Raw genomic sequence first — 71,405 nt, 5'->3', positions numbered from 1 at the left:
TAGATTATTCTTTTTCATATACAACACACACACAGCTGTGTGTGCACCATTTCATATGACCAGTTAGGATTTGTTTAGATTCACATAGATGAAACAGTGACAAGACCTATAAATAAAAAGTGTGTTTGTTCATAAAACAAGGAAAACAGGATAGAATTGGTGTTGAAGAATATGAAGTGAGGTTTTGTTAAAATTTCTCTGTCCACCTGCATAATCCTCTCAGAAACCTTGCTAGAACTGCAGGTAATATATGAAGAGAATCAGCTCTAATCCTAGTAATAAGGACTGGTTCCTTTATAGGCAAGTTAACATGACAGGGTTTTCCTGATGCAGGTGACCTAGTCAGCACTTGCTCAGTAATCCGGCTTCCCTGGTGGCTCACTTGGTCAAGCTTTGACGACTGGCTTCTTTGTTGCAGATATGTTCGCTGTTTCTCCACTGGGAAGTCCAATGTCTCCCCACTCCCTGTCCTCGGACCCTTCTTCCTCAAGGGATTCCTCTCCCAGCCGAGATTCTTCAGGAGCTTCTGCCAGTCCACACCAGCCCATTGTGATCCACAGTTTAGGGAAGAACTATGGTTTCACCATTCGAGCCATCCGGGTGTACGTGGGAGACAGCGACATTTACACAGTGCATCATATCGTTTGGGTGAGACTCTCTTTCTGGCCAGTTTTCATTCCCAGCAAACTAGAGAATGAATACGTTAGCTGAGGCATGGTTAACAGCAAATGAGCTTCCTGTTAAGCTGGCATTTGGGGCCTACTTCATACTCTTGCTCTTTCTCTGTGTGGTAGGACTGAATTTAGCAAAAGTTAATTCTTTTTAATAATTGTGTTAGTCTTCAAATCTGATTATCCACTCTATATACCAAGCTTGTGGAAATAGTACAAAATAATCTTATTTTTATCCTTCTTTTCTTAGTTTTTTCCACCTGGCCTTTTTTTCTAAAATTCTTTCTCAGGTCACCTGAAATATTGCTTAAGGAACCGTAGGAATTACCCTATTTTAGGAAGATGGCAGAACAAAAATAGTGAGCCGTATTTTACTGGTTTCCTCTTAGACTCACAGGATCATTTGTTGATGAACTCAGAATATTGTGCTGCAAGAGAACAGTAGGTGTCAGGGTTGTCATTTGTTTGCTTACTAATGTATCTTCTCCTCTTGAACTTTAGAATGTCGAAGAAGGAAGTCCCGCTTGCCAGGCAGGACTGAAGGCTGGGGATCTGATCACGCACATCAATGGAGAACCGGTGCATGGACTTGTCCACACGGAAGTTATAGAGCTCCTGCTAAAGGTACTGTCTTTTTTGAAGTTAGGGCCATCTAGATGAAGCAGGAAGCCAGAAAGAACTGGCACCAGAAGTTCTTTACTCAAGTTCTAGTGTTCTTCTACGTGGGCTATCCATATACACTCAGTCTCTTTGCTGAGAAAGCGTTCAGTGGTCTGTTTAAGGTAAAGGCAAGAACAACATGAATCTTTTGGTTTTATATCATGAAATCCACTTTCATGTATCTGCACAGTCACTTCCTGATTTAATTTTGCTTCTCATCCTAAATTACAGAGTTCTCTTTGTTTTATGTATCACACGTAGTAAAATCTGGTTGGAAATCATCCATCCTCGGTGCAATTTTCTTTAGCAACTTTCAGTACACTTTATTCTATGATGGCAGAAGACAGTGGTATTAAACTGTGAGGTCAGGTCTGAAGCTTGATTTGAGAGTTGAGTTTCTTTGGAAGCTAGAGCTGTGAATATATAATAGGTGGTAATGGACGAAGGGATGCTAGCAATCATTAGACCTTTCCCTCCTGTACAAATAAATTTGAATGTAGATCAGTCTCTACTTGGAATTAAGCTGATTCAAGCCAGTGGAGTAGGAGGATCATAAAGAGCATGAGTGTGATGAAGAGAGATGGTCTTCACTCATTCTCTCATTGCTGTTGGGCTCTTTGCTTTGCCACTGCTAACGAAAGAATATAAAGGTATAGCCCCAAATATGAATCTGGTTAAAACAAAGATGAATCTGAGTCACAATTTTACGTTTTTTCAAGGAAAAAATCCTATCTGTGATTTAAAAAAAAATGCAATCATTAACTGTAGGATTATTTTATAGGTCAGCAGATTTATAGATGACTTCTCCATGTGTGAACACAGGGAGGCATTACTAGGGCCTATCAGAGAGGTGTGAGCCATCACCTCAGGTAGCCTGCAGCCTGTTGAGAAATAAAACATAAACGCATATGTGTCATTTAAACAACATCCATTCAGACAGTTTCTAGAGCACTTGCTAGGCAGGTACCATGGGAGACACTGGTGACATGTCTAGACACGGTAGACATTGGAAATTATGTACAGTTCTTACCTTGAGGACTGTGAGAGACACAGGAGATGCATGCAGGCAGATGAAGTTCAGCCTGATTAGCCAGAGCCACAGCAAGAGGAGGAATACCAAGCTTCTGCAGAGAATATTCTGTGAATAGGGAGAGTCATCCCCGAGCAGTGACACTGAACTGAAACCTGAAAGAAACTTGGGAATTTGGAATTAGTGCAGGTGGGTGGATGTACAAAGCCTTTGATAAGTAAGTAAGCCTTTGATGAATGACTTTTATCCTTCTTTTTGTCATCCCCCAGCCAACACAAGTATATTCTTCAAAAGATTCAGGGTCTGGCCCACATTCCGAGAGGAGTAATAGTATGTACGTTCAAAGGTCCGTCGTGAAGTAGCAGATTGTAGGCAAGTTATTGCCATTGATCAGTCCACAGCATTCATGAAATTTTGGTCTTGACTTCAGGCCCCATGGGAGTAAGTGACTGTCTTTGCTATCCTCCATACCTACGGGTGGTTCCCTTAACTCTAGTCAGCTTTCTCACAAAGGCATAGTATTGCTCATTGGAGGAGGAGGATGAATCTTGAGAGGACATTGCAGGGCCGTAGGCAGTATGGGAAGCCAGCTGGGGCCGTGCTGAAAACGTGGCAGGCCTGACGGCAGCCCTGCAGGAGAGACATGGAGCTACTAGTGAAGCTCCGCACGTCATCCCCGCATTTGCACAGTGCCGGGTTTGCAGCTGGGTACTCAGAAAATGTTTGTGGAATTGAGGTGACTAGTAGGGTTCTCCCTCGCGTGCTGTCCAAAAGTCACCGTGGGAGGAGCCGAGCACCATACAGCTACTTGTGTTAATGTCTTCATGTACATGCTGCTCAGTTTGGGAGGAAAACCCTGAGATGGCTGGAGCCTCTACACTTTGCAGTATGCCTACTGAGCAGTGCACACATGCTTAGTCGCTCATCATGTCCAACTCTGCAACCCCTTTGGACTGTAGCCCGCCAGGTTCCTCCATCCATGAGGCTTTTCAGGCAAGAATTCTGGAGCAGGTTGTCATTTCAAAACAGGTAGCATTTCTGGCACCTACATGGGTAAGACTTGAGTTTTTTTTCTTTTCATTCACCATCAGTTTCTGATAATATTACTTGTCTAACTGCCATGAAATAACTGTCTCCTAGTAAGTGCCCCCCAAATGGGAGGCAGAGCAGGATTGTGGACTTTCAGAGTCCTTGGCTGTGAGAGTCCTCTGAAATGACATCAGACTTCCCAAGACAAAATTCAAGAAGTCTGACCAGCCTGTTCTCTCGTAGTGCCTGACCCAGTGGTCCAGGGATACGCCATTGCTGGCTCGCATCGACCCTTTGTGAGTGAGGGCCCAGGCTCTATCTGCTACAGCCTGTTTGTCTTTCCAGTGGTGTAGGGACTACAAAGGTAGGCAGAGAGGTACTTCTCTCTCCCAAGTACTCCTTGAGCTTTTCTAGGACCTCCCTTTCGTTTAGATAATAAAGCTATGTTTTATATGTGAGTTTCTTTTCATTGTCAACTCACAGGACTAGAAGTTTTGGCATCAGCAGTTCCAAGATGGTCAGATGGATTTTAAATGGTAATAGGTTTGACCTCTTCCGTTCTTTGTAGCAGTATTACGCTACATGCATCTTGGGTCCTGGCACAGTATATCTTTATATTATTTCTTGCATTTGCTCATAAAATCAGAAGAAGAAATAACAAGCTGAAATATACATATCTTTAGGAAATATGCCTTCTGTTTATTTTGCTGAGACATATTTGCTGTTTCATGATTTATTTTATAAAACATTTTCGTGTGATTCTGGATTTTAAAACATCTCTTCCTACTTCTGTGAAATTTGAACGTATGTTTCTCCTGAACGCCTCTGGCAAGGTCTCTGAAAAGGGTCAGTCAGTTCCATTTATAACATTTTGTCCTCATCTGGTTACGGAGTGCCTGCATTCCTGGATCTGGATGACCTATGTCCCTGAAATGCCACGAACATGCTGTAACGGAGAGCGTTGGCATCCTCCTGGGCCATGGCGTGCTGTCTCACATCTAAGCAGAGGATCCTGCTTCTGGCTCATAAAGGAAGCTCTCAAAAGAGCAACCCCTGTAAGGAAACAGAGTGGATACAGGGGATTTAATTACCTTCCCAAGGAACTGTGTTATCATGCATCTTTCTCCTAAATGTGAATAGTGATTCTTGGACAAAGGATCGAGTGACCAGTGCCAGTCCTGGACTCCCATGTGCCATCAGCGGCAGACCACCAGGGCAGTAGCTATGTTTTCGTTTTCTCACATGCTGTTTACCCGATGCTTTAGACTTGCAAACTACTTCACAAAAGCTCATGGCGTCCTCAGAAAAAGGTAGAAGAGCCATCACATAGGGCTAGATATATTTTTAGAAATCCATGTGCGATACTGGGCTTCCCTGATGCCTCAGATGATAAAGAATCCAGCCTACAGTGCTGGAGACCCGAAGTTTGATCCCTGGGTGGCAAAGATCCCCTGGAGAAGGGAAGGGCATCCCACCCCAGTATTCTTGCCTGGAGAATTCCATGGACAGAGGAGCCTGGCGGGCTACAGTCCGTGGGATCACAGAGAGACGCAACTAAGCGACTAACACTGTGTACCATACTTATTTACCTTTTGGATTGTGAACATATTTAGCATATCATCTGTGTCATGGCTTCACTTTTGGCCTCACCCACCCTCACAGCTTCAAAGTGAGCCTGCTGTGAAAGCACTCACTCACATGCACGAGAAGCAAAGTCATAGTTATTCGGTTTAGTTCCCCATCGGCTCTGCGCTTTCTCAGTGTTGCCTCAAACCTCTCTAGCCACAGGGAGTTAATCACCTCCATCCAGATTACAAGTAGCTTGCTAAAAGAACTTTCCCACAGCACCGAAATCGCTCTCTCCCCACTATGGTGGAATGTGGAGGCCACGTGGACCCAGTCATACCCCCTGTTCACATGGTTACCTGCCTAGTGTAGCCTCTCAAATGCAGGAAACCCCCTATTTAGCCAGGTTGCTTTCTTAGGACAGCATTAGTTTAAATGCCCAGTCATAAGAGAACCTAAAATAATGCCAGCCACTGTCTCAGTATTTCCTTTCCCTAAACTCTGGGAACCTCTGGATACTAAAATGGGGGCTAAAAGAGCACCAGTATTACCAATTTTACGTATTAACTGGGTCCCCAGAGTGTGCATAGTTGTGTGAGGTACCGAAGGGTCACACAGCACATGGCGGATATGAATAGTAGGTAGTCAAGAGCACTTTACATGAATAAATTCAGGTCATCCTCATAGCCTGTGCACAGGTGCTATACATAGAAATGTCCCATTTTACAGATGAAGAAATTAAAGCAAGGAGAAGCTAGCGAAGCAGCCAAGGTTCTGTGCTCGGAAAGAGCAGAAGAGGATTTGCATACCAGCAGGGCAGCCCCAGAGCCTGAGCTTTCAGCTAGCGTACCGCCGCACTCCGGACGTGAGGTCTGATTGCCAGAAGCTTAGAGCCCAGTGTTCGCAGGAGAAACAGTGGCAGCGCTAGGCTACAGTCAGGCTGCCAAGCCAAGGAACAGTCTGTAAATAGGGCCCAAGTGCGGAAGGAGAGAGAGCTTTCCACCACAGTGGGCAGGCGGAGAGTTGGGGGTTTTCTGTGCAGGGCTGTGAAGGGTGGGTGGATGTTAGTGTAAGGGAAGGAGTGCGGGACGGTCTAGGCACAATAAAATGACTCTTTAAACCACAAAAACAGGAAACTCAAAATACTTGAGGTGCATGAGTAAACCAGTGTGGCTGGAGCCTGAGTTCATGGCGTCTGGGATGCAGTGTGCAAGGTGACCAGGGCTGGATGGTGGAGAGTATGAATGGGGCTAGGACACCGGCATGGGAAGAATGCATTCCCCATGGGTATTTTGCAGAGGAAGAACTGTGAAAGCAGTGTAGCTCAGGGAGATACCCAAGGCCAAATGATGAACTAATGTGGAGTCAGACTGAGAGAAGAGGCTGGGCAGCCTGACTTCTGCTTTTGTATTCAGTTCAGCCAGCTTAAAATAACTTCCTCCCCACCATGCACTAATCACACAAGCAGTTTAAAGTAATGCGTAACTTAATAGAACATTTGACAGTCTTCTGGCCCCATTTTATTGTTGTTATTTTTTGAAATAGTGCCACAGAATCTCTCTAATAAGAGATTGTTCCTTCAAAAGAATTTGTTGAGGTCAAAGGACCCAGTAAAACAAATTGCCAGTTCTGGCAGCACTTGCTATAGCTGATGGGTCCACCAGGTGGCAGGCTTCACAATTCTCACCTATTCCCCATAAAATTATTTTTCAGTCATTTGCTTACCATTTTTGTCATCATTAACTTTCTCAACCAAATGTTTGCACTCTGCATTTTTTTCTGTCTGTATTCCCTCTTAGGAAAGTTATCCCCTTGTGTATTTCCATAAGTCAAGTGAACTGTCCTCTGAAACAGCCCTATCTAGAAACAAACTAAAAACTAAGTTTGTTTGTCTTTTTCGAGTTTTTTCTTTAAATTTTTAAAAATTTTAATTATATTTTAATTGGTGGAAAATTGCTTTACAATTTTGTATTGGTTTCTGCCGTACAACAAAGTGAATAATTATATATGTATTCTTTCCCTCCTGAGCCTCCCTCCCCTCCTCCCCACCCCATCCCTTTAGGTCATCACAGAATGCCAGGCTGGGCTTCCTATGTTCTTTAGCAACTTCCCCCGAAGTGTTTTACACATGATAGTCTATATGTGTCAATACTGCTTGTGGAAAGGGACATTTGTAGAAAGCTTAATGATACGCTCTGATTCAACAAACTCCAGCCGTAACTTTTCTAATGAAAAATGTTAAGCATTTTATTATATTTATCTCATACAATGTATATGATATTTTTCTATTTTTAAAATTGGACTGTAAGAAGAGGGATAGCAGTGGTTCAGGCTTAGACTGCTCGTGGGCTCCAGCAGCCCCAGTGATCACTGTGGCGCCGTGTCCTCTCTGATATGATATAGTAAAGGATGGGAAGAATCCCGATGACGGACAAACTCCCATCACGTTTGTTGCCTCTTTCCTTCCCCTAAGCCATTTAGGAAAAACCAAAACTTGAGTCTGGCCTCAGTCAAATTGTAAAGAACAAACCCCATTCCAAACAAATTTTGGTAGCCCTTTCATACTTAAAAGTGGAGTTTTCAGTTTAAAGAATAAATTGAATGACAGTCTCTACTACCAGATAAAGGTTTGCTTTGAAAGTTTTGGCATCTGCTTATAAATATAAGACAAGTAATTAATTTTTTCAGAATGAAAAATGTTTTTTTCCCTTGTTCAGATTCAAATCCCATTTCCCTAAAATATTTTTTTTTTATGGTTATGGCACTAAGTACGGGATTATATGTTCTTAAATATATAAAGAACTCAAAAATCATTAATTTTCAGTTGATTATTGATTTTTAGATACAAAATTGGATGTAAGACATGAATAAATCATGATCTAAAGAAATAAAAACAATGAAAAATAAATGAGACGAAATCCAGCTTTGTTAATATACCCAAAGAACAAAGATTAAAACTTGATGTAACTTTTTCCTATAAAATTGGTAATTTATTTAATATTAGTATTCAGTTCTGACAGGCGTGTGCTAAGATTGGTACTCATGTGCTGCTGTTAAGAGTTTAAACTGACATGAACTTTCTGGAAATTAGTGCATCAATGTGGAGAAGGAAATGGCAACCCACTCCAGTGTTCTTGCCTGGAGAATCCCAGGGACGGGGTAGCCTGGTGGGCTACCGTCTATGGGGTCGCACAGAGTCAGACACAACTGAAGTGACTTAGCAGCAGCAGCAGTGCATCAGTGTGTACCAACAGTCTTTAAAAAGTTCAACTAGACCCTCCAATTCAGTTTATTGAGTCTAGATAGATAATCTAAGGAAAATGTCAGAGGTTAGGACACTATAGATAAAGATACTTATTTCAACTTTTACAAGAATTGGAAAATAGAAAACAAGAGCTATAAGGAAATAGTTAAATTGTGATTTACGTATCTCATGGAACATTTTTAAACAGCCAGTAAAAATTATGTGGAGGAATATTCAGTGATAAAAGTGCAAGTTTTTCAAAGTTATGAAATGTGAAGTGAAAAAAATACTATTAGATTAAGATTAAAATTACTTATAAAGTATGTCTACATATATATATATATGCATAATTCTCACATGCTTAATAGACGACCAGCAGGAAATATACAGAAATATTCCCAGCATTAGCTGAGTGGTAGGCTTCTCAATGATTTTTTAAAATATATATACACTATTGTTTTCTTCTAATAATGGCATGTATTACTTTCCAAGTTGGGTGGAGAAGTGGATGTTGGTATTTAAACAATCTGTTTTTTCAGTCCCCTGCCCGACCATACTCAACTCCCCATCTCTTAACATCACTTAGATCTGAGTTGCTAGGCATCTTCCAGGCATAGGCCTTTTAAAAGGCCCTTCTATGTATACTTCTTGTCTTTTTAAGGTAATCAGGACCATCTGTGACTTTGAAAGGAGATGATTCTCCCTTGGTTATTAAGAAATTCAAGAAGAGATCATTGAGAGTGAAGTGAAGGGGGAGGGTTCTGCCCACCTGTCCAGGGCACCCCCTCACCCTGGCCCCTGACTCTGCTCTCAAATCCTCCCCTAGGGCCTGTCCGGCAAGTCCTGGTCCCAGGTTCAAGTCAAGGGGCACAAAAACCCCCAGGAATGACCTTACCGCTCCCGACCTGACAAAGCAGAGGCTGCTTTACACCTGCTGGCATACACTTTCCAGCTCTGCTGGGCTGACAGGTTCTGGTGCTAGGAAAAAAAAAAACTAAAAATAATTAAAGATAAAAGTCTCATTCAGTTGTGCTGCTTTATGATTTCTAGGTCAAAGGAAAAGCACAAAAAGGAGAGAGAAGAAAAATAAATCAGCCAAGAGCACAGCATCCCTGGGCATGTTTACACCTAATACATATGCATGAGTGTAACTGTTACTTATAGAGCCTTTTCCATGTGTCACTCTGGGTGCTAACGGCTTTACACACTCTATCCCCTTGATCCTCAGATGAGCCCTGGGAGACAAGTGTGACTCTGCTGCAAGAAGGTCCAGAGGAAAACAAGTGCTCAGGTCACAGGCTCAGATTTAAACTCAGCTCTGCTGGGCTTCCTAGTTGGCTCAGTGGTAAAGAATCCACCTGCCAGTGCAGGAAACACAAGAGATGCAGGTTCAATCCCTGGATCAGGAAGATCCCCTGGAGTAGGACATTGCAACCCAGTCCAGTATTCTTGCCTGGAAAATCCCATGGACAGAGGAACCTGGAGGCAGCAGTTCTTGGGGTCGCGAGGAGTTTGACATAACAGCACAACAGTAGCTGTGGAATCCACATCCCACCACCTCAAGGAAACCTCACATTTTTTTTTCCACCCAGTTTATCAGGACTTCACTATCTGAAGGGTCCTGATAAAGGGACCTGGTCATGTCCGTCCTTTTGGATGTTTATTTGTCTTTGGATCTCCTCTATCTTTTCTGGCCTTGTTTCAACATTTCCCTTTAATACCACCTCATTTTTTATAGAGTGGAAATAAGGTGTCAATCACGACCACCCCATTTGAAAACACATCAATCAAAACGGGACCGGCCAGGAGAAACAGCTATAAGAGCCGGATGGTGAGGCGGAGCAAGAAATCTAAGAAGAAGGAAAGTCTGGAAAGGTAAGTTAGAGCCGTCCTCTTCGTGGGTTTGGTGTGTTCCCACACTGAAGGAAATTACTCCTCACTTAATTGAAATGCTTACATGTGAAGAAGATCTATTTCTCTGTGAGACATGTTGCCCTGTGGTTCACATGTGTTTATACACTAGAGTTTATATTCATTCATGATAGCATTATGTTTCATAATGAAAAGATTTATGTAGTTACACTGTAGAATTTACTTTTTCTCATGTGTGAGAACCATGAAAAGCTCTGCTTTTTCTCAAGTTTCCAGACTTCATTTCAGTTGGATTTGAGGAACTAAAACTTCAGGTAACTTTTAGCATTAAATCTATATTTAATAATGTCCATCTAAAAACACCAGGGAAACCGTGGTAGCTCAGTGGTAAAGAATCCACCTGCAATGCAGGAGATGCGGGTTTGATCCCTGGGTTGGGAAGATCCCCTGGAAGAAGGCATGGCAACCCACTCCAGTTGGATTGCCTAGAGAATCCCATGGACAGAGGAGCCTGCCAGGCTACAGTCCATGGAGTCGGGAAAGAGTAGGACATGACTTAGCAACTAAACAATAGTAATAATAAATAATCCAAAAATATATAGATGCTATTTTTGAATGCCAGATATTCTAAGATAACTAGATCGTCAAAGCATCCAAATAAGCCTAGAAATAAAAAGACTTTGTTTTACTGCCTGAAAGTCTATCACACATTAGCACTATGAAAGGCACCCTGAGTATCATTTAGTGCCCTGTGCAGACACTGGTGAGGGGTGTGTGTGTGTGTGTGTGTGTGTGTGTGTGTGTGTGTGTGTGTGTGTGTCTGGGGGGGGAAGTTTCTTCCAAACAATTGTCTGGATGTGCTTCCTGCATGATGCGACAGCATCTTGACTCTACCCACTTGAATTTGGTGTGTTGGATCACAGTATAAGGATTTTAATGCTAGAAATGAAAAATACGCAAGTGTAAAAAGCAATGATTGTTAACTCCAGGAAAGACAAATTGGTATAAGAAAGGAAAATACAAGTATGCTTTTCGTGGCCAAACTATGAACAGTATTTATTGTGTAAATTAAAGAAAGTATCAACCTTTTGTTCCTAACCAGAAAATTTGGTTTAGCTCAACTGGGAGGAAATGTGCTTGTTTAGAAGGGGGATAAGTTGTTACAAGGGCTAAATTTTTCATCTGCTGTGGTAGGAAATCAACAGAGAATTTCTAGGATTGAAAAACTGAAAAAACAGCATAAGCACATTACGTAGCAATTTGCAGACAGCTAAAAGAGTCGAAAGAGTTTCGCTGGGGATCGGGGAAAAGGCAGAACAGAGCTATTTTTCATTATAAGCTTATAAAGCTATTTGGCTTTTTGACCCAAGTACATTTATTACTGTGATTCAAAGTACACATGTGCGCACACACGCACATACATTGATATCTTTTTTTTTTAATGTGAGCTCTATATTTTGAGTGTGTGTTGGGTCATACAGAGCACACTGCTTCAAGGGACAGTGGAGTGGAAAGCGTGTGACCCAGCCCCTGGAGGTGAAAGAACCCTACACAGCCACCTGCGTTTCAGAGCCACCTGAAGCTATGCTTTTAGCTCTAAGACGTGCTTGTTGGCACTCACTACACATTTGCCCTCTGCTGAAGCATGGTGTCTGCTGCCCTGCTGACACGATAAGCTTCAGTTCACCTCCCTCAGTTTTTCTGTGTAAATGTACAGCCTCCGTTGTCCATAGGAATATTCAGGCGCTCACGATGGAATAAGCACAGCCAACAGCCCCTCAAGGATGAAAGCCTCTACCCAGTAGATCACCGTTAAAGAATCCAATATTCCAAATGACAGTTTTTCTTCCAAGGATTTACTTTGTACTGTCTCTTAATTTAATTTTGTCAGTGTGTTTGGAGCTATGTACTTAGAAGCTTTCAGGCAAAAAACAGTATCCTCAAAAACCTGACATACAAATAAGTGAATGTGTGTTTATTCTTAGTTGCTCAGTCATGTCCAGCTCTTTGTGACCCCATGGACTGTAGCACAGGACTCTGTGCCTGAGATTTCCCAGACAAGAAGACTGGAGTGGGTTGCCCGTTTCTTTTTGGGATCTTCCCGGCCCAGGGATCGAACCTGGGTCTCCTGCATTGCAGGCAGATTCTGAGTCACCAGATATAGTTTCCTATTTTCACAACTTGTCTTAAAGTGCTTGAAATTAAGAGGGTTTCCATTGTGTATTCTCAAAGACTCGTCCTTTCTAAGTCATAGGAAAGTTTTGAATGTAAAAGTGGAATCCTTCTCTTTAAGAGGACCCGCCATCATGTCACCGTCTCTGGGTGTACTGAATCAGTGCCCTGGTGCTTTGGGGAAGCGGGGGTGGTTTTGAACGTAGAATCTGATCCGTTTCCTCCTTTTTTCACTCTAGGAGGAGATCCCTTTTCAAAAAACTAGCCAAGCAGCCTTCTCCTTTACTCCACACCAGCCGAAGTTTCTCCTGCTTGAACCGATCCTTGTCATCAGGGGAGAGCCTCCCAGGGTCCCCCACTCACAGCTTGTCTCCCCGATCCCCTACACCCAGCTACCGTTCCACCCCTGACTTCCCATCCGGTGAGTGAACCTCCTCTCCTAGCAGGAGTTGAGGGGCTTAAATAGAGAAGGTGGGGATGTAATTGACAGAGAACAGGATTGACAGGAAGTTCAGAAGATATAGCTATTCGGTCCCTTAGGAAAGACAGGAAGTACTGGGTTGACCTTTGGGGAGGTTTATCTGAAAAGTATTTATTCACTAGACTGAGATGCTGAGACGGTTCGCTGCCCTTATCTGAAACAGCTCGGGTCGGAAAGCCTGGGAAGAAAAGGGAAGGGGGCTCTTGCTCACAGTCTCCTGTTTCCCACCCACAGGCACTAACTCCTCCCAGAGCAGCTCCCCAAGCTCCAGCGCTCCCAACTCCCCAGCGGGGTCAGGACACATCCGGCCCAGCACACTCCATGGTCTGGCCCCCAAACTCAGTGGGCAGCGCTACCGGTCAGGAAGGCGGAAGTCAGCCGGCAGCATCCCCCTGTCTCCACTGGCCCGGACACCCTCTCCAACCCCACAGCCCACCTCCCCGCAGCGCTCCCCATCCCCTCTGCTGGGGCACTCACTTGGCAATTCCAAGATGGCTCAAGCCTTTCCCAGCAAAATGCACTCCCCACCCACCATCGTCAGGCACGTCGTGAGGCCCAAGAGTGCAGAACCCCCTCGGTCCCCACTGCTCAAGCGCGTGCAGTCGGAGGAGAAGCTCTCTCCCTCCTATGGAGGCGACAAGAAGCACCTGTGCTCCCGCAAGCACAGCCTGGAGGTCACCCAGGAGGAGGTGCCGCGGGAGCAGCAACAGCGGGAAGTGACCTTGCAGAGCCTGGAGGAGAATGTGTGCGACGCGCCTGCCCTCAGCCGGGCCAGGCCCGTGGAGCAGGGCTGCCTGAAACGCCCCGTGTCCCGGAAGCTGGGCCGCCAGGAGTCTGTGGACGAGCTGGACCGAGAGAAGCTAAAGGCCAAGGTGGTGGTGAAGAAACCTGACGGGCTCTCGGAAAAACAGGAATCCCGTCCAAAGCCCCACGGACTCGGCAGTGACTTGGAAAACCTCTGTGCTTTTAGGCTCGAAGAGAGAGACAAGAAAATCTATCCGAAAGCTTCAGAGAGGTCAAATCATTTTGAAAGCAAAGCAGCCGTGCAGGAGGCCCAGCCCCTGTCCAGCCTTTTGAAAGATGCTCTCCACAAGCAGGCCAACGTGCGGGCCAGCGAGGGTGTCACCTCTGAGGGGGCAACGGCAGCTGGGGACCACGGCCAGGGGACCACCTGTGACCTCAAACGAGCCTCGACGCACAGCCCCCTCCAAGACGGCCTCTGTCACACCACCCACAGGTCCACCTCTGGGAAGGGGGACACCGCAGAGAAGGTCCCCCAGGCCAAGGAGGGTCTGCGGTGTGAGAAGTTAGACGGCAAGTTGGCCAACATCGATTACCTCCGAAAGAAGATGTCCCTCGAAGACAAAGACGAGAGCCTCTGCTCTGTGCTCAAGCCCAAGGTGACGGCCAGTGCCCAGGAGTGCCTGCCTGGGAGCCTGGGCCGGCCCGTGGGAGGGCAGCAGGAGGCCCCGCCAGCCTCCGAGGGCCGCACACCGTTCATCAGCAGCGCCCACGCAGCTCAGCTCAGCGCCGTCTCCTTTGTCCCTCTCAAGGCCCTTTCTGGCCGGGTGGACAGTGGAACAGAGAAGCCAGGCTTGGCTGCCCCAGAGTCGCCTGTCCGGAAAAGCCCCTCCGAGTACAAGCTGGAAGGGAGGTCTGTGTCGTGCCTGAAGCCCATTGAAGGCACCTTGGACATCGCTCTCCTGTCGGGACCTCAGGCCTCCAAGACAGAGCTGCCTTCCCCGGAGCCTGCCCAGAGCCCCAGCCCAGGCAGTGATGCGGAGTCCCCCGTGCCCCTGGCTCTCCCCAACAGTGCAGGGAGGAAGGCTGACACTGCGGGTCAGAGAGAGTCCTCCCCTGCCAGCTTCAAGGTGAACAAATCCTATCTGCTTGAGCCCCGGTTCCCACCGTCCAGTCGGGGTCTGCAGAGTTCACCAGTGGCTGCCCCGCCTGACCCAGAGCTGAAGCTGGACAAGAAGGTCTCCCAGGCAGCCCGTGCCCCAGCGACCATCATGGAGAACCATCCTCAGCAGGGAGAGGGCCACCCCAGCCAACACCAAGACCGCAGCCCTGACGTTAAGCTCCTTCCCTTCCCAGGGCAGAACCTCCAAGGCGCCAATGCATCTAGATCCCTCAGCCCACTCTCGCCTGAAAGTGTCCCTTCCAGGGAGAAGCCGAGTGGCAGAGAGTTGTCCGAAAGGGGCCCGTCAGTAGTTAGGAGCGAGTGGTCAGCTGTGAGGTCCGACATCCGCAGAAACCCCTCCAAGGAACTGTGTCCCCCAGAAGCTGCTAAACCCAGCGACAGCTCCCAAACCCTCCCTGTGGTGGGGAGGACCCACCCGGATGTCTCCACCCAGATCCAGGCCTTGGAGAAAGCATGTGGGCCTTGTGGGAGAGCAAAGCCCAGAGATGGCCGAGAGGAGGTGAGGCTGCTGGCCAGAGCGGACTCCTCTTTGCGCTCTGCGGGGGCTCCTTGTGAGAGAGAGCTGGGCGCAGAGAGTGGCCTGGAATCCAAGATGGAACCTGCTTCTACCAGGCGGTCTCTGGAGCCGCCCAGGCCAGAGAGTGAGAAGAGTAGAAGGCTTTCTGGTTTCCAGTCTGTTCAGAAAGACAGTCCCAAGGAACCGGAAAGGAAAGAACAGCCTCTGCAAAAGCACGTCACCAGTAGTTCTCAGCCAGGTCCTAAGGAACTGGAAAGGAAAGAACAGCCTCTGCAAAAGCATGTCACCAGTAGTTCTCAGCCAGGTCCCAAGGACCTGGAAAGGAAAGAACAGCCTCTGCAAAAGCACCTCACCAGTAGTTCTCAACCAGGTCCTAAGGAACTGGAAAGGAAAGAACAGCCTCTGCAAAAGCATGTCACCAGTAGTTCTCAGCCGGGTCCCAAGGAACTGGAAAGGAAAGAACAGCCTCTGCAAAAGCACCTCACCAGTAGTTCTCAACCAGGTCCTAAGGAACTGGAAAGGAAAGAACAGCCTCCACAAAAGCATGTCACCAGTAGCTCTCAGCTGAGTCCCAAGGAACCAGAAATGAAAGAACAGCCCCTGCAAAAGCACCTCTTGAGTAGTTCTCAGCCGGGTCTCAAGGAACTGGAAAGGAAAGAACAGTGTTTGCAAAAGTACCTCACCAGTACCTCTCAGCTGGGTCCCAAGGAACCGGAAAGGAAAGAACAACCTCCACAAAAGCATGTCACCAGTAGTTCTCAGCTGAGTCCCAAGGAACCAGAAATGAAAGAACAGCCCCTGCAAAAGCACCTCACCAGTAGTTCTCAGCTGGTTCCCAAGGAACTAGAAAGGAAAGAACAATGTTTGCAAAAGCACCTCACCAGTAGTTCTCAGGTGGGTCCCAAGGAACTAGAAAGGAAAGAACAGTCCCCACAAAAGCACCTCACCAGTAGTTCTCAGCCAGGTCCCAAGGACCTGGAAAGGAAAGAACAGCCTCTGCAAAAGCATGTCACCAGTAGTTCTCAGCCAGGTCCTAAGGAACTGGAAAGGAAAGAACAGCCTCTGCAAAAGCATGTCACCAGTAGTTCTCAGCCGGGTTCCAAGGAACTGGAAAGGAAAGAACAGCCTCTGCAAAAGCACCTCACCAGTAGTTCTCAACCAGGTCCTAAGGAACTGGAAAGGAAAGAACAGCCTCCACAAAAGCATGTCACCAGTAGCTCTCAGCTGAGTCCCAATGAACCAGAAATGAAAGAACAGCCCCTGCAAAAGCACCTCTCGAGTAGTTCTCAGCCGGGTCTCAAGGAACTGGAAAGGAAAGAACAGTGTTTGCAAAAGCACCTCACCAGTACCTCTCAGCTGGGTCCCAAGGAACCAGAAAGGAAAGAACAATGTTTGCAAAAGCACCTCACCAGTAGTTCTCAGGTGGGTCCCAAGGAACTAGAAAGGAAAGAACAGCCCCCACAAAAGCACCTCACCAGTAACTCTCAGCCAGGTCCCAAGGAACTGGAAGGGAAAGAACAGTGTTTGCAGAAGCACCTCACCAGTAGTTCTCAGCTGGGTCCCAAGGAACTGGAAAGGAAAGAACAGCCTCCACAAAAGCATGTCACCAGTAGTTCTCAGCTGGGTCCCAGAGAACCAGAAAGGAAAGAGCAGCTCCCACAAAAGCACCTCACCAGTAGCTGTCAGCCCTCACCCCCCACCAAAGAGCTCCCTGGCCTGGCTTGTCAGCACCGCATTCTGCCCAGCCACCCTGCTGCCTCTCTGCCAGGGAGCACGCCCTGTGCTACAGACTCCAGCTTCCAGGATGCTCTCAGGCCCACTGCTGTGCCCAGTGACAGCAGTAGCCACAAGCCCAGGTCTGACCCCGACCTGGGCCCTCCAAAGTCTAAGTTCCCAGACCAGCCCCTCTCCTCCCAGAAGCCGAGTGCTGAGGCTGCAGTGAGCAAAGAGCCTGGCGCTCCGACCCTCGGCAGAGCGGGGGTGGGGAGTGGTAAGGGTGTATCAGAGGAGTTCCCTGTCCTCCCAAGTCCCCAGAAAACAGCCCGTGAAGTGATCGGCCAGGGAGCCAGTGGGCGCTCAGTCCCCCTGCCCACAGAAGGGGGTCCTCTAGACACAAAGCTGAGACCCCCCAGCGCTGGGTGTCCCCCAGAGGCACTGGAGATGCTCGGACATCCACCTGGGCGAGGACTCCTCGGGGCCAGTGAGTCAGTGGACCAGAAACTTCCCACCGTCAGGGAAAGGCAAAACCTGTCTCCAAAGGCCCCCACACCATCCACTGTGAAAGATTGTCCCCCTCTGTGCAAACAGACAGACAGGAGCCCGAGTCCGCTGGCCACCAGTGCTGACGCCGGCAAGTCTGAAGGCAAGAAACGCACTGAAGCACTTTACACCCCTGCGGATGGGGAGAAGCCAGGGGCTGGCTTGTCCTCGGTGCACAGCGAGGCTGGGCCCAAGGGTGCGGAGCAGCCGGCAGCAGCCGCTGGGAAGGGCTGGCCAGAGGCCAAGGGGAAAGGGCTCGGTCCCCAGAAGCCACTGACCGAGGCGAGCAAGCCCAGCGGCATGAAGCGGTCACCTTCAGCCACAGTGCAGAGCTCTCTCGGCTGTGCCACCCTCCCAGGGAAGTCTCAGAGCTATTCCTGTGGCTTTCCTGAGGCCAGACCAGCAGTTCCAGAGACTTCTACCACCTCCAGCAACACCTCTGCCAAGGCCAGCGGGCCTGCAGCAGAATGCCCAGCCTCCAGCAGCAGGGACCAGCAGAAACCCCTGCCTAGCGGGAGTGGCAGAACCCAAATGACCAAGAGCGACTCCTTGCCATCCTTCCGTAGCTCAGCCGCCACTCTGGAGTCCCAGCACCCCAGCCCTGGCCTGGTGGTGGGCACCAGCCACCGGGACAGGGCCCTCTCAGTAACCACCGCCGTGGGAGAAACCAAAGGGAAGGAGCCAGCCCCCACCCAGCCAGCTCAGACCAGGAACCAGAATGTGAGCAGAGAGGCGGCCAAGCCATCCCCCGCTCCAAGCACTGAGCGCCCCGTCATTCTTCCTTCTGAGAAGGACACTGGGCTGCGACAGAGGCGGGGGAAAGAGAGTTTGCGCGGCAGCCCCAACAAAAAGGCCTTGTGATGGGGCAGGCCCGGGCGGCACTGGGGAAACCCACCCTGCGTGTGTCACTGCGTCTTGACTACCTTGGAAACCAGCATCGTGGGACACCACCCCCCTGCTATCGGCAGAGCCTGGAGCCTCACTGAAGAAGCGAGGAGACAAGAGACAGAGAAAGAGGGGACCTTCTTCCAAATGCCTTCCCAAATTGGAACCGGCAAACTTACCAGATAGTGTTTGTACAAAATAAAACAAAAAAAAAACAAAAAAATTCTTTCTGGTTGAGGTTGAGGGTTGTTGAGGGAAAAGATTTTCTCTGTAAATATCTAGCAATGTGTTTGGTTTGGGGTGTAGAGTTGATACCTTGCTGCTGATGGCGTCATTTACTACAACTTTTGGGTTTTCTTTAAGTAGGATTTTTGCTCTACCATTGATCATGATGCAGTCATGAAGCGAAATGGCTAAAATGGTGTTTGTTAAAATATAGATGCACCCATATTCATGTATATACACATCCACCCACGTGTTTTGGTCTGTGGTTGAAAAGACTCTTGCAAGGCTACATTTTTTTCCAAGTTAAAACATTCTGAGTAGAGTTGATGGTGGAAGAAAGCCTGAAATACACTAGATGGTGAGTTTGTATGTGTATTTTTAACCAGAAATTTTGATAGCGCTGTATCTGGCTACCTATATTTCCAGATCTAAAGCAAGAATGACTCGAATCACTGCGTCTGGAATGCTGCTCCATCAGGAATGGCCACAACAGATGGAGCTAGCCGTTTTCATTTCACTAATGGCCATTTTGATCCTGGGCCCAACTGTCTCCAAGGCCAGTTGTCCTTGTGTGTGGATGTGGGTGTCGACTCTTCACTATAGGTAGAGCGAGGGCTATAAACACACGTTGACTTTTATTTCTGTTCTGCTTTCCCTCCTTCTCATGCTCTTAAATAAACTCAGGCCTTTATGCTATGAGTCGCTAGTCCAAGAAGCACACATTTTGTAGTAGTTCTGCGCCCGCCCTGCTGTTGAACAAAACAGAAAATAACTGGCCGCACACAAATCTGCTCGTATTTAGGTTGATTAATAAGCACTAGGCATTGGAAGAGGTTTTCACTTTGCTTTTTTGAGGAAAAGTGGAGGGGGTATGGATTTTGGCATCATAGCATATATTTTAAGGAATAATCAGGACATCAGATACATTTTAATACATAGCTGGGGCCTTATGTTGTAGATGAAGCTTGCTGTTTTTAGCAAGTTCCTGGGTTTCACATTCATTTCTGGTGCATCAAGTAGCTCCATACATTTCATAACATGGTCTCTTTATTTGTATGCAAAAAATATATATACTGTATTAATAAAGAGCAGCATTTTTGTAATAAAAAGACTTGGAGCTATTTGGTGCTTGAATGTGACTGTCCTTTTTACTTTTGCTAAGCCTTATTTAAATTTTGTATACCATGGAATATGTAGGATTTGTCCAATGATTTTAGTGCTGAGGGGGTCTTTGTGTTTTTTGTTGCAGTTTTCCTGGTGGCTTGTTTTGTATTGTAAGACAGCACTTGCTGGCGTAAGTACTAAGCACTAAGAGAAAATACACACAGATAAGCATTTATAAGATGCTTGGGATCCATAGCAGGATTTTTGTTCTGTTTTGTAAGAGAAAAAATCACCAGTAAATACTAGTCCAGCACCCAACCCCGCTCCCCGCAGGGATATCTTAGTATCTTCAGGCTATAAAATTGTTCACCTAAGCACAGCATCATCTTACATCCCTGTGGATTGTAAATCATTTAGTGAGGCTATAAACTCCACTCCAAAAACAATTGCTTGGTTGTCCTTCATTGTAAAATGAGTTGACAGTGGTGGAAAAACTCTCTTCCTTGCCCCTAACTTTTTTCCCATAAGGTTCTAGCCATTCCCCATCACTATGTTGTGAATTGTAGAAGAAACAAATATTTTGAAAGAACTTAAATGGGTTTCAAAAATGGTCTCAACATTTATAATTCATACCTGCATTCGGCGGCTGTCATAACCCAACCCTTCTGCGCCCAGACATCTAGACAGGTCTGTCGGGGAGGTAGTGTATGGTTTACAGCCTTTGCTTTTTAACTGTCCAGTTTTCTTTAAAGCACAACTAGCTGCTTGTTTACAAATGATATTTTAAAATGTATATTTTGTATAGTGTATTTTCATTTTTGCCAAATATGTTTTTGCATTTTGGATGGCTACAGAGTCCCTAAGATTGCATTTGTGTAATACCTGTCTGTTGTTGTAAACCTCTCCAGTCAGATGGTAGAAATTCTCCTGTGTTCTGTTTGGTCGGTCTCCTGTGATTGTAAGGTGTGCTCCTCGCTAGTACTCCCAGCTGTAGATTTACCAGCTTAAAGTTTGTTAGGATCTGTGCAATAAAGTGTTTGCAGTCTTATTTTCTCTAAGGAATTCCCTATGGATGTCATAATTGTTGTATATTGAACAAATATTTATACTTATGCAGTTGCATAACATTGAAATAAAAATTTAGCATGAAAACATAATGACTATTAAGTTTTTCCGACCCCCCCCCCCCCCATCTACACACATGCATAGCATCTCCAAAACATGACTGAATTGTGACTCTTGTGGAAAGGGTGGTTTTCTGCAGCTCCCTTTTGGTGAGTGGAAAGCTGAAAGGTTTGCTAATTTTTTAAAAACTGAAACAGTGTTCCTTTCTGCGAGACTGTCTGCCTTTAAGTAGACTCCACTCCTCCTCCAGTTCTCCCAAAACTTTTGCTCCATCCGTTACCATTGTGTTCTCTCATCTTTCTTTTCCTTCCATCCGATCTCCGCCCTTATAATTAAAAACCAAGAAGACATCAGGATGGAACGAAGCAACCTCACGTTTATTGTCTGCCTACTCTGTGTGCACACTTAGTGCTGGGCAACATGGGTTTTATCTGCCATCTTCTCTGAGCCCCAACACCAGCCTGAAACCAGATGGTGATGGCATCCCCATTTTACTGAGGAGCAAACAGGCCCGGACAGGCTGTATGATTTGCTTAACACACACCCTATAAAGACAGCTTACTTTAGGATGTCGATTTTTCTGGTTCTGAAGCTCTTGACCATTCTAAACATTACCAGGTATCATGCACTTGAATTCAGATCCAGGCCCCTCTGAATAAGCTACCTCATTTTCTCTTTTTAAGTTTATATGCAGAAAAACCATATCATGCAAAATTACAAACCTGATGATTAGTGGGAAGCCATGAGCCAAGGAAGCTAATCGTTCTCTGTAATAGGGATCCTTTATTAGTTGTAATTAATCAGTAGGCAATTTCCCTTCTAGATTTTTGGTTCACAACACAAATGTTACATGAAAAAATATAGCTCTATTAACTGGAAATTCGCTTGCTTCAGTATAGGCTGGACATTAAGCAACTCAACGGTAGGGCAGTTCGCTCAATTTAATTTCCTTCCTACCAGTGTGTTCTTAACACTTTCCTCAATGTCATCATTTTGTGTATTCCTCTCTCTTTCTACCTCCTACCTCAGTTAGTATTGGATGCATCTCATGTATCTAGGAAAGCTGGAAATCACCACAGCTTTGTTGAACTTTGGTTTCGTTACTTGTTTTTTCTACTGAAAATCAATCATTTGGCCCAGGTTCAGTTTCTCTGGCAGTTCATACACCTCAGACCCTGGACTGGAGGCTTTAACACCATTCATTAGAAAAAAAACACGCAGCAGCATCTCATGAATTGCTGGGACCATGCATTCCAAAAAACAAGATCGCCCTCTCATAACGTCAGAGGCTGCAATGGGGCTGTCAATCCCAATACTTGGATGCAGGCAAACACATCAATAAGGGACTCTGTTCCCAAGACCGAAGTTCCCTGCATGTTTTGTGACATGCCATTGAGTCTGTTCAGATGTAGGGGAAAAGGAAGAAGATCTGTTGCGTACGGTTTCTAGGAACTGCTCCACAGAGCTTTACAAAAAGGCTCTTAATATTATAAAGCTGAAAGCATCTCCCAAAGTCATTGGCTGTTGCACTGAAGCACTGAAGAGATGGCTGTCAGAACCTGGAGGTGAAGAAAGAAGTTGTTTGCAAGGCCTAAAGCAAGCATGCTGCCACTACCCAGCCGTCATATGTGAGCTGGCATCGCCATTTCCTCCAGCTGTAACCAGTCTAAAGAAATATCCTTTGCCTGCAAGTTCTGTCTCTTTGGAATACGAATACTGTGTGAAACTGTTGTGCTGAAGTGACTTTCCTCAGCTGGAGGCAGATTTTCTCATGCGGGGGACTGAGGGCAGGGATGGCCTCCCATGTCTGTCAGCTCAAGGCCACCCAGTAAGACGACTCTCAGCCCCTTGGCCTGCTGTCCCTTTCCAGGGGGATCCTTAGAACACCCATGGCTCCTGTTCTCAAGGGAAAGGAAAGAGCAATCCAAGAAGCTTGGGCTTAAGCTTTTGCCTTTGAAATCGCAAAGCTTTAGAAAAAGCCCACCTCCTTTTTCAGTACTGAAAATCCTCACCATCTCTTTATTCTTGCACTGTTGTGAAAACCAAAAAAGTCTTTAAAAATTCTTATTTTTCTTTATTGTGCAATACATGGTCAAGTGAAGGCAAATTACAAATATAGAAAAGCAAAAAAAAAAATAAAAATAAAAATTTAAGTCACTGCCCTTCCCCAGACACTTTTATTCTTCAATTTATATGGAATTTTATTTTAACAAAAAAAAAAAATAATAGTCGGCATGATGTTGGGTAACTTCTGCTTAGTATTAAATCAAATATAGATTTCAGTGTGTCTGAGTATCCTGCAATACTATGTAACGACCACATGGTATTTCATATTAAAGATGTGACAGTATTTTCTCTCATGTACACGTGCACAAGTAGAGAACCTCAGACTCGCATGTTTGAGGTCATCCTGCTCTAAAGTCTTGGCTCATCGACCTTGGAGCCAGGATTCATTTAACTTACCCCTACACTCCCATCCAGCCTCCTCCTGCCCCATAGGCAACTATGTTAATTGTTTGTGTTCTTAAAAAATGTAAGTATCATTTTTCTGTTTACATGTATTTTTAATTTATGAAAATCATGTTAATAAGTCGTTTGGGTGTTTGTTTGCTTGTTTTTTCCATTAAGGTCTATATGTTGGTTCACAAGCTAGCTCTCCTACATGGAGGACAAGGAGAGACCTAAGAGACAGCAGCCTGAGTGGTAGGTGGCAGGTTTATAAGCAGGGAAGCTCACCGACAAGGCTTCTCCTCTGTGGCCACGGGACAAGGGGATCTCTGCACCCACCTGCCAGGGTCTTGAAAGTTAACATAGAGGCCTTGACAGGATTCAGGCATGTATAACATGCAGATGATCTTGGCACCTTGCTCTCAAGGCCAAGTCCTTGAAAACGACTCCTCCTGTGGGAGCACCACACATACTTTATGAGGACAGGGGAGGGGGACAAGGAGACTCCAATTGATGGGTCCACCTGCAGGTCAACTGGTGATCATGTCCTCTCCATGACCTCCTCCAACGCTGTATGCTTAAGATTCCGCTACGTTGCTGTAGCTGTGTCCAACTCACCACTTCCGGTTACTGGATGATGCCTCGTGGTGTGCGTCTTAGATGTTTTAAATGCCTATTTCCCTAGTGATGGCCCCTCAGATGGCTTTGAACTCGCCCCTAAAGAAACAATGCTGCACTGAATACCACTGTGGAATTGTGAAATTTTCTTGTCATACACACCCAGCATTGGATTGGTGAGTAATGTATTTAATTTGATGAATTTTTGCCTCATGGTCCTACAATAGCTACACCAGTCTACACCCCTAAGCAGTGTGTGCGGTTCCTATAAGCTCACATCCCACCTACACTGGTATCCAGTCTCCTTTTTTTTTGCCAGACTACTAGATATAAACCTTATTTTAATGTGTGTTTCTTAATTCCTGGTAGTATCAGCATGCTTATGCTCTTATCCCACCCAAGAACATAGAGTGTCTTGGGTGGGATTTACCTTATTTAATCCTTTATCTCTTGTTGTATATTTAGATGGTTTCCAAGAAGAGTAGAAAGAGAAAAAAGAATGTCCCAAGCTATTTAGAGAGCCCATGAACTGACATGAATGGAGAAGGGGGAGATGGATGAATGCTCAGGTGGTTCCCTGTCCTCTGCTTCCCTTTACAGGATCTAGTGTCACGTCTTGAACAGCCAAGTGTTTAGAGAATATTATGTAAAAATGGAAGAAGAGGTGGGCAGCGAGAGGTGAGTGTTCAATGTAGTTCACTGTTTAATTTTTCAAGAGCAACAAGGGCTTTTTAAAACCAATATAAAAATGGTAGATTCAGTTCAGTCGCTCAGTCGTGTCCGACTCTTTGTGACTCCGTGGGCTGCAGCACGCCAGGCCTCCCTGCACATCACCAGCTCCCGGAGTTCACTCAAACTCACGTCCATCGAGTCGGTGATGCCATCCAGCCATCTCATCCTCTGTTGTCCCCTTCTCCTCCTGCCCCCAACCCCTCCCAGCATCAGAGTCTTTTCCAATGACTCAACTCTTCACATGAGGTGGCCAAAGTATTGGAGCTTCAGCTTCAGCATCAGTCCTTCCAATGAACACCCAGGACTGATCTCCTTTAGAATGGACTGGTTGGATTTGCTTGCAGTCCAAGGGACTCTCAAGAGTCTTCTCCAACACCACAGTTCAAAAGCATCAATTCTTTGGTGCTCAGCCTTCTTCACAGTCCAACTTTCACATGCATACATGACCATAGGAAAAACCATAGCCTTGACTAGACAGACCTTTGTTGGCAAAGTAATGTCTCTGCTTTTGAATATGCTGTCTAGGTTGGTCATAACTTTCCTTCCAAGGAGTAAGCGTCTTTTAATTTCATGGCTGCAATCACCATCTGCAGTGATTTTGGAGCCCCCCAAAATAAAGTCTGATACTGTTTCCACTGTTTCCCCATCTATTTCCCATGAAGTGATCAGGGTCTTTCAAATGAGTCAGTTCTTCGCATCAGGTGGTCAAAGTATTGGAGTTTCAACTTCAACATCAGTCCTTCCATTGGATAGTCAGGACTGATTTCCTGTAAGATTGACTGGTTTGATCTTCTTGCCATCCAAGGGACTCTCGAGAGTTTTCTCCAACACCACAATTCAAAAGCATCATTTCTTCAGTGCTCAGCTTTCTTTGTGGTCCAGCTCTCACATCTATACATGACTACTGGAAAAACCGTAGCTTTGACTATACAGACCTTTGTTGGCAAAGTAATGTTTCTGCTTTTTAATAGGCTATCGAGGTTGGTGATAGCTTTTCTTCCAAGGAGCAAGTGTCTTTTAATTTCATGGTTGCACTCACCATCTGCAATGATTTTGGAGCCCAAGAAAATAAAATCTGTCACTGTTTCCACTGTTTCCCCATCTATTTGCCATGAAGTGATGGCACCAGAAGCCATGATCTTAGTTTTTTAAATGTTGAGTTTTAAGCCAGCTTTTTTTACTCTCCTCTTCCTCTTTCATCAAGAGACACTTTAGTTTCTCTTTGCTTTCTGCCATAAGAGTGGTGTCATCTGCGTATCTGAGGTTATTGATATTTCTTCTGGTAATCTTGATTGCAGCTTGAGCTTCACCCAGCCTGGCATTTTGCATGATGTACTCTGCACATAAGTTAAATAAGCAGGGTGACCATATACAGCCTTGATGCACTCCTTTCCTAATTTGGAACCAGTCCATTGTTCCATGTCCGGTTCTAACTGTCGCTTCTTGACCTGCATACGGGTTTCTCAGCTGGCGGATAAGGTGGTCTGGTATTCCCATCTCTCTCAGAATTTTCCACAGTTTGTTGTGATCCACACAGTCAAAGGCTTTAGCATAGTCAATGAAGCAGAAGTAGATGTTTTTCTGAAATTCTCTTGCATTTTCTATGATCCAACAGATGTTGGCATTTTGATCTCTGGTTCCTCTGCCTTTTATAGGTCCAGCTTGTGCATCTAGAAGTTTTTGGTTCATGTACTGTTGAAGTCTACCTTGGAGTATTTTGAGCATTACTTTACTAGTGTGTGAAATGAATGCAATTTTGCAGTAGTTTGAACATTCTTTGGCATTGCCCTTCTTTGGGATTGAATGAAAACTGACCTTTTCTGGTCCTGTGGCCACTGCTGAGTTTTCCAAATTCTTTTTCCAAGGCGCACAGTATTCAGTAAGTGATTTGCAGTTGTCCGTAGCTGGAATGGAGTGGGGATGGGTAGGTGGCAGAACAGGGTAGCTGAGGAACAGAGGCTTGTGGCCTGGCGGTGATGGCACAAGAGACTAATGCGCTGCTTGCTCAGGCGCCTCAGTCTTGGACTGGAAGCCTTCCTAACCTTTTCTTCCCATTTTGTTGGGCCATTTCCTCTCATTATGTATGGCCTAGTTTTTTAGCTCATGGAATCTGACACGTATTTCTGTTACTGTTGGATAAAGTTAAGGGAAGGATTTTACATGAAATAATTTGGCTAGAAGTCCAAGGCCAGCCCCAGTCTAACAGAATCCCAATATCTACAGGGTGGGACATGGAAATCTGTTCTGTAAAGAATTTCCCCAATGATTCTGGTGATAAACCAGTGTTGGAGAGCTCTGGGAGTCACACTGGGCTGCTGACTCCTCTGCAGCCAGACTAACTCCCATCATATTAGGCATCCTAATTCTTAATGTCTCAGGCAATTGATTCTAGCTCAACACCCAGGACCCCCCTCAGTCATGACTTGCCTAGAACTAACCACATCCTCTCTTGCTCCGATTCAAGTTAATTTTCTCTTCGGCATTCAGAACAGATGGAAAGCAATGTCAGCCACCCCTCTTGCATCGTACAGTAATATATGAAAGTATTGTAAAGCCATTTATTTCATACTTTTCTAAACTTCAAAATTGCAAGCGTCGCCTATTGGGGAATTAGATAAGTAGAAGTAACGCGACAGTTTCCTGTCCTGGAATTTTACATGGACACATAGATAATGCCTACGTTTGGGTCAGTGCTGTGTTCAGTTAGCAGCCAGGGCCGCTGGCACAGAGGAAAGGTATAATTTGCTCTCAGACTGTGGGAGCTGCAGTTCATTCAGAGCATCCTCTGATGGAGGCCAGTCGGTTTTTATGGACTTCATCGCTGTTTGCTTCAGTACACTTTGAAATGCACGGTCAGCTCACTGAGCTACAACATGCAATCATAACACATTTTTATAGGAGTAGCTTGTCAGAGCAGCAACAACATGTGATACATAAAACCAGTAAACCCACTGCAGCTACAGAGTCTATCCTAGTAACTAGGATAAAGCAATAAAATTGACAGCAGCCATCTAAAAGCTCCCTTTCTGACTTTGTAGGGTGAATTTACTATTGCTTAAAACAGAGGAGCTGTCACAAAGCCCTAGATCAGTGCCCAGTTATGGAGTAGCTCGTGGCACCGCATAGAAGGGCCTGATACAGCAAAGCCGGGCCATTACAGATTGTTAGGGCTTGGGTCCCTAAGGTCTCTGCTGCTGCTGCTGCTGCTAAGTCGCTTCAGTCGTGTCCGACTCTGTGCAACCCCATAGATAGCAGCCCACCAGGCTCCCCCGTCCCTGGGATTCTCCAGACAAGAACACTGGAGTGGCTTGCCATTTCCTTCTCCAATGCATGAAAGTGAAAAGTGAAAGTGAAGTTGCTCAGTTGTGTCCGACTCCTAGCGACCCCATGGACTGCAGCCTACCAGGCTTCTCTGTCCATGGGATTTTCCAGGCAAGGGTACTGGAGTGGGGTGCCACTACTCTAGGGGGATGCAGTTCGCAGCAGTGGTCCCCAATCTTTTTGGCACCAAGGACCAGGTTCCTGAAAAAGTTTTTCCACAGATTGGCGGTGGGGAGCGGGGAGATGGTTTGGGGATGATCCAAGCACATTACATTTATTGTGTACTTTAATTCTTATTATTATGTGTAATTATTATTACATCAGCTCCACCTCAGATCATCAGGCATTAGCGCTCAAAGGCTGAGGACCCCCTGCTCTACAGAATGGTTTTGTTCTTCCAAGTTACATGTTATGGGGGACAGTGTGGCAAGGGAGTGGTTAGGTCAGCAGTTAGCATTTCCTGAAAGTGAACGTCGCTCGGTCATGTCCGACTCTTTGTGACCCCATGGGCTATACCGTCCATGGAATTCTCCAGGCCAGAATACTGGAGTGGGTAACCTATTCCTTCTCCAGCAGATCTTCCCAACCCAAGAACTGAACCAGGGTCTCCTGCATTACAGGCGGATTCTCTACCAACTGGGCTTTCAGGGAAGCCCCATCCGCAGCTTAAATCCTTAAGGCAGGAAGGAGCTTAAGTTTGCTAGGATACACAGGGAACTGGTGGGTTGGTGTATCAGTCTGAGTTCTTAGGAGTGGAGACTTTCATCCTCTCTGATAGGATTGAAGGAAGAAGGAAAGGAGAGGAAGGAAAGCAGGAGATAAGTAATGAAAGGAAGTACAGAAGGAGAGGACGAGTTAGGAATAAAGGAGGGGAAGAAGCAACAAAGAAAGAAAAACAGAAAAGGGAGGGAAGGGGCAGTGAGCGTGGTTTTGGCGTCTTCAGGTCACCACCAGGAATGTCCCTCAAACTTTCCAGAATTGATCACTGAGTTTGCTGCAAGCAAATGAACAAAATCAACAAGACGAAATAACTGTGTGTCCAGCTATGTCCCTGCCTCAGTTCCCAGAGGTGGACAGTGTGGATGGTGGTCAGAGGGAGGTGTGCTCCCTGACTTGGGAGGGTTGGCTGCCTGCCTGGCTTCAGGTCCCTCGAATGAGGGGCCTTTCCTGTGGCCACAGCTAGGAGGCTTCCTGGAAGAGCACCCGCTCAGCACAGGCTGGAGCAGTCATGCCCACTTCTGTGTTAGGTCGCCTCTGAGCCCCAAACTCAAGGGGAAAGGCCTTGGTGACTGCCAGGCTCAGGGCAGAACAGTGCAGCAGGGGCTCAGGCTGGCCTTCTCGGGGGCCGCCCACCATCGCAGGCCCAGGGAGGAATGACAGCGGCTGAAGTGGGGTGTCCCAGGCCCTCAGAGTTCCAGGCACTTTCTTTCTCCTTTACCATGTGTCCTTAAATGACTTCCTTGCCCACACTCCCTCAGGAAAGCCGAGGAAAATTCCTTTTTCACACATCTGTTTTCCCAAATGCTGGAGTTTCAGATAATCAAAGCAGTGAATTGTGTGAGGTTTCATTTCATTAGCAGGACGGTACCCTGCTTGCCCTCTCTCACCAGAGGGTTTTGGTACCCATTCATCTCTGCCACCTCTCTTGATTTTAAAGGAAGGATGCAAATCTTTGCGCCCAAGAGTTGGGAGACAGCTGAGGATGAGAACAAGGTGTAAGATCTTGAACACTTCTCCCTGTTTCCAGAAACCAAGGAGAAGGAGGTGGGACATTTTGGAGGGAAACTGAGATGTGGTGCCTGCTAATAGGCCTCCATAGATGGTGGCCTGGGAGTTAGATGAGAAGCCCCACTTCTGACCAGTCCTCAAGGGAGGGACAGGGTGAGGTGAGTGAGGCACCTACTTGGGTGCCAAATTTAAAGGGGCACCAAAAAACTCAGTAACAAAGATAAATAGTATTTTAATGCAACATTAAAAGAATCAAAACTAATGTAAAATCTCCACAATGAACAAAATATCAAAGTTTTAAACAAAGACAACATGGTTTCTAACAATTTTCCTTTTGCCTCAGGCTCTAACACACTTCAGCATGGCACTGGTGTAGATCCTGGCTATGTTTAAAATTTTTTTGTACTTATTGTGGATTTTTGGCATTAATTTAGAGTTTAAAAAATAAGATTTTTTTTTTTGGCCTTGATTACTGAGTTTTTTGGCTCCCCCTTAAATTTTGCACCCAAAGCAAATGCCTCACTCCCCACCCCGCCCCCACCCCCCATTCCCTGGCCACCGTTTTGTGTCCTTAACCAAGAACCTCTGGGAATACTTAGGCTCCTGTGTAGTGTTGCACACACACACACACACACACACACACACACACACACACACCCCTAAGACTGGTAAAGCATTTGCAATGTATTTTTATGGCTGTCCTTCACTATCCCCTTGTCTTTCCTACTTTTCTGGATAAAGAGATAAAGAAGAGCTGGTCCCCAAGTTTCTACTCTGTTCCAATATTATGCCGCCAACCTAAGGTTAATCAATTCTGATTGACTGTTAACTAATTTTTACTTTGATATCCAATCAATATTTAATAACTCTGCTATCTCTAACCTAAAATTGGTTATTCTACTTAATCCAGGCCTTATAAATGCAACACCTGAGTACAAGAGCTCAACTCTCTTCTCTGCCAGTGCAGACTTCAGAAGACCGAGGCCTGCATGGGTGTCGCCTTTTGGGCCTTGGGAAGAAGGCCTGAGTATAACACTGCTGGCTTCCCAGTTCTCTGTCTGCATTCATTGGCCCTGTCCACTCTCTTGCTGGAACCATCTTTGCAATATCTCCAGCCTCAACAGAAACTACTGCTCACAGAGGCAGCTTGTTGGGTTCCCAGTGGTGAGGGTGCCTGAATGCTTTCTTTCTTCCACTGGTTTTCATTGTAAATGTGCTGTCTCAGTTGCTGTCCCAGGTGAGTAGGCTTTTGAGAGCTGGCTTGGGAACCAAACCCCCATTTATCTCATGGTTCCTATGAGAAAGAAGCTTCCAAGGACCAGACATTCAAATGAAAAGAGTATTTTTCTTTTGAAAAATACACAGCCCACCTGTAAGTTAGGATCTGTAACATAATAAGAGTGAGAACCCCAGATAGGTTAAAAAAACAAATTAAAAAAAAGCCTCCTTGGTTCTGAAATGAGGGTAGTCAATGTGCAAAAAATTTCAACCTTGGGGGAGGGGCATCTTGGTGACAGTGTCTTTTTTCTCTTTTTCCTTAGAGCTATTTGTACCATGGTGGCATTGTGGACTCCTTGGAGATTTAAGGATTAAGGAGGTTAATGAAGTCAATTTGATGGTAAGATTCATTTCTCAGCCTCTCCTTTTAAATTCATTGTGTTTTCTCTTTTTCATTTAAAATATACTTTGAGACTTTATCCCCAACTTGTTTCCCAAATGGCTATATTACTGAGAACTCAGACGCAAGCCCAATACCAGAGCTGCCGGAGAGAGAGATGTGGGAGGGTCAAGGTAGGAGGTGCCTCCAGGGATGCTCACGAGTGGAAGTGATGACCTCCTAATAGTCTCCTGGCCTTTCCCTTCCACTGGTCCCCCTCAACTTCTACCCACCTTCCATATGAGCAAAAGACTCTGTGCCTCTCATAGCTGCATCTGACCCTCTGGCCCTAGTCAGTTTACCTTCCTGGGAGGTTCATCAGTTCTGGGACTCTGAAAAGTACAGTGAATCCCTACCCAATTCCAGGAAGCAATCAAAAAAATCTAGTCACTAACAGACAACAGTTCCTTTACCAAGGGCAATTTTGCTAAGCATATTTATTTTCCATCTCCAGAAACCTTCAGCACTAAATGTGCTGGTATTTCCACCTAAGAATAAATTTAACAGAAAAAATGAGCAGAAGGATGAGCGAGAATACAAATACTACAATAAAGAAAATGCCCATGCCGGTAATCCCACAGTGCAGTTTGACGTTGGACAGTTTCATTCCCCTTAAAGATGGGGGATTTGCACATGTAGTCTCCTCCAAGTCCTCAAGTTTATGTAGATTTTCTTTGCACCATGTTATGAAATGAATATTTGAGCAAGTGCAGTCCAGGGGATTGTGACTTAAATTAATGGTACTCTGCTGAGACAAGGCAGGGAGGAGATGGGGTGGGATGATGCGAATGTTATTGGAGGCCAGATTGAGATAGATCCCCTTAAGATGGTTAAGAGCATCCATGCTGTCTCCTGTTAGGCTGTTGTAGCTCAAGTCTAAGTGGTTCACGTTCCCAAGGCCTTGGAATGCTTGCTGGTCTATGGAGAGGAGATTACAAGAGGATAAAATCAGAATCTCCAAGCTGCCTACTGTCTGAAGTAGGTTGGTCTTTGAGATGCTCCCGTCTTGAAAGGAATTCCCTTGTAAATTCAGATGCCGGAGACCCCACAGGCCTGCTAGAAGGTGCTGATTGCTGGTATCAAGGAGGCAGTGAGAGAGATTCAGAACCTGCAGGAGCTGGAGGCTTTGGAAAGGGCTGTGTGGAGCCTTAACACGTAGGTGGGTAAATGCCAAATCCAGGAGTTCTAGCTGAGGGCATTCTTTGAACGCCTGATCCTCGAGACCAAGGGGCTCATTGTAGCTCAGGTTTAAGTATTGCAGGTGGCGTAGGTTTTGGAGTTGCAGATTGCAACAGTCAGAAGCCTCGATATCACTGTGGCTTAAATCAAGTTTCTGAAGAGTTTCTAGTTTTTCTAAACACCTAGTGCCGAGGTCAAGTTTCCTCATGTTGCCTTTGATATAAAGCTCCCTAAGGGATGGGAAACTGGCAGCATTAATTTGACACAATTGATCAAAATTATTTGCATTGAGAACTAATTTCTTGAGAGAGTTCATACCCTCAATCCCAGAAGGCAATCCTTTCAAGTGAGCTGCTGTCAGATCCAACTCCTGGAGTCGAGTGAAGCACTGAAATGTGGACGATGATAAGTCATTGAAACGGTGCTTTTGTAAGTTGATGCTCTCAACAGACATGTCACAAAGTCCCTCAAATGTGGCTGAAGTGAGGTCTTGGTCATCAGTGTCCTCAAATGTGCCCAGCCAAAGAGACTGAATAGTACAGTTCTGTAGACCTTTAAATACAATAGATAAGTTGAGAGACCCTCCAAATTTCAAACTTTGAAAGATCTTTGAATTGAAAGCCCCGGGTTCAATGCCTTTAATGTCATTGCCATTGAAGTTAAGGTTTAGGTTGGTGGCCTGTTCCAGAGCATTGGTGTCTTTTCTAGAGATGTAGTGTATAGCATTATTCTGAAAATCCAGGACTTTCAGATTCTGTGTTGGGAAGTTTTCTGGGAGGTTAATGGAGGAAATATGGTTGCTTCCAAGATGCAAACTTTCCAAATTTTCCAGGTTGTGCACTGGTATAAACTCGAGATTAGATATTCCTGTTTGGGTTAAGAAAAGATGCTTCAGCAACTTGGGCCCAGTAAGTGATGTTTCTGCCATGAATATCAGGGGATTTCCAGTTAACACAATGGTGTTCAGTTGATGATGGCTTTGAAAAGTATCTTCATGTACCCAGTTAATCTGGCACCTTAAAAAGATAATAGTGTTTAAGAAGAATTAATTAAAGAAAAGAAAAACAATTCTATTACAGTGACTTTTAATAGCAAGGCCATCTTTTGTGTATAGTAAAAACAGCGTACATTATTATTCAAAGTAAAAGACAAGAAGCTTTCTTCAGTACCCTCAGGTGGCCTGTGGAGTTAATGACTAGCCTCAGATCTGAACACGCTGACTTAGAATTTTTTTCTATATATTTTAAGTTGAACTCTCAGAGATTTGTGTTTGGAACAATTAGTAGTTTGTTTGTAGACAAATTATTTACTGTTATAAGCAATATAAAATATGTCATAAAATACATAATGTATAACATGATATATAAATAGGTTATCTATGCCATCCTGGGCAAGTCACAAATTTTCTCAACCTGTTTTTTCTTCTATAAAGTATAGCGAACAATGATTGCTATGTAGAATGGTTGTGATTCAAATGATATATATGAAAATGCTCCATAGAAATATGGAACTAGAGGTTCAGAGAAAACTCATCCTGATGTTATACCTCAGAATACTGCACTGTACATCCACACACAAACACACAGAGCTCCCCTGGAGGTCAATAAGTGAATGGTTTAGAGATATAGTGTCAAAAGGAAGCTTGAAACCATAGGACCAAATTCTGGAGCTGGTTATGCCATATCTGTCAATATCTGCTGATCCTTAGTGGCCTAGAGTCCAGAGTTTAATGAGCCACACAGCCCAGTGGCAGGAGACAGAGCTTTGGGGATAGAATAGGAGGTCTTTTAAAAAACCTGGAAACTACCAAAACCCTCAAGGGATCCTTTCAGTGGGTGAACCGAAAAAAAGAAAACTCACCGACGGAGACTTTGAGGATATATGCTTATCTTGACCTTGCTTCTGGGTAGAAAAACAAGAAGAACAACAAGAAAAACATCCTCTGAGATTCTCTAACCACCGCCAGCTTCCACCAATGAAAACTGTAGCCTGGGTTTACACTGCCTCTGTGGACTTCTCCAAAGAAACCCAAATGGAAAATTTAGCTTAAAACAGTTCCAGAATGGTAGTGATTTCAGGTAACTAGCAGGTGAAAAGATTTACATAAAAACCATTCCAATTTACATAAAAGTAAAGAAAGTAGTACAATGAATTTCCATGCATATATCACACAGATACAACAGTCCTCACCATTTTGCCATAGTCATTTCTTCTTCTATACCTACTTCTCTCTCTTAAATTAAGTCAAATCCTAGGTTCTATACATATTTCTGTATGCATCTCAAAAAAAAATAGGCTTATTTTCTATAGCCATGATGCCATTGTCACATATACCAATATTAATAGTTCATTGGTATTATCTAGTTCAAGGAAACATTTTAAACAAAGATTTATACAAAGTTCTACATGATAAATTCTCAAAATAAAAATTAACTAAACACATAAGGAAAACACATTAGCCAAAGTCAGCCAAAAAAAAAAAAGCTCTACAGAATCAGATTTAAAAAGGCAGCAGATGCCAGTTATCAGATATATCTGATAAAGTATACATACATATGTGTGTGTGTATGCAATATATGTATAAGATGTATAAAGAATAGATGATAAAACTTATATGTATTATCGTATCATTATAAATACACTATGTCAAACATGCTTGATACGCTTAAAGGAAATAGTAAGAACCAAAAGTATGATGAAGGAAAAAATATTAAAACTGACCTCATATATTTGTAAAATATAAAATAAATGATATTAAAATGGGAAAAGTTAACAATTGAAATTAGAAAACCAATGGAGAGCTTATACAAGAGACTAAACACAGCTAAAGAGGATATTAATGGACTAGAAGTAAATATGAGGAAATTACCTAGAATGTAGCCAAAATAAAAAAAAATGAGCTGGAAAACAATAAAGAGATATTAAGCTATATAAAGGACAGTTAAGATGATGCAGTATAAGTCTAATCAGAGATCCAAAGATGATACAAGGGTTAGTGGGAGCAAACCAGAGTTCAAATGGATAATGGCTAGAATATTTTAGAACTGATGAAAGATACCAAACTCAGATTCAAGGAGCCTGACAATCTACACAACGCGTCACTGTGATATTATAGAATTCCAAGGACAAAGAGAAGCTATTGAAAATATCCAGAGAAGAAAAGACAGATATTCAACATATGAACAGTGACTGGACAGATAGATGACCTCCCAACAGCAACAATGGGAGCCTGGAATGATATTCTTGAAGGGCTGAGAACAAAACTACTGTCAGCCTAGATAGTTGCCACAGAGTGATGACGTATGCCAGAAAACGTTATCTTGCAAGAATCAGAGTGAAATAAAAATATTTTCAGAAAATAAAGAACTGAGGAAGTTGACTGCTAACAGACAGTAACCAAATGTCTAAAAAGGAAAAGAATTCCAGAGAGGAAGTTCTGAAAAGCAAGACAGAAGAATGAGCAAAGGGCAAAGAAAGCAAACTGGTAAAGCTAAGAGAACAGCAACTGTGTAAGATCGTGAAAACAGCGCCTCACTTGTAGCCAGATACAGGGTGGGGAGGGGCGCAGAGGGAGGAGGACTTTAGGAAGTATGAGGTCCCGTTTTACCACTCTTTGAAAACAGCAGAAGAGGAAACTGAGAGTCATCTAGTTACGAAAGCTCTCCTGGCCCAGTACTTCTTAAAAAGTCAGACTCTTCTCATGTGAGAATGAGAAATGTTAAAAGAGAAAGTAAATCCTGCACCGGGAGTCAGGAGAGCAAAAGTCCCAGTTTCCTTCCTGTGTGAATTTAAGCAAGCTCGCAAAATCTCCTTGAGCCTCTGTTTCCCCATCTAACGCGGGTGGAATGGCAATATTTACCGTGCCTGCCTCCCAGTGGTGGTCATGCAGATGTGACTGTATAGTCTTATGGATGTGAAAGGACTTTCCTGGTGGATCAGCGGTAAAGAATCCACCTGTAGTGCAAAAGAGGCAGGAGACACAGGTTTGATCCCTGGGTGGGGAAGATCCCCTGGAGGAGGAAATGGCAACCCGCTCCAGTATTCTTGCCTGGGAAATCCCCCGGACAGAGGAGCCTGGTGAGCTACAGTCCATGGGGTCACAAAAGAGTTGGACATAACTTAGTGACTAAACAACAAAAAAGGATATGAATACTCTCCTGCTCTGTAGAAGCTTAAGTTGAAGGACCAAGGTAGAAAAAATGGAACTTCTGCAACAGTAGCAGGCTCCATCCACATATGGAGCCCTCCACCAATTTACACACACACACACACACACACACACACCAGCTGCATTTCTCTCTTGCTCTATCCCTTTATTTTCTTCTGGCACTTCTGCCCACTGGCTCAGAAGCCCTGGGTCAGCATTTAGAATCTTCATCCTGCCTCTAAAACCAATTTTCAGGAAAAAAGTTAGTAGATGGTGTATATGTCTCCTCTAATTTTTTTCTTAAAATGTCACACGCATTCATAGTCAACTCTGCTAAAATATAGTATGATGTGACATCTGATTTAATACAAGATTATTTTCAGTTGTGTTATTGACATTCTTTCAAACTTCTTAAACAGCACTGCAGACATAATCTATTTTGAGAATAAGCCACTTTCCTCTCCACTGATTGGTGCTTATTTAAATCATATTTTACCTGTGTAAAAATATTTCATGGGAAGGGGTAAACACGCAGAATAAGGAGGTTGTCCTGCTCCCCAAAGGAAGGTCCTGGAAGCAGTTTGAATGCACATTGTGTTTTTACCTAAGTAAAACATCAAGCACACACAAAAAACTCAGATACAAACCTGGTCAGATCCAAAAAGATAAGATGTATGAGCCTGCTGAAGGTTGTATTTTGAATCGTAGGCAAGAAGTTGAAGCTGAATTCCAGAACTTCTGTTGTGTTTGGTAGAGTGTCAGGAATTTCTCTGAGACCTAAATTTTCACAGTTGTATGTCCTGTTGTCTTCTTTCTGATAAGAGAAACAGTGTGAGCCAATATTAGACAGTATATTTACTGGCTTTCGAGGAAAATTGCATGTTTTATCCTTTGGGCAGAGGTCTCGCTTCTAGGAATCTTCACCAAATAAAATACTTAGAAAAGCACAAAATGACTCTGCATAACATTATTCATTGTAGTAGTTTTTACAATAGCAAAAGGTTGGCAATAACCAGATTATCTATCCATATAGGCCAGTTGAAATATGTACATTCACAAAATGCAACCCTGTGTAGCTAAAAGAGAACTAAATACAATCTTCACATATAATCATTCAGTTCAGTTCAGTTCAGTCGCTCAGTCGTGTCCGACTCTTTGCGACCCCATGAATCGCAGCACGCCAGGCCTCCCTTTTCATCACCATCTCCCGGAGCTCACTCAGACTCGCGTCCATCGAGTCAGTGATGCCATCCAGCCATCTCATCCTTTGCCATCCCCTTCTTCTCCTGCCCCCAATCCCTCCCAGCATCAAAGTCTTTTCTAATGAGTCAACTCTTGGCATGAAGTGGCCAAAGTACTGGAGTTTCAGCTTTAGCATCATTCCTTCCAAAGAAATCCCAGGGTTGATCTCCTTCAGAATGGTCTGGTTGGATCTGCTTGCAGTCCAAGGGACTCTCAAGAGTCTTCTCCAACACCACAGTTCAAAAGCATCAATTCTTGGGCGCTCAGCCTTCTTCACAGTCCAACTCTCACATCCATACATGACCACAGGAAAAACCATAGCCTTGACTAGACGGACCTTAGTTGGCAAAGTAATGTCTCTGCTTTTGAATATGCTATCTAGGTTGGTCATAACTTTTCTTCCAAGGAGTAAGCGTCTTTTAATTTCATGGCTGGAGTGATATGCAGGTTAATTGTAAGGGGAAAAAATCAAGATATAGACATCTGTTAGTATATGTTGCAAATAATATGTAGTATACCGTATGACACCTAAGGAAAGTGTGTGTGCATTTTCTTACATTTACAAGCAGAAACGGGGGAGGTGAACCCTAAACTGGCTATATTTAAGGGAAGGGAAGGAAGCAGATTGAGGTATGGTGATAAAAACAAGCCTTTTCTGAACGTAATTTGTTTTATAGTTTTGATTTTGGATGCATAAAAATGTTTGTTTGTTTTTTCATTTTGAAACAAAAACATCAACTCTAGTGTTAACACAAGAAGACAATCAGATACTGCACACTTTGTGATGTGATGCAGTTTGAAGCGCGGAGCTCCCCAGGTGGCACTAGTGGTAAAGAACCCACCTGCAAAAGCAGGAGACACAAGACATGTGGGTTCCTGGGTGATCTTCCTGGGTGGGGAAGATCTCCTGGAAAAGGAAATGGCAACCCACTGCAGTATCCTTGCCTGGAGAATCCCTGGACTGAGGAGCCTGGCGGGCTACAGTCTATGGAGCTGAAATGACACGATTGAGTGAGTAACACTTTCTTCATTTCTGGTACTTCTTTAGATTCTGATTCAAATAAGGCATTTGGGAAAATATTGTAAGAGAACTTCAAATGAGGACAGGATATTATGGAATATTAAAGAACTGCGAATTTTGTTAATGATAATGAGCTTGTAATTATGTAGGAGAGATGTTCTTATTTTAGGTTACTTTTTGAAGGTTTTAGAGGCAAAATGACGTGATGGTGGAGATTTGCTTTGAAATACTTTGGCAAAAAAGGAGAGAGTGGATGGAGGAAATTAGTAGCCAAAATGTTGGTGGTTGCTGAATGTGGAGTGATCCGTACAAGGTTCCCTATAACTAACCGTTTTTGTATATGTTTAGAAATTTTCTTAACGTTTAAAAAAGAAAAGAACTATCAGCATGGCACAGACCTTAGGTCATAAGGTCTTATAATCTGGAAGTATGACTCAGTTCAGGATCTCTGAAACTGCAGGCTGCTGATACCAGACCTAGCATAGGGCACAGCTCTGCATGGAAATTCAGAGGACTTCCTCATGCTGGGTCCCACATGCTGATGTGAGAGTCAAGTGTTCTCACATCTGCTGCTTACCGCTTGCTAGATGTGCTAACTCAAGTTACAGATCTTGGACTAGGCAGGTAAAAATGTGCAGGGGTTCATTAGAGGCCCTTAGAATTATGGGCTCATAAATTTATCTGGCTGATGCCTTAGGATAAAGGGTGGTGGGACAGGTCTGAAGGTCTGGTGGGGTATATATTGCATGGGGAGGCTCCAGGGAAAGAAAGAAATGCTTCTCCAAGAGAAGTACAACTTGGAGACACAAAAAAGATAGACATTCCAGAACCACGGACCACCTCTCAGCTCATCTCAGGCTCCACTTGATTTCATCGCACCTTTCAGGCCCTGCTTTCTCCAGGCCACGTGGTGTCCTCCCCAGAGGCCCCACTGAGACTGCCCCAGATAGGGAATGGCCTGCCCCACTGAAATCTGCATCAGCAGCTTTCCTCATGCTGAGTTGCAAACAGGTCTGCTTAACTGCACACAGAAGATAGCACACATCTGCCTTTACCCTGAAGTGCTTTGATTTAGGGGTGTCGCCATTTTAATTGCTTTTTGCCTTACTCACTCTCCGACTTCTGCTTAGCCAGGCCCTTGTTTTTAGCAACACTGAGTACCCTCATTTACAGGAAGTCACTGGTTTTCTTCTACATGAAAGTGTTAGTCACTCAGTCATGTCCGACTCTTCGTGACCCCATGGACTGTAGCCAACCAGGCTCTTCTGTCCATGGAATTTTTGAGGCAAGAATATTGGAGTGGGTTGCCATACCTTTCTCCAGGGGATCTTCCCGACCCAGGGGTCAAACCCAGGTCTCCTGCATTGCAGGCAGATTCTTTACGGTCTGAGCTACCAGAGGAGTCCAGTTTTCTTCTATATTGTAACAATGTTACAAAGTCATTGATGAAAATGCCATGTTTATAATCCCTTGTCATCCATAATTGTTTCATAGACCCAAAGTCCTTCAAGCACTGCCGCAAATCCACAGAATGCCCTTGAAATGCACACTTGGCCCTTAAAATATATATAAAATTTTTAAAATTTAAATTTAAATTTTAAATTTAGTCAACTGGTGAGGGAAAACACATGTTGTGAGATCCCTCTTGGTCCCCATGAAGAGAGAAGACCCAGGGAGAAGATGTATGTGCACCTTCTGAGGTTCAGATTAGCTTTGAGGAGACCCATTTTTCTTTTCTGATCTCCCCTGGCATCACTAATGTCATAAATACATGGGGAAATGGGGCCTTCCCTCAGTTTGTCTTGCTCTGTTCTGGCCCTGCAGTAAAAGGCTCGGCATTGGCACTTCCCTCGTTTTCCAGAATATATACATTTCTGTGACAACTAAATTACTCCTCTCGTATGCTTCACTATGCTTCACTGTGTTAATGTGATTCCAAAAGTTGAAAGGGATATGAGCTCTCCTGAACCACTGGCCTAGCAAATGGAAAGGGATAGCTCAGTTTCAACCCAGTGAAAACCCAAGAACCAGGGCACAACCCTTCCCAGGAGGACTGAGAAGCTCACTGGGAGCCTGGGTTGTAACCTTCAATAATCTCTAGTTAGGTAAACTGCAGTGAATTATCTGCCCTTGATTCCTAAGGAATGAGGCAAATGATAAGAACTCATAAGAAAATTTGAAAACCAAGCACATTTCAGAGACTCTTCTGGGCTCCTCAACAGGGCTTTTACATCACATTTCCATTCAATCATTGTCTCTCATTTCCACACCCTTCTGTCTCCTTTAATCTGAGCAGATTCTTCAGCCTTTCATGATCTCTACTGACATTGATTAATTTTTTTAAGAATCCTGGCTAGTAGTTTGCAGGATTTTCCTTCTCTGTGGTTTGTTTCCTCATGATTTGATTCAGGTTACACATTTTCGTAAAACTGTATCAGTGAGATTGTGTCTTTCTCGCTGACAGTTTTCAGAGCGAAACTTCCTAAGAGTGAGCTCCCATAGCACAGCACAGGATTCCTGGGCAGCAGACATAATAGAAAGGAGCCTGAAAGGGTGGGGGGTAGAAGAGAAATCCTGTGTCCCAGCTATGTGGTCACTGCCACTGTGCTCAGGGCTGGGTCAGCTGTGAGGAACACATGTTCAGTTGCTTTTCTAGGCAGATACCCACCACTGCTTTTGCAGCCCCTGTGGTTTCTTTGAGCCCCACGTGACCACTTCCTATAAACTCAGACTTGGTTGCTAGACCTCAGTCTGGGGTCAGTTTCCAAAGTCGCTTTCTCACTCTTCTGCTTTGGCCATTCCACTACAGTGTGGACCCTTCTGGATGTGAACTTACACAGGGCTGAGGCAAAGCACCATGGTATTCAGGACAACTGACCCATGCCCACCTCTATTGCAGTCACGGGCATTTGCACTGCGGCCCATGCCCATCCCTTTTTCTCCAGCTCCACCTCAGAGCGGTGCCATTACACAGAGCGGGGCACCTGAGTGCTTCATCTGTGTCTGCAATCCCTTTTCCCTCGAGGTATTCATTTGCATTTTTTCAATCATGATCTTATTTTGCTTCTTCCTGCTATATCTCTGACTCCCTCCCACCACACACAGTATTTCTTGCCTCACAAGTGCTGAGATCATTTTCTGACTTCAGATTCTCTGAGTTTCACACACGCACTGATTCCCACCTGTTTGGATGTCCCTTCTGCACTTGGCACCTGCAGCAGCAGCCAGTTCCCCCAGGCATGGGGAATCTGGGACACTGAACTCCAACCTTCCCTTGCTAATCACTTCTCTCTATCCAGAAACAGCAATTTGACTGAGTCAAATCCCAGAGTATCAGTTACTCTCTGAAAATAAAACAAAAAACTCTGAAGAGGTCATATCCCTAAAACTCTGTTGTCAGTCTGACTCCAGGCAAAGGGCACTGAGATTAAAAGCAGTTCACTTTCTGTGTGTCTTGAAGCAGACTGCTTGAGTTCACATTCCAGCTCTCAACTACCAAGCTGTGTTCTCTGGGCCTCCTGTTTTGCTCAGCTATCAATAACCTCTCTTGGTAGACCAGCTCTGAGGATTAACGAGGTAATATACATCAAGAAAAGTCAGCATTTCCCTGGATCACTGAAACATCATTGTCACTGTCTAGAGTTATTGGGAAGCCCCTGTATCATGAACTTGGAGTTCTCTTAAAACAGAGCTTTACTAAGCACTTTCCCCCATACCTGGACATGAAGGATTGTCTCCTACCATGGGTTTGAGGGGACTGAATAGTCATCTGGGAAATCAACCCTGAATGATCATTGGAAGGACTGATTCTAGAGCTCCAATACTTTGGCCACCTGATTCCAAGAGCTGACTCATTGGAAAAGACCCTGATGCTGGGAAAGATTGAGGGCAGGAGGAGAAGGGGATGACAGAGGATGAGATGAAATGGTTTGGGTGGCATCACCGACTCAATGGATATGAGTTTGAGAAAACTCTGGGAGAGAGTAAAGGACAGGAAGCCTGGTGTGCTGCAGTACATGGTGTCACAAAAAGTTGGATGTGACTTAGTGACTGTACAATGACAAACAGTCATCTGAAAGGAGCAGGCATGCCTGTATTCACAAGCAGTAATTCAAGAGCACATCCGAAATATCACCCGAATCCAAGTCACAGAAGGCTGAATTCCAGCTACGGTGTGCATATTTACCAACCTTCAAAACCTTGGTCATAGATCTAATTTTATTACTTACGATACACACACATGCATACATACATTCCATTTAAACACGGAAGATTCTGTGTGGAGTATTTGTCTGCATACATTATAATATTTTGAGAGTATTTCAGAATTTTTCAAGGTTTGACTTTTTTTTCAAACGAAAAGTTTTATTTAAAAATTCATCTTGACTCCTCCTCTACATCACATGCAAAAACAATAATAATAATTCCAGATGGACTGTAAGTTTACATGTGAAACTTAGAAATAAACACAAAATGATAAAAAATGATAAAACTTCCAAAAGAAGATATAGGATAATATCTTCGTTGCTTTGGGCTGGCAAAAATTTCTTAAACAAAATAGACATTCACTTAAAATAAGTAAAAGAAAAATGATAAATCAAGCTATGTTAAAATTAAGGACTTCTGTTCTTCTAAAAATATTTAGAATGAAAAGGCAAGCCACAGAGTAGAAGATATTTGCAATCTGATAAAGAAACTGTATCCAGAATACATAAAGAACCACTGCCAAAAAAAAAACAAAAACACCAAAACCTGTGAACAGTCTAAGAGAAAATGGGCCAAAGACTGGAAAAGGCACTTACACACACAGACATACACACAGAAATACACAAATATACTCAATTTAATTATCAGGAAAACAATTATCAGGGGCACAGTGAAATGCCCCTACTCATCCATCAGAATAGCTAATGTTCTTAAACAATAGCAAATGTTGGTGAGGCACTGGGGCAATCAGAACTTATATCCACTGCTGGTGAGAATAAATGGATACTAACATGTTGAAAACTGGCAATATTTACCAAAGTTAAACATATGTGTACCCTATGATGAAATACATCTACTCCCTGATATATACCTAATAAGTATTTGTTCATTTGTTTACTGAAGACCTTGATAAGAATGTGGAGCTTCCAAAGAATCTGCTGCCAATGCAGGAAATGCAAGAGATGGGTTCTATCCCTGGGTTGGGAAGATCCCCTGGAGGAGGGCATGGCAACCCACTCCAGTATGCTTGCCTGGATAATCCCACGGACAGAGGAGCCTGGCAGGCTACAGTCCACGGGGTCATAAGAGAGTCAGACACGACCTAGCAAACAACAGCAACGCAACAGAATACCATTCAGTGATGGAAACGAGCCCATGGTGGCTGCACACAGCATCGTCGATAAATCGCACATGCTTGGTATCGAGCAACAGACACAGAGTATGCACTAGTCCCAGGCATACCAAACAAAAAAGAGGCAAAATCCATTCTTGGTGACAGAGGTGAGAACACTGGAGGGTCTGAGGGGCTGGTGATCTGGAGGAGACACGGGAGGGCTTCGTAGGTGCTGAGAAGGTTCTGCGTTTTGTTCTGCAGGCTGCTCACATGGATGTGTCCACTTGGTGAAAACTCACTGAGCTCTGCCCTTAGGGGTGGTAGACTTTTCTGTATGTAAATTTTACTTCAATAAAAAGTTTACTGAACTCAAAACAGAACCAAACCCTTGTTTTCAGGATAGGGCCTGAGAAGAAGGCTGTCAATAAGCCAAGGAAAGGGGCCTCGGCAACCTTGCTGACACCTTGATCTTGGACTTCTAGCCTGCAGAGTTGTACCTAAGTAGGTTCCTGTTGTTGGCGCCATCTGGTCTGTGGTACACTATTGTAGCAGATGGAACAATTTCCCCTGGGCACGGTACTTCCTTTTGGTCTGAGTGTGCATCCTGATTCCATCCCAATATCAGATCAACAACGCTTCCCAGGTGCCTCGGGGTAAAGAATCCACCTGCCGATGCAGGCGATGTAGGTTCGATCCCTGGGTCAGGAATATCCCCTGGAGAAGTAAATGACAACCCACTCCAGTATTCTTTCCTGGAAAATTCCACGGACAGAGGAGGCTGGCAGTCCATGGGGTTGTAAAGAGTTGGACATGACTTACCTTCCGATCATACATGCACAAGACTAACAAGATCCTATTGCTTTCTGCTCCTAGGCCTTATTCAAGTCCTGGCTTCTGTTCTTGCTCTTAGTCTGGCAGGTCCTTGTCCCACTTTCCCTGATTCTCCTGACCCTGGGTCTTAGGCTCTGCCTTTCTCCTCTGAGCTACTCCTGCTTCTTTTTTGGCATTCAGCTCCAAACTAGGAAAGCAGCCCACTCAGCCACTGAGACTGACGGTCCTTCCCGTCCGCAGCCCTTGTCTGACAGGCCATGTGGTGCTGGATACCTGATGGGATCAGAGGTAAAGGGAGGAAGATGGTAAGAGAATGATCCCTTTTTCTTTCTCTATCTCTTCACCCTGCCCAAGAACTTCCTGTGCATGTGTGATGGTGAAGTCGCTTCCAGTCATGCCCGACTCTTGTAAACCCATGGACTGTAGCCTGCAGGCTGCTCTGTCCATGGGCTTCTCCAGGCAAGAATACTGGAGTGGGTTGCCATGCCCTCCTCTAGGGGATCTTCCAAACCCAGGAATCGAACCTGCATCTCTTATGTCTCCTGCATTGGCAGACGGGTTCTCTATCATTGAGCCACTTGGGAAGCCCCAAGAACTTCCCAGAGGTCGATAAACATTGCTATGGTCCAAGACAGAAGGTACAATTTGGCTCTACTCTCAGATGTTACTCCTGTGGGTTTAGTGAAACAGATGGAGGGTCTGACTCGAGGAGAAAGCCAGGTTCATTCAGAGTAATCTTTCTCTTCTCTAAAGCCTGGCACAGGTGGTCTTCACTTACCTCCACCCTGAATGCCAGGAAACTGAAGGACTCTTTGGGGAAGTCGCCTTATGGTGGGAAGTTGGACAAACAGCTCCTTTATGCTAGGAAGCAGGTTTGGAGCGCTGCTCTTTGCATTGGGACCCTGTTGACATTTTATGTCCCAACTGGGATTATTTGGGGGAAATTGTGTGCAGAGGAGAATAACTCTCACCTTTTCCTACTAGGAATCGGTGAGTACACCTCCCCAGCAGAGCTCTTTGGCTCGTTTTTCACAGCAAAGAAAAAGTTCTACACACCCCATTGCCCTTTTAAAGACAGTGGATATTGGAACGCCAAGGCTCAGATACAACTGCATGCTGAATCTCAACATTTCCAGCCAGTTGAATTTGGACAAAGACAAATAGGTTGGACTCACCTCAGTGCACGTCGGATCTGAGGAGGGGATGGCTTTACAGCCGGCAGAAATCAGCACCACCAACAGGAAGCAGCTGACACAGGGAGCCATTCCCAGGACCGAGGCCACCCAGCCTGGTACAGTTAGCTAAAGCCTGGAGCTGAGAAATCAGATCAAGCTATGACAGCCTTGGTAATCTGGCAGCCAGGGAGGTGCTCAGAGGGTAATCTGGGAATAAGAAATGCTCTTGACTGCTCAGCATTTGGTGGCTTTGCACTGCAAAAAAGGGGAAGTCCCTTTTGCATAGGCCTCATTCTTGCCAAAAATAGCTGAGCACCCAACCTCAGAATGACCCAGGGCACTTCTGGCAAACAGAAATCAGTTGTGCAGTCCCCTTGCTCTGGTCACATGGACACTCAGGGCAATGGTTCCTGGTGACCCTCAGCAAGCTTCTTCTCCATGAAAGTCCCTCTCCATGAAAGAAGCTTGTGGGAGCAGGAGGCTGTCCTCATGGAGGAGGCCACCTTGTTAGTTAGCCTGGGTGAGTGACCAGGAAAGGGACTGGGGTTCACTGGAAGGGCAGAGCACTCTGTGGGCGTGGAGGGGAAGGTGCCCTCCAGGGGCAGCTGCTGGAGCTGGGAACTAGGGCAAGAAGGAGCAGGGTCATCCCAGAAAGAGGGTGGAGCTGCTGCCTCAGCCTCCTCCGCGGTCCCCACATCTAGTCTCGGTATAGGAGGAAGACAAATCCATCCATGACCCAGTGATTCAGGCTTGCTGAAGCGGCTGCCGTGAAATCCCTTCCCAAGGTCACCCAGGGAAGTAAAGGTCACTGCCATATACAGAGCAGTCCGGCTCAGAGAGAGCAGAGTTGAGGATGTCAGCCTTGGCTCTATTTCTTCTTAGAAATAGCCTTGAACTATGACTGCAACTACCCCCATTATGAGGCAAGATACAATAGTGATTAAAGAAAGTTAAATTTCATTCCTTCCTCGCTGGGCTGAATTCAGCTGCCTCAAACATTGTCGGTTTTCAGTCCTTTGGTATAGAAGAGATACTTGGCATTACTGTCCTCCCATTCCGTTTCCAAGAGACAGTTCTTAGTGCTGGAGTTCACAGTGCCTTGAGGTACCACCATTACTGCGTTACCACCACTAATATGATACTTATAGTAGCTACCGTTAATTGAACACATATTATGTCAGACTCTAAGCAGGTTTTCTTTTGTGTATATCTCCTCATCACATATGCTATCAAAGAGATGCTATTTCCCCCATTTTATGGATGTAGAAACTGATAATTAGAGGAATAAATGACCTCTCCAAGGCCACATGAGCTTCTCTGATGGCTCAATGGGAAAAGAATCTGCCTGCAATGCAGGAGACATAGAAGATGCAGGTTCAATCCCTGGGTGGGGAAGATCCCCTAGGGGAGGAAATGGCAACCCATTCCAGTATTCTTGACTAGGAAACTCCATGGACAGAGGCATCTGGCAGGCTATAGCCCATGGGGCCACAAGAGTCAGACATGACTGAGTGACTAGTCACACACACACACGCACGCACGCATGCACGCAAATTGACAGTGGTGGATCTTTCAGATCCAGACAGGCTCATTGCAGAGACAGTGCTGTTACTCTGCATAGTTTAAGAAACAATTCTCTCCTGAAAAAGCTGAAAAGTGGACAGGTTAAGGAAAGTTCTTCATCCGGAGATTTCAGAGCAGATGTGAATAAAAAGCAAGCAAGGGAGGGAGGGCTGGAGACCCTGTGGACTTGGCTTTGTGCTAGCACTATTACAAATAATTAGACTTTTCTGGCCACCTGTAAAATGCCATCTTCATCAACAGTAGCACCTTCAAAGATGCTTTTGGCAAAATGCCATCCATCCAAGCAAACCCAGACTGATGACAAGCACCTTGCTTTAAAGAAGATATGCATCTTAGTGTCATGAAGAGGTCTTAGACTGAAAGAAAGTCTGCTCCAAAGTCTCAGATCCATCGTTCATCAATGGAGCAGAGCTGGGCAAGTCGTTTAACTTTTCTATTTTGCATCTGAATAATAGAACAAGAATTCCAATTCCTGTTCTGCCAATATCACAGGGTAATTATGAGGATCAAACGGGATCATTTATGTGAAAATGCTTTCTTAACCTCAAAGTTCGACATAAATGTGAAGAATGTGAGGCAAAATCTCCTCTGAGTAACCAATTCCAACATCATGTAAATATCACCCTCAGGAAGTTGTCTTCTGCCCCAGAGACATTCAAAAGGCATATTATACTTGGCTTCTTAAAGAAAGGTTTGATGGCTCAGTTAAGACCATAAGATTTTGTCATTTTCTGAGGCCATGCGATTTGCATGTGATTTGCATGTGTTTGCATAATGGATTCTAAAGACTCTCTGCAAGTGTATAAAAGAAAATAAATGAATACGAGTGACCTTCTGCCACAGCATTCAAATCAAATATTCAGGGCATAATACCCTGAAATATGAAATAGATTAAAATTTAAACTATTGCAAACAGATAGGAAGATAGGTTTTAGAGCTTGTAGAGCTTGGAGGCAAGAATGAAACCCTTATTTGGTCCCAGGTTGTAAAGAACCACATACTCTTAAAGGTCACCCTATCCAAATGATTATCATGCCTGAATTTTCTCCTCCACACCCCTTACCACACCCCTTTCTGTGGACAAAACATACACATTACAGTATCTTCTTGTATTTTCTGAAGTTTCTCTGGTGACAGAAAGCTTACTATCCCCCAACAAATTGTTTTGGCATATTTTGACTACTTAAAGGATTTTATCTTATACTGACCTACTAAAGTCTTTCCTCTTATCTTCTCATAATTGACCTTGTTTCCTCTGGCCAGGAAGACAAGTTCAAGACCTCTTACTACTTGTCTGTCCTTCAAGTATTTGGATATGGTCATTATGTCCCTGAACTGTCCCCTTTCTAGGTTAAAAATATCATTCCTTCAACTGTATCACAAGTTCATGCATTACAGTCCCTAACCATCTGTGTATATGAATATTTTCCAAATCTCCCAAGAAAGGCACTAACTTGAATTCTGGTCCTAGCTTTGCCATTAACTAGTTATGCATTTGGGAAAGTCTCTCTGTCTTGATTTCCTTATCAGTAAAATGATGGGGCTGGACTCTTAACAAGGCATTTCTCCATCTGAAAAATGCTATCATTCTATTTCCAAACAAAGATTTCATTTTACTTATTTAACAGTCATTGGCTTGAGCCAAGAAAACAGAGTTACACTGGCTTTTTGTTGACAGTTGCTCCTTCTTTACTAATGTAGGTAGGTGATCTTAACCCTTCTGAGAAAATATAAAAAATAGAGAGCTTTGGCTGGAGCAATGCACATCATGACTGCCGCAAACTCCATTTATTCACAATGCCTTTGAGGGATGGACTGCCATCACCTGTTAGAAGGACCAGTTCTTGCAGAGATATGGAGAGCGATATGAGAAGATGAAAAAAGGCACAGGTAACTCATTTATTTCTACAGATTGGTACCCATGTCAGTGGAGAAACAACAGATCTGTGGACTGTAGAAATTTTCATAAAATTCGAGTACATATTACTTGAATTATTTTACATATTTACGTGTAAACCCCAAACCATTCTTTGTTGTTATTGTATTGTGTCTTGTTTTCCACCCAATTTCCATGAAGTTCATCCCTTGGGTCAGCTGTCACCCTATGGGTGACTCCCCACTTTTATGTCTGGGAGGCCCGTGTACTCACTTTTGTGTGTTTCAAGGCAATTATAGTCTGGGAAGCCATGTGGAGTTCTTATATACCTTGTCTGGCTCTTTCTACCCTTTCTTAGCAATGACTAGGGCTAATTGCTTTTTCTCAAGGGTGTGCAAACCAATACCCACTCCAGTGTTCTTGCCTGGAGAATCCCAGGGATGGGGGAGCCTGGTGGGCTGCCGTCTATGGGGTCACACAGAGTCAGACATGACTGAAGTGACTTAGCAGCAGCAGCAAACCAAAATACGCTTTTGTGATTCAATTTTAGCAAAGAACTAGATGTTTAATATCCGTTTTAGCTTATGGGTACCAGTTGGTATTAAACTGTATTTTTTTCCCCCTTCTTGTACATTTAGTTTTTGTTCTGCTTTTTGGGTCATGCCTGCTTTCCCTTCTGTCTCCAGATGGTTAAATCTACTTGCATATAAAATTCTCCTTTAACTTGACTATTTAAGTGCATTTTATGGTCAGTTTTACTCCTTATCATTGTATTTCTGCGTATTTATTTGTGTTACTAAGTTCTTATGACACACGGTTGAGAGTCATAATGGTTGTAAGTTGCCCCCCTTGTCTCTAAGAGTGTGAACAGAGCCGCAAGCCTGTGTGTCACACTGTCTGGCTGCTACCTTTGCAGTTGATGGCTCTTGGGAAGCCCCCAGACTAGACAGAACAGGCAATGCTCATGGGCCTCTTCCACCTGGAGAGGCGACATGGCTCTTCTTATGTCCTGCTTGAGTCCAAGCTCAGTTCTGTCAGTGGCTTCAATATGCCAGCCTTGATCCTGCTGCTCCAGGCTCTTTCTCTGCCATGTAAACTGATGCCACCACCATGAAAGCAGGTATAGTGTCTTCCCATGGCATTGCCAACTCCCCTCCATCACAAAAAATACTCTAAGACTTTTCATGTCTCAGAGCCCAAGGCTTCTTGGCTTTGCACTCAGGGAAAGGGGGTGTTCTTCTTGCCCCAGAATTTCTCTCTCCCAGAGATGATCAGTATTGGAAATACCTATTCCCGTGGGCCATTATAACAATTAAAAAACTCTCTGATTTGGTACATTTCTCTAAAACTATAGATTTCACTATTCTGGGGTCACCCAGTTATACACAAGTGGTTCTGGAAATATGTGTAACATAATAGAATATTTGTTCAGCTTTAACTTCTAATTAACAGTGAGTGCCATTTACTAACTTCTCTTTCACCTGGTGTATTTTATAAAGGCAGGGATTTTAAAGGCATCTTTACAGCTTTTCTCTTAAGCTTTAAATGAATATGATATTAATAGGCAGTGAAATGTGGGGACTAGAGCACAGGTCTGGGAATTGGAATTCTCAGATAAACACTCTGAAATAAAAGTGGTCCTAGTAGTAGTCCATTAACATCAAAAAATTTAAAGCTAAAAATAAACTTTAAAATAATCCAACCATGCCATTTTCTTTTTCTTTTAAGAATGTAAAAGAAAACACAAGTCTAGCATTCTCAAGAGTTGAGATTATTCATATATTTATTAAGTCATTGACTTTTAGGCCTTCTGGAACATTTTCCACATCCTGTCCCTTGAGATGCTTTTTACTGAGAGTGTAGTATTAGTTTAAGTTCCCACAGCCCTTTAGAGTGAAGCATGGGAGGAAAGGAGTTTGTAAAACAGCAAGAGATAGGCCACAATTTCTGTAAATTCGTGCAATGGCCTCCTTTCTTCATCATGGCAGTCCTCAGCATGTCCTGTCAGCCTGACGAGAAGCATCTGTTGGGGACGAGATGACTGTGGTCGGACGGGAGCAAGTTCATTCCTCTACTCCACGTGTGGCATTCACTGCCTCGTGTGAGCACAGGATCTGTAGCACGTAGGAATGTGTGCAGCACAGAGGAGTTCAGCAGCTTTTTTTATCCTCAGACACCGCTACTGATGTGACCTTGGACAAGACATTGCCCTCCTAGAATCTCAGCTTCTGTGAAAGAGAAATACTGTCTGCCCTGGGATCTCTCAAGGATGCTTGTGAAAGAAAGGTAACCCGTAAAGGACTATAAAGGATTACTTATTATTTCTGATATAAACTTATGCATGGTCCCTTGCCCTCGTGAAAGTTTGTGTTTTTAAGAAGCATCTCCACAGAAGGCAAAGTAAAGCTGGGAACAAAAACTAGCAAGACTACAGTCATCTCAAATATCTGTGAGACACTGGTTCCAGGACTCCAAGGGAAAGCAACATCCGCAGATGCTCAAGTCTCACATAAAATGGTGTCAGATTTGCATAGAACCTATGACATCATCCTGTATACTTTAAATCTTCTCTAGATTAATTCTAATGCCTGTCAGTTCAGGTCAGTGGCTCAGTCATGTCTGACTATTTACAACCCCATGGACTGTTGCACGCCAGTCCTCCCTGTCCTTCACGATGTCCTGGAGTTTACTCAGACTCATGTCCATTGAGTCAATGATGCCATTCAACTCTTCTCATCCTCTGTCATCCCCTTCTCCTCCTGCCCTCAATCTTTCCCAACATCAGGGTCTTTTCCAATGAGTTGGCTCTTCATATCAGGTGGCCAAAATGTTGAAGTTTTAACTTCAGCATCAGTTCTAACAATGACATTCAGGGTTGATTTCCTTTAGGATTGACTGGTTTGATCTCCTTGCTGTCCAAAGGACTCTCAAGAGTCTTCTCTAGCACCACACTTTGAAAGCATCAATTCTTCAGTGCTCAGCGTTCTTTATGGTCCAACTCCCACCATCTTTACATGCCTAACCATAGCTTTGACCATTTGGACCTTTGTTGACAAAGTGATGTTTCTGCTTCTTAATACGCTATGTTTGCCAGGTTTTCTTCCAAGCAGCAAGCATTTTTTAATTTCATGGCTGCAGTCACTGTCCCCAGTGATTTTGGAGTCCAAGAAAATAAAGTCTGTCACTATTTCCATTGTTTCCCCATCTATTTGTCATGAAGTGATCGGACCAGATGCCATGATCTTAGCTTTTTGAATGTTGAGTTTTAAGCCAGGTTTTCACTCTCCTCTTTCACCTTCATCAAGAGGCTCTTTAGTTCCTCTTCACTTTCTGCTATTAGAATGGTATTGTCTGCATATCTGAGGTTATTGATACTTCTTCTGGCAATCTTGATTGCAGCTTGAGCTTCATCCAGCCCAGCATTTTGCATGATGTACTCTACATAAAAGTTAAATAAGCAGGGTGACTACTTACAGTCTCGACGTACTCCATTCCCAATTTGGAACTAGTCCATTGTTCCAAGTCTGGTTCTAACTGTTTCTTTGGATATGCATACAGATTTCTCAGGAGGCAGGTAAGGTGGTCTGGTATTCCCATCTCTTTAAGATTTTTCCATCGTTTTTGTGAAACACACAGTCAAAGGCTTTAGCATAGTCGATTAAGCAGAAGTAAATGTTTTTCTGGAATTCCCTTGCTTTTTCTCTGACCCAATGGATGATGGCAATTTGATCTCTGGTTCCTGTTCCTTTTCTAAATCTAGCTTGTACATCTGGAAGTTCTTGGTTCATGTACTGTTGGAGCCTAGCTTGAAGGATTTTGAACATTACCTTGGTGGCTCAGATGGTAAAGAATCCACCTCCAATGTGGGAGACCTGGGTTAGATCCCTGGGTTTGGAAGATCCCCTGGAGAAGGGAAAGGCTACCCACTCTAGTATTCTGGCCTGGAGAATTCCATGGCCAGAGGAGCCTGGCAGGTTACAGGCCATGGGGTTGCAAAGAGTTGGACACAACTGAGCGACTTTCACTCACTCTCTTGCTGGCATGTGAAATGAGTGCCATTGTGCACTAGTTTGAATATTTTTTGGCATTGCCCTTCTTTGGGATTGGGATGAAAACTGACTTTTTCCAGTCCTGTGGCCGCTGCTGAATTTTCCATGTAAATGTTGTGTAAACAATTGCTGGTGTGTAACAAATTCAAGTTTTGCTTTCTGGAATTTTCTAGAATATTCCCCAAATATTTTCCATCCATGGTTGGTTGAATCCATGAATGAACTACCTGTGGATATGGGGCCAGTTGGGGGTGTGTGTGTGTGTATCTTTATGGTAAAAAATCCACCTGCAATGCAGGAGACCTGGTTTAAATCCCTGAGTTGGGAAGATCCCCTGGAGAAGGGAATGGCAACCCACTCCAGTATTATCTGGAGAATTCCATGGACAGAGGAGCCTGGTGGGCTACAGTCCATGGGGTCGCAAAGAGACACGACTAAGTGACTAAGCATGCACAGGGATCACTGACTATGTGCTTGGTACTTTTGTAAGCACTGGATGTGCATTATCTCATAAATCTTCAAAGCAACTTGTTGCAGTAGGCCTTTTTGTTATCCCAGGCTTATAGGTGAGTAAACTGAGGTCAGAGGGGCTTAAGGATATTCACAAGGTCACATGTCAGAAAGTGGAGGAGCCAGGTCTCCTACCTAGATCTTGGGTCCAGTCAGAGTCTCGCCCCTCAACACTTCCTCTCCTGAAATTCTGTTGCTGTAGTGAAAAAAATCCCAGAACCCCAGCCACATGGCAGGAAATTTGCCTGGCGCTGTGTCCCAGGCATTCAGGTTTACAATTGGGCCCTCTCAGTCTGCCGTCTTCAGGGACTCTTTCTGGCACTGTTTAACAAGCCCATTTTCATAGAATGGAGAGGGTATTTGGAAGAGATGTCAGCCTTAGAAATTTAATCAGCTGAGCTAAAAGCAATCAAGATGCCATCTGGACAGACTCTGACTTCCTGCCCAGAAGATAAAGACATCTGGACTTAGTAAATGCTAAGGATGTGCTGATTTGTTCCCCAGGCCCATGGTCCACTCCTCGTGTTGAGCAGATGCGTTTTCTTAACTGTGCAGAACGCAGAGCTCTGAGCTGCTGCTGGCACCACCGAGTGCCTGATGCTCTCGGCCACCCTGGGTGCTCCTGTTCACCTCCAGTGACTGCTGTGAGCTGTGGTGTCTTTCTAGTGCTAAGGAGATGGACTGACTGCAAAGGCCCCTGTAAATAGTCCCCTTTAATGATGGAGCAGGAGGTGGCTGCCCCAGGCCCAATTTATCAGTGTAATTAGAGCTCATCATGACCACTGATTGTTAAGTAGGGCTGAGAGGAAATGTTTGTACAGACAAAGCTAATTAAGGTGGCTCACTGGGTTTGCATACCCATCTAGGCTGCTTCCTCCTGTGAGGGAGGCTCTCTCCAGTCTTGAGAGTTCTTGAACCAACCTGTGGAGGACAAAGGGCTTTGGGGAAGAGCTGAGGAACAAGAGTAAAAGGCTAAGATTCTGCACAGAGAGCTTCTAATGTGGCAACCTCTGGGCACGCTTTTTAAACACATTTCTAGAAATAGCTTGACTCCCACACACCAGCTTATGTCTGTTTTAAAGTGAAGCAATTCTCTCAATAAGCTGCTGAGTGTAGCACAGCTGGAGCCAGACTCGTCTCCCTCCTCTTCCCCCATAGAGGTGTCATTTGCCCCAAGTAGCCTCCTGAAATCCCAATGCCCCAGAATGGCAGTAATAAAACCTACTCCAAATACTTCTCTTAGCTCCATATAGTTGGAACATACCGAAGGCTTTGGGGTTTGGAGGGAAGATTTGCTAGTCTGGGTGTAATTGACATTTGAGAGTTTTTAATTTCAAAATCATCAAAATATTGGGTCTGTAAATGTTTACCAAGTTACTATTGTTTCTGACTTAAACCCCAAATCAAACCAACCCCAGCGGCAGGAATGTACCTGTTCAGATGGAGATAGCTGGAGAAGTGGTCCAAACCTTATCATCTCACTGGCCTCCTTGCTCAGGAAAAACCCTCTTCTTTTTCCTTTGCTCTCTTACAGGCTGCATGTCTTTTCTTGATGGTCTTGCATTTCACTTTTGTTGCATTTCCTTTCTGACAGTCTTTTTCCTGTCAGGTCTCTGTCTTTTGCTGGCATTTGCTTCTTGCTTCAGTTGTGTCTCTGTGTAAGGTTTTCCCCCTCTGATTTTCATATTTTATTTTTGAGCCTCACCTTTAGCAATGGCTGGTCATAATCCTACCATGTCCTTTGTCCCTCACTTGTCAAACCTTGTTTTCTGTAGGATCATTGTGTTTCTTGGTCTCTGTAAGGGCCCAAGCAACATGCATTTGTCCCTTCCCCTTAGAACTTTGTTTTGTGGGTGTGGAAATGGCAACCCACTCCAGTGTTCTTGCCTGGAGAATCCCAGAGACTGGGGAGCCTGGTGGGCTGCCATCTGTGGGGTCACACAGAGTTGGACACGACTAAAGTGACTTAGCAGCAGCAACCAATAGTATAATTGTCACCCTGCTTATTTAACTTATATGTGGAGTACATCATGGGAAACGCTGGGCTGGAGGAAGCACAAGCTGGAATCAAGATGGCCGGGAGAAATATCAATAACCTCAGATATGCAGATGACACCACCCTTATGGCAGAAAGTGAAGAGGAACTAAAAAGCCTCTTGATGAAAGTGAAAGAGGAGAGCGAAAAAGTTGGCTTGAAGCTCAACATTCAGAAAATGAAGATCATGGCATCTGGTCCCATCACTTCATGGCAAATACATGGGGAAACAGTATCAGACTTTATTTTTTTGGGCTCCAAAATCACTGCAGATGGTGATTGCGGCCATACAATTAAAAGACGCTTACTCCTTGGAAGGAAAGTTATGACCAAACTAGATAGCATATTCAAAAGCAGAGACATTACTTTGCCAACAAAGGTCCATCTAGCAAGGTTATGGTTTTTCCTGTGGTCATGTATGGATGTGAGAGTTGGACTGTGAAGAAAGCTGAGTGCCGAAGAATTGATGCTTTTGAACTGTGGTGTTGGAGAAGACTCTTGAGAGTCCCTTGGACTGCAAGGAGATCCAACCGGTCCATCCTAAAGGAGACCAGTCCTGGGTGTTCATTAGAAGGACTGATGCTGAGGCTGAAACTCCAATACTTTGGCCACCTCATGCAAAGAGCTGACTCATTGGAAAAGACCCTGATGCTGGGAGAGATTGGGGGCAGCAGGAAAAGGGGACGACAGAGGATGAGATGGCTGGATGGCATCACCGACTCGATGGATGTGAGTTTGAATGAACTCTGGGAGTTGGTGATGGACAGGGTGGCCTGGCGTGCTGCGATTCATGGGGTCGCAAAGAGTCGGACCCAACTGAGTGACTGAACTGAGCTGAACCGATAGTAGGTGGTTCACTTCTAAGAGGATACCAATCTAGCTTTTGGCCTTTTTTTTCGAATGAGATGCAAATATGTGGATTCCCTGGGGGAAGACAACAGGGAGCCAAGAACTGGGGTATCTTGAGATTTTCAACAAGGGAGAGAAAATCCATTTTGTATTGCTGAAAATATTACGATAAGTCTCACCATAAATTAGTGTGAAGTTAAGAGCAAAATCTCTACATGGAGAGTCAATCAATACTGGCTAAGTATGGGAAAATTTTAAGATTATAGCTTCAATTCTAGCAGAATCTTCGTCTTTAGAACACAATCTGTTCCTGTTGTACTCTGTTAGTATCAAACAAAAAAAAGGAGAAGAATAAAGGGGAAATTCTAAAACTTCCTTTCTACTTTCTAGATATGGTTGAATTCACTTAAAGCAAATCAAGCATAAAAATTTAAATTTTATGTAGGACTGATAAAAATGCAACCATTTATTTTATCACAGAAGTCAGTTTGTGACTGCTCTGCATTGTAGAATTCCTGCAACCAAATCTTATGCAGTCTATGATCAGATTTTTCAAAATGTAATTACACATATATCTGCTATGAAAATGAGGCTGATCTATAGCTTTTAAATAGATGCACTATTCAAGAATCAATGAGAAACTAAACAAATGACAAAAAAGTTTGCTTTATATAAGTTGATAAGGTCCTAATCACAGTTGAAATTGAGCTACCTGAAGCTGTGTGTATGAGGTTTTTTTGGGGAAAAATTGTACAGCCTTGGTGGGACAATGCAGTTTCGGAGTGTCTGGAGAAGTTGCCTGTGATATCAGAATTCTGTTCTCATACGGAAAATGAGAGACCACTACCACAATCAAGACCACGGACAGGTTATAAAGGATCTGCTGGCTCTGGGGTCTCAGGCTCTGTTTTCCTGTAGGGAAGGGGATGGGAAGCTAGATACCTGGGGGGTTAGATGCTTCCTTGTCAGGAGGGGGCCCATTTCCAATCCAGAATTCTAGCAGGAAAAGAGCCTGACCATGGCTCATCATTCTAGAATGGATGTAAATACCTTTTGTTGAGTGGTCCCTTTTTTCTTTATAATTTCATCTGAAAATTTGGAACTCAAAAGTTGTTTTTTGTCTTTGTTTTAAAATTACAGCCTAGAATTTCAACTACTTACCATCTTCATAAGAAATTGAGAAAAAAGTTCTTTTTTTTTTTTCACTTAGAGAAAATAATAATAATATTTAGCACATAGTGCTTACTGTTTATTGCCAGGTACTCTTCTATGTAAGTTGGAGACTTTAACTCATTTAATCTGTATGACTATACTCTGTCACCTCTGGGTAAAGAAACCCAAGGAAGCTAAATAATTTGCTCAAGGTCATTTGTTTCTGTGGCTAAGGTAGGGCTTGAACCTAGGGAGTGTGACACCAGATAAAACAGGACAGTGGCAGGGAAAGCTGAAGATGTAAAAAGCATAAGAGCCACTTGTTTACCTTAAAGCTTTGAAGAATACTTGGCAGCCTTTACCCTCCTCCTCCCCGCCCCAAACCTCACTCTGAACCTGCTCCTTAGGACAGAGTGTGTACTGAGCCCAGAGCCCCTAGAGCAGAGATAGATCCAGGAAATGGATCCAGGGTGGATTTAGAAATGAGGGATTGTGTGCGGAGGAAGCTCTGAGCATGATTTGAGAAACTACCCAGGCATCCTATGTCCCTAGGACGCGGCTCCACTTTCCCTTAGGGATAGAAACAAAACATGCTTCCAGCTAGAATCCAGCTAGTAGTTAACTGCTACTGGTGGTAACTTTGCAAATGTTAACCCTGCCACCTAGTGACCACTTTCTGAATGTCACATGGAGATTGCCCCGTAGAACATCCTGTGTGCACCTCAGCTTGGCGACCACCCTTCCTGGCAGCTGAGACTATCTCCTGCTTAGAGACCCTGGCTGGCACTGAACTGCTGACATGTCATTACTGTTTTAGGGCTGCTGTAGTCATACCTGCAGAATAAGAGCTGAGCTGTCATTTCCTGCTCTGTTTCCTCACAATGATAAGGTGCTCTCGAATGTCTCAAGAACGTCCTCCGTGCCCAGTACTGTGATGGGAGGAGGTGACCTCTGTCCCTACAAAGGTCCCAGTCCCCACTACCCCTTGTGCTTGATTCTATCACAGCTCTTGAATCTTCTGTTTACTCCTGTGCTCCTCTCCTCCATTATGAAATCTGTGAGGCCGGGAACAATGTCTGGCTTATATTTTATCCCCACAGCCTGGTTTGGTGTCTGTCTGATGAATGCCAGTTGAGTGAGTGGATGGAAGGTACAGCTATAAGTTAGGGCTTCCGTGGTGGCTCAGACGGTAAAGAATCTGCCTGCAATGCAGGAGACCTGGGTTTGATTCCTAGGTCAGTAGGATCCCCCGGAGAAGGGAAAGGCAACCCTCTCCAGTATTCTTGCCTGGAGAATCCCATGGACAGAGGAGTCTGGCGGGCTGCAGACCATGGAGTCGCAAAGAGTCAGACACGACTGAGCGACTAACACTCACACATAGCTGTGAGTTAATGGCCCTTTCCACACCCTTCCCACATTTTTCCAGGTGAGGTATCTTCCCCTTTCCACTCTCAGTATGAACTATGTCATTTTTTTTCTTAAGCTCTCAGACTCCCCCTTACTCCCTTATATACTCCACACATACTTAGCACTTGAGCTTGTCTTGAATTTTGGAATTATAAAGGTGAAGTTAGGAACTTTCTAACTTACACCCACTAACCCTCCAGACTTACTTTCATCCATATCTGATCCTCCTTGGACCCAATGCCACTCCTTCCAGATGTGCACTGATTCCCACACCACTCATAGGAATCGGCTGGGAAGCTTTAATGGTGACTGATGCCTAGGTTTAAACTCAGAAGATCTGATGTCTTTGGTTTTGAATGGAAGCTGGCAATCAGGAGTTTTAAAGTGCCCCCAGGGACACCTAAGCTATAGCCAGGCTTGAGACCTGACTGCAGCATGTTCCCCCTTTCAGCCTTCTCAGGCTTCATTCAAAGGTAACCTCACCCTCACATATCATTTCCATTTGTTTTCATTCTTTTGGATTATTTCCAACTCATACACAATGCCCCAAACTCTTCTATCTGAAAATGAGTGAAAAATCCTCCCTGGATCCACTATCCATAACAACTATCTGCTCTGTTTATGTACGTTCCAAGTCAAGCAAAATTCAAGAACAAGGTGCCCACACAGGCTGTCTCTGCTTTCTCATCAACTATTCAATCTTAAATCTGCTCCAGACTGGGTTCTGCTCCAGAATTGGTCACCCTGTTGTTTAAAAACATTCACATCTCTTGGCCTCAAAGACCCCAGGTTCTCCTGTTGTTTCCTCCCTGCCTCCCCCTGCCAGGGTGTCTTTCTCCCCGATCTCTCAGTGTTGAGAGTTCCTCAGGACATGGTATTTCGCCATCTTTCCTTTTCACTCTACTTCTGATGCTTTCCGGGCTCTGGGACCTTGGGGCTGATAACACCTGCTCAGACCATTCCATCAGTCTCCTACCAGCACATCCAAATCCCTGTTTGGTCTTCCTCTCCATTAGGTGTGTGATAGATATCTCCGAGCTCATGTTCCAAACTGAATCTTGATGTCCCCCTACCCTTAGGTGATTCTCTGACACTGCTTCTAGTTGTGTTAGTTTCCTGTGACTTCTGTAATGAATTACTACAAACGGATTAGCTTAGAACAGCACATACTTAAACTCTCACAATGGGAAGGCCGGAAATCTAAAATTAGTTCCTCTGGGCTGAATCAAGGTGTCAGCAGGTCTATACTTTCTCTGGAGGCTTCAGAGATGAATCTGTTTCTTGATTCTTCCAGTTTCTGGTGACTGCCAGCATTTCTTGGCATATCAATGAGGTTTTCTAGAGAAACAGGCTTCCCTTGTGGCTCAGTTGGTAAAGAATCTGCCTGCAATGCGGGAGACCGGGGTTCGATCCCTGGGTTGGGAAGATCCCCTGGAGGAGGGAAAAGCTACCCCCTCCAGTATTCTGGCCTGGAGAATTCCATGGACTGTATAGTCCATGGGGTCACAAAGAGTTGGATATGACTGAGTGACTTTCACAACCTCACAACCTCTAGAGAAACAATAGTGTGTGTGTGTGTTTATGTGTGTGTGCATGTAGTTCTTTATAAGGAACTGGCTCATGTAGCAATGGAGGGTGAGAAGTTCTGCAGCCATCAAGCTAGAGGCTCAGGAGGGTCCGTGCTATAAATTCCAGTCTAGGAGCAGGAGAAGATGACTGCTGTGGTTCAAACAGTTAGGCAGGAGACGTTTCCTCTCTCTCAGACTTTTTGTTCTATTCAGGTCTCCAATTTATTGGATGAGGAATATCCACATTAGGGAGGAGAGTCTGCTTTACTGAGTCCACTGATTCAAACAAATCTCATCAGGAAACACCCTCACAGACACACCCAGAATGATATTCAACCAAATGTCTGGACATCCTGTGGCCCAGTCAAATTGACACATGAAATTATCACACTTGGCTTGTGGCCACATCATTTCAGCTTTCAAGGTCAGCATCTTCAAATCCCTTTGTCCCGTCTTCATATTGCCTTCAAGTGCATCCATGTGTTTTAATCTCCCTTTGCTTCCCTCTTGTAAGGATACACGTGATTGCATTTAAGGCCCATCCAAATAATCCAGAATAATCTCCTGTCTTCAAGATCCTTAAAATAATCATACCTGTAAATGCCTTTTCCAGATAAGGTAGCATTTATGGGTTCAGAGTTTAAAACATGGATATCTTTGGAGGGTCCATTATTAAGTCTCCTACACTAACTCATGCAAAGGGCACCTTACTCCAGAAATTAAACCAAAAATTCAGGACTCACCTTTGTCAATAAAATTCTCCCCAACCCCATTTAATCCTATGGACAACACCTATATTTTCCATCTGCTAAATAATCTTGAATCAGTTCAGCTCTTTCTACTTCTTTTACCAACCTAAGCCCAAATAGAATGTCTTTTCTGCACTCTTAATAGTACACTTATGTCAATTGTAATTATCTCTTTATTTGTGGAGTTATTTGTTGAATATCTGACTCCAGTCACTAAGTTGCAAGATCCTTGAAGGTAGGACCATATATGTTTTGATCACCATGATATTTTAGATCCCAGCCAAGTGCTTTGTTTGTATAGATTCACTGTGTGTGTGCATGTGTGTGTGCGTACGCTCAGTCATATCCTACTCTTTGCTATCCCATGGATTCTAGCCCGCCAGGCTCCTCTGTCCGTGGGATTATCCTGGCAAGAACACTGGAGTGGGTTGCCATTTCCTTCTTCAGGGGATATTCCTCACCTGAGGATCAAACCTGTGTCTCCTGTATTAGCAGGTAAACCACTGAGCACCAGGGAAGCCCCATTGACTAGCTGCTCAGTAAACATGTATCCCATGTATGATGGATGGATGGTACCTATCCTGCCATGCTGGAGCTACTAGTCTGGAAAGGGGCCATTCAGTGGCTTTGACTGTAAATCATTTCACTTGCTTATTTAAGCTATTTGTATTAAGAGCCATCTATAAGATAGATGGTCTAGGAGGCTCAAAGAATGAACATTATTACCCATTAACAAACTACATAAAACTCCTTGCTCTTATGAAACTTCGCATTTTAGTGTGAGGAAAGACAAATAGAAAGCATACTATATGTAAAACAAATGAATTCTATATATGTATATGTGCCTGTATATCACATTAGACAGTGTTAAATGACATGAAAAAAAATAGAGCAGTTCAAAGGGGATTTGTACGCCTTTGTAATTTTGGACAGAGTAGAGCTTTCTGAGAATTTCACATTTGTGAAAAGATCTGAGTGAGTGGAGGGGTGAGTCATGAACGCCCCAGACTTAGGGAAGTGCATTTAAGGAGGTCTCTGAGGCAGCGGCGGTCTTGGTCAGTTCAAGGAGGATGAAGAGGCCAGTGTGGCTGGAGTGAGTGAGTGAGGCTGAGGGCAGCAGATGAGGGCTAAGGAACCACGGAAACAGACTGCACAGGATCTTATAAGACAGTGGGAGGACTCTGCTTTTCCTCTGAGTAAGATAGGGAGGGTTTCCAGATGAGGAGGGACACTTTCTGACTTACAGATTAAAAGTGTCTCTCTGGCTGCTCTCTGGCAGGGGAGCAAGGGTGGAAGCAAGAACCCTGGGAAAGTTATTACAGTTATTGAAGTGTTACAGGGTGTGGCTTGGACCAGAGTGCTAGATAGTAGCAGAGGTGGTAAGAACTGGGCATAATTTTGCAAGTAGGACCAATAGGATTTCCTGATAGGTTGGGTATGGGGTGGGGGCCAGAGAGAGAGAGAGGTCAAGAATGATGCCCAGGTTTTTGGCCAGAGCAACTGGAAGCTAGACTAAATTCAGTTTTGTCTGGAACTCCTACCCCAAACAGCTTAATTCCCTAAAGTCACTGGAACGGCCCAGCAGCCCTGAACTTTGCAGACAGCTGCTCAGAGTTGTCATCATCCTTCCCTGGGGAGTGTCTGATCCCTCCCCTAAATGGACGCCCCCTTTCCTCTCACATCTGTGCACAGAAGCTTGGTCACTGTGCCTTCAGCTCGATGTCAGCCCTCGGCCTTTATATAACATCCATGACCCGCAGTCCCAGCGCGTCCTGGGCCTTCCTCTAGAGATCAGTCTGAGCCTTGGCACGCTGTTTGAGGTATCCTTCCGACCCTAGCCTTTGTTCACACTCCGGACTCGAGTTGGGCTGGTTATTATTTTTTCTCACAGAAGTTTCTCGTCATTCTAGTCCGGAGCAGTTGAGGTCATTCAGTAGCCCCTGGATCTCTGTTGGCCCCGGGGGCCTGGCCAAGGGCCACTTTAAATAACAGTGCCGTTTATTCAACTTCTTTCTGAATTTTTAATATTCTAATTGACAGCGGCTTTGGGCTGGGCTATATGACTGGTTCAGTGGAAAGGCCATTCCGTCAAGAAGCTGTAGCTGTTATGAAAGAAGGCTCACCCTCCCTTGCATGTGTGGTTATGCCGGCACGGGTATCGGGTGCTACAGGGCTTTGGGGAATGTCTGGAAAGTCAGAGGCAGAACAGTTGTCTCCGGCTGGCCTGCTCTGACCCAGTCTCTCGCCCCACATAAGCCTCTCAGCGAGTAACAAGAAAGGGTCAGGCACCTCATGCCTCTTCCCTTGATGAGAGTCAGGGTACCAGTGTGATGGCGCTTCTCCCCACCGTCCGTTGCTGGGAGACCCGGCTCGTGTGTGCGCGTTGTGTCCTCCAGTCCATAAATCTACGTGTACTTGGAAAGCAAAGTTTCTTGCGGGATGGAACGCAAATGAACTCTCAGCTCTTTCTTCAGGAGTTGCAGTCACCAGCTTCTGCCTAAAAGCCAGCTCTCCACATTCCACAGGCGCCCACATAAACTCGAGATCCTGGTGGTCTTGCCCTCGCGTGTCCCTGCCCTTCCCCACTGGGTGCCTGGTCCCCCGTGGTGCATGCCAGGTAGGCTGGCAGCGGCCGCGGAAGTGAAAGGCTCCTCAGGTATGGGAACGAAACAGCGGCGGGGCTGCAGGGCTCCCCGCGGGGAACTGAAAATGGTGTAAATGCGGGCCGTGGGGTGGGTGTGGTTTCGGCAGAGCTTTTGGACAAAGTCGTCGAAACCGAAAACTGCTTCTAGGGGAGCAAAGACTTCTCTGGTGGTCTCCTAAGGCCCCTGCAACTCGCAGCCGAGCCCTGGTCCTGTTAATTTCTTCATATACACCTCCTGGGAGATCTATTCTAATTACAAGACTCAGTAAGAGAGGTTGGGAGCAGGAGCTGCAGGCCGAAGACCCCACCTTACCTTCTAGAAACACCTCGTGTCGAGATGCGGAACTAAATCAGCTTGGGCAAAATTGGGGATTGCTGATTCAACACAGCTCATAGTACACGGGGGAATTTATCTTTCGTAACCATGTAATCAAATGAAAGGGCAAGAAGCTGCTTTTTCTCAGTTTTCTGAAAGGGGTTGCAGCAACACACATTAGGAAGCCTTCGTTCTTGCACGGGTTGTTTGGATAGGTGGGATCAGAGGAAGCGGGGTGTGACTGCGCCGAGGCGAGCGTGGGCTCTGGCGGCAGCGTGAGAGGTGACCGCAGAGGCTGCTGGAGCCTGCCTCTGGAACCTGAGCGGAAAGAAGCACTTCTGAGCCCTCGTCCCGCAGACCTGCAGCTTTTCTGTGCGCGTGTGCTCCTAGAGTCTAATTGGCATGAACTTTAGAATCTTGGAATGTCCTCTGCTAGGTACCATGTGAAGGGTCGTTTACTTAGCACTGACGATGGGCCAAGTACAGTTCCAAAGGCTTTCCATGTATGAGGCTTACAAGTTACTGTGTATTTACAATTACCGAATATTGTTAAGAACAAAAACCAAGTGGCCTACTAATGTGCATTGAGTTCTTTGGTTCTTATACAAAAGTGATTGTCTTTTGTATATATTTGCAAACAAGAGAAAACTTCTAGAAGGGTACCCAGAGAAATGATAGAGCAGTTTTCTTTAGGAGACTGAGAGAAGCCTCAACTCAGGAAGTATGATGTGGGAGAGATATTTTTCATTTAGTACACTTTTGTTCTGTCTGAATTCTTTTAACCATGTGGGATGTATACCTGTTTCAATTTTTAGAATATTTGTTTTTAAAGAGAATGAAATGAAAACGCTGTAGCCCAAGACAACCTTGTGGATCAGATGCCTTGGGCTGAATCCTAGAGGACAAGTCCAGAGTAGTACATGGACAGAGGAGCAGGGGACAGGGTTGAGGGGGGGACCTTTGAGGAGATCTATTTTGCCACAAACGAGCTTGCTATCTTGGTGACTGAACAACAGCTCTAATCTCAAATTGAAAGAACTGGAAATGGCAGTTAAAGTTCATCTGATGTGAACCAGTATCAAACTAAAGTAAGCAATAAAAAATTGCACCTGTAACTTGCCCTCTGTGCCACTATATTATCATTCGAATCCCCAAGTTACCGGCCAGATAGACAAGGGGTCCTCACTCTCATACTACTAGGTTCCTTCCCAGCTGGTGAGAAACTATGATGTGACTGTTGTTACTGTTACAGGCAGTCATGAAACTGGCCCAGACATCTGGTTCTCAAATAGGGAGACAGAAGTCACTGCTATCATTGTGAGGGGTCCAAGACGAAGGAGACCCCAAACCTGCCATGCCAAGGAATCCTGCATCTTACGGAGATAAGGCATGACCCATGAACCTTAAATAGAGGCTCCACTGTGCAAAGACCATCAGAGAAGTAGATCCAGGGTTACAGGATTTCAGGGAAGAGGATGACGCTAGCCAGGAGGTAGTCCAGACAATTATAAAGGACTTTGCTTGGCACTTAGAATATTTGTAGAGGGAAGGAAGTGGAGGAAAAGCAGGCTGAGAGTATCAGGGAGGGTCCTGAGTTCCATTCTGGGTAAGCAACAGGTACCACTTTAGTTCTGAGCACAGGATTAGCCAGAGCTTGAGTCCTTCAGGAAGATGAACCTGGCAGCAGAGTGGAGGTAAAGAGATGAAGGGCCTAGGCCTGGGAGATGGATTTCTAGACTCTGGGATTAGTCCTTCAGCTGAGAGCTAATGAGAGTCAGGAGAAAGAAAGAAGTGGAGACATTCGTGACCAGTTCTGCAAAGGACACAGAAAAGAAGTGATGATTGATTGGGGAGCCCAGCTGGTGGAGTTCTGAGGCTGATTGGCTAAGAGGAAAGGGATAGAATAAGTGGAATTGGTGGCACTGATGCTAAGGAAGAGGATGAGTCAGCACAGGATATTTTGGGGGTACTGGTACCCGTGTACAGAAGCCTGAGGCTGGAGCTTGGGAGGGAAGCTGGAGATTTTGTGGGGAGTGAGTTTTGTAGTGGAAGGGTTGAATCCCAGATATTAGATGATTTTGCAATTAGGGGTTTTTGAAAGAAAAGAAAATGATCAAGCCAGATAAGTTAAAGAAAGGTGATGGCAGAACAATAAGGAAAGAATGGAGTCACCGAATTTTGGTTATTGCAGTTTAACACAGGTGTTTGTGATACATCCCCCCCCCCCCCCCACACACACACAGAAAGGTGAAGAAAATTAGATGAGAAAGGCTGTTTTTTATAGCAGCTATGGTGTCACTGATGACTTTTAAAGAGAACTGTTCTTAGATATAAGGCGTGTGCGTTGTTAGTTGCTCAGTCATGTCCGACTCTTTGCAACCCCATGGACTGGGACTGCCAGGCTCCTCTGTCCGTGGAATTCTCCAGACAAGAATACCAGAGTGGGTTGCCATTCCCTTTTGCAGGGGATCTTCCTGACCCAGGGATTGAACCCAGGTCTCCTGCATTGTGGGAAGATTCTTTACTGTGGCCACCAGTGATTTAAAGCATAGTTTGAAAATTTCATGGCTATAGGGTGAATCCAGGAGAGTTATTTCATTTCATTCTCAGTGTTTAAAAAATCAAATTAAAGGCTAATATTTAGAAATTGTTCAATTTCACTTAAAAATCCCAAATTCCAAACCTACATGATCTAGCCAACCAGAGCCCTCATGCCTCTTGGTTGGATGATGGCTGGATGTTGGCCCTATGTCTGGAATGTGGAATGGGGAGTGTGAGAGGTGGCCATGGGGTGGTGGGAATCTCCAGGCACTCTCCAGGTTGCCCCAGCTACACACAACCTCATTCTGACCTTTCTGCTGTCAGTGTGTTTGCACTTGGTTAAGGCATGTGCAAGGCTTTCCAGATGGCACTGTTAGTAAAGAAGCAGCCTGCCAGTGCAGGAAACGTAAGAGACTCAGGTTCGATACTTGGGTCAGGAAGATCCCCTGGAGGAGGGCATGGCAACCCACTCCAGTATTCTTCCTGGAGAATCCCCATGAACAGAAGAGCCTGGCAGGCTACAGTCCATAGGGTCGCAAAGAGTCAGACATGACTGAAGGGACTTAGCATACAAGGCATGTGAAACTGATGAGGGAATAGAAGTTGTTTACTCTTTCAAGTAGACCACTCCTTTGAAAGCTTGGCGATGACATGCTGAAGAGAAGCGGATGGTGAATCAGGGCAGTCAGGAGGAGAATGGGTGTGTTAGGGTGATGGAGACCCATGCTCCATTTGGTGTTACCCAAGAGGAAAAACTGAAGTAAGCAGTAAGAGACTGAGGAGGCAGGAGAGGAAGTGACTGATAAAAACAGAATTATATGTGGGAACGGAGGAATAAGCAAGATTGGGAGGAAAAGGAACCTCTCTACTATTGAAATAGGAGAAGCCACATGCAGAAATAGCAAGGAGGAGAAGAGGGAGTCCGGAAGAAGAGCTGGGATTCATGTTATGTGTGGGTGGGCTAATAAAACTGGGCTGAGTTCAGGGCCAGACCAGCAAGTGGGCGGGACTGGAGGGGCAGAGAGGGGTGATTCTCAGGGCAGGGAAATAGTTTGGCAGTCTTCAAGTGGTTATTCCTTAAATATTTGTCCAGTAGTTATGTTTTTGAAGTGGCAAAGAGAGGCTGATTTTCTCTTTTAAAATTACATGCCTATGTTTATATTTAGAAATTGGACTTCATTACAGGCCCATATGTACCATAACATTTACACTTAGTTGAAATTGTCTTTCACTTCACATATTTTCTGTAGTGATAGGTACTCTTATTTGCTAAGCACAGGAAAAACTACATGAATAGTAGGAAAATATTGTTCAAAATGTATTTAGAAGTTTCTTTTTCTGACTTACATGATGGTAAAACACATCTCAGTTTTCTTTAGTTCTCTTTCACTCTGTCCTTTTTTTGAGATTTCTTTTTTTTCTGAGCCAGACAACTTCATAGAAGTCTTAGGTCAGTGCTTCCAACTGAGATAACCGTGTGAATCACTTGTTACTGATAAATACTACAATCTGCCTCCTGCACTTTCAGCATTCGGTTGGTCACTTGGTGCTGGCCTCAGCTGTTCTATCAGCTGATCTCAAGATCTGTGGCTGTTTGGGCAAACCATCTAACTTGTTAAAGTGAACTGTAGCAAACAGGCAGTGCCTTACAGTATGCTTTAATACAGTATACATGTTGGTGTATACATGAGCTTGCCTGGTGGCCCAGTGGTAAAGAATTTGCCCGCCAGTGCATGAGCTGCAGGTTGGATTCCTAGGTTGGGAAAATCCCCTGGGGGAGGAAATGGCAATCCATTCCAGTATTCTTGCCTGAAAAATCCCATGGACATAGGAGCCTGGTAGGCGATAGTCCATGGGGTTGCAAGGAGTTGGACACTTCTAAGCAACTAAATAGCAACGGCATGTTGGTGAGAGTCGGGCGTGGGCTTCTGCCTGGCCAGTTATGTGAAAAGTTTCATGCAGAAAGCTGAATTCACTGGCATCGTGTTGCAGACTTATTCTTATATTGGTTCAGTGCACTTTCCTGATGAATTTGTACCTGTAATAGGCGCTTGGTTCTTCTTGTGGATTTGGGTAGGATTTAGGCTGCAATATGGAATCAATTTGTGAGGGGTGTTATAGAGGATGTGAAAGTAGATCTATTCAAGGCAAACAAAAGGACCACCTAGACTTAGAGAGGGACTTGCCAAATTGTGGCTGAGAGATAAAGGGGGAGACCAGAATGATTTTCTGGAGGCCAGCACGGTGCTGCAATGATGGTTGCTGTGGGCTTATGTTGGGCAAGTGGGGTCAGAGTTGAGTGTGGACTGATGGTGGCTTGGAGGGAGTGGGGAAGCAGAGGAAGTGAAGGAAACTGTAATTGGATTTCAGAAGTCTAGTCATTTTAGTGAAATGCTTGTTTTAATGAAATACCCTTAAGTTGCTTTTAAAAATACAGCCCTATAAAATTATAATTAAAAATTCATTTCCATGATGTGTGAATTGCTTGGAGAATTGACTGTCACTATAAGCTTCGTGTGACTAAGAACACTTTCTGTTTCCCAGTTGTCTTTGGGAATCCAAACTGCAGTGCATTTGTGGCAGTCTTCAAAATAATAGATTTCTCACGTGACTGCACATGATACATCACTTTATTTTTCATTTTAGTTTTTCTGTCACTCATAACTGAGTTACGCTAGTCATATTGCTGAGCACTGGCAACTTCTGCGGAAATAGTTAGGTGTCATTAAAATGATTTGGTGAGTGTTCATGAAGGGATAAACACTGGCATTATTATGATTGTGACTGTTCCTCAATCTACCTGAGTCTTGGTTCCTTTCTCTTCAACTGCGGTGCGGGGAGAGTCGGGGTGGAACGGGCCAGCTGATCTCTAAAACACTTTCCCTTTTTTAATGTCAGAGAACATGACAATAAGCTAGGATGGGAGTTAGGACAGAGTTTGAATGCTGAAAGATAAAGCGAGGCGTATTAAAATGTTTAGAAGTTTATTTGAGCGAATACGGGCTCTGATCAGGCAGAGACAAACCAGAGTTCGAAGGCTTTGGGAGAGCGAGGAAATGGTATGACTGGCTATAACTTAGACTGTTGCCTCATCCAGGAAAGTCCGGTTGGTTGTTTGCGATTGGTTCTGTCCGATTTCGATTTCTTAACTTTGAGAGTTAGATTTTGGTTTGCTTACGTAGGTGCCAAACATTAGCACTGCATTAGAACATTCGAGTCACCTCAGTCTGACAGCCTCCTCGCGTAACTAATTTAAAGAATGTGATGAGAGTAAGAAGGCAGTGGCATGAATGTCTTAGTTTTGTCAGGAGAGCTAGGTCAGTTGTAGCGTTTCCTCAAAAACGCTTCCAAATTCCGAGAAGACAGTTATGGTCAGTCCCATGTTTAAAGCTCCTTATGGCTAAAATATACATATTTTGGCTACATGGTAGAGCTGTTTGGAGAACACAGGGAGGCCTTGTATCATCAGTGGATACAATATATTTATTCTTATTTTGTAGGATTTAGGAGATGCTGTTACTACTTTAGTTGATTCTGGAGCTTATGGTTTTTGCCTCTTGGTTTCCCTGTGTTCTGGGATGCCACCACTGTTCAGGATCTGGCATCCAGGCCCCATAAACAAGATTCTCTTTCCTGAAATGACTCCACTCTGACCCCTGCAGGAACTGAAATTTTGCAGGGAAATTCTTAAGGAATTTTGTGGGTCCCCATCATGGTGGTTTTACCTATTTCCCTTGTCATTTGGGAGCAGTCAGCCTCTAAGCACTGTGGACCTTCTATTGATGACTGTTGTACTGTAGGCTATCGTGGGGAGCTCTGCGAGGAAGACACCATCTCTGACTCCACCTCCCCATTCCAGCAGGCAGAATCCCATTTCCCAAATCAGTATTAGTCTTCTCCATAGAAAGGGTATCGTCTGGGGCTTCTCTATCAGGTACCGAC

General features: G+C 44.6%; 2 protein-coding genes across 3 annotated transcripts in view; one reads left to right on the top strand and one right to left on the bottom strand.

Annotated features, from left to right (window-relative positions):
• The window catches only part of MAST4 (microtubule associated serine/threonine kinase family member 4), a 614,194-nt gene extending 593,413 nt beyond the window's left edge, over nucleotides 1-20,781 (top strand). Inside the window, exons 26-32 of one of the 2 annotated variants that reach the window (XM_052659092.1) lie at nucleotides 419-648; nucleotides 1,173-1,295; nucleotides 9,939-10,075; nucleotides 12,484-12,665; nucleotides 12,960-16,262; nucleotides 16,329-16,768; nucleotides 16,832-20,781. In XM_052659092.1, coding sequence (XP_052515052.1) covers nucleotides 419-648; nucleotides 1,173-1,295; nucleotides 9,939-10,075; nucleotides 12,484-12,665; nucleotides 12,960-16,262; nucleotides 16,329-16,768; nucleotides 16,832-18,286 — 5,870 coding nt within the window. In that variant the 3' untranslated portion in view covers nucleotides 18,287-20,781. Of the gene's footprint in view, nucleotides 1-418; nucleotides 649-1,172; nucleotides 1,296-9,938; nucleotides 10,076-12,483; nucleotides 12,666-12,959 lie in introns of both variants that reach the window. The other variant, XM_052659093.1, reaches the window with a different exon arrangement.
• Nucleotides 20,782-31,734: 10,953 nt separating this feature from the next.
• Nucleotides 31,735-46,273, bottom strand: CD180 (CD180 molecule). Its single transcript, XM_052659339.1, has 4 exons — nucleotides 46,184-46,273; nucleotides 37,242-37,408; nucleotides 34,308-34,349; nucleotides 31,735-33,463 (listed from the first exon to the last, which is right to left on the bottom strand). Exons 1-4 carry the CDS (start codon nucleotides 46,271-46,273, stop codon nucleotides 31,735-31,737), a joined length of 2,028 nt encoding a protein of 675 aa, XP_052515299.1.
• Nucleotides 46,274-71,405: the final 25,132 nt, after the last annotated feature.

The sequence above is a fragment of the Budorcas taxicolor genome, chromosome 20 (assembly GCF_023091745.1).
Source record: "Budorcas taxicolor isolate Tak-1 chromosome 20, Takin1.1, whole genome shotgun sequence".
In the NCBI taxonomy this organism is placed as follows: domain Eukaryota; kingdom Metazoa; phylum Chordata; class Mammalia; order Artiodactyla; family Bovidae; genus Budorcas; species Budorcas taxicolor.
This window is presented reverse-complemented; position numbering and strand designations above follow the sequence as displayed.

What these genes read in the sequence shown, in the direction of transcription:
- CD180 (XM_052659339.1), bottom strand. Translation starts at nt 46,273, where the DNA reads ATGGCTCCCTGTGTCAGCTGCTTCCTGTTGGTGGTGCTGATTTCTGCC. An exon ending in CAGATCCGACGTGCACTGAG is followed by an intron (nt 37,409 to 46,183) that starts GTGAGTCCAACC and finishes TTCTCTTATCAG; the next exon opens with AAAGAAGACAACAGGACATA. An exon ending in ATCTTTTTGGATCTGACCAG is followed by an intron (nt 34,350 to 37,241) that starts GTTTGTATCTGA and finishes TTTTCTACCCAG; the next exon opens with AAGCAAGGTCAAGATAAGCA.